Below are 72,089 nucleotides of genomic sequence, written 5' to 3' on the forward strand. Positions count from 1 at the left end.
TCGATAAGAAGTGGATGAGGTCCGTTGAGAACAGCTTGATTTAGATGTTGTTTAAAGTGAATATCCACGTAGCTCAAGCGCATAGTCTATGTTTTGTGAATCTTCTTGTATGTCTGCTTGTTTTTCAGACAGCGGAGTGTGTCACGAAGAGCGATAAAACCAAACCAAAGCAATGTCATCTGGGTAAATCCCTCATTTCTGTGCCCTTGTTTCCAATGCCTCAAACATGCCAGAAGACATCCATCCATCCATCCATCCATTTTCTGGATGGATGGTTCTGAGCCGCTTCTCCTCACTAGGGTCGCGGGGGTGCTGGAGCCTATCCCAGCTGTCATCGGGCAGGAGGCGGGGTACACCCTGAACTGGTTGCCAGCCAATCGCAGGGCACATAGGAACAAACAACCATTCGCACTCACAGTCATGCCTACGGGCAATTCAGAGTCTCCAATTCATGCATGTTTTTGGGATGTGGGAGAAAACCCACGCAGGCACGGGGAGAACATGCAAACTCCAAACAGGCGGGGCCGGGGATTGAACCCGGGTCCTCAGAACTGCGAGGCTGACGCCCTTACCAGTCGTCCACCATGGCGCCTGCCAGAAGACATTACTTAAATAATGCCTGAAGGTGCATGGTGTCTCCCTTTGTTCAAATTGAAATGCGTCAAATCCACTTTAATTCCACATTTCAATCTTTGTAAATTGCCTTGTGCTCTGAAATTCAACCAAAGGACCCAACTTTGTTTTTAAAGACTTTTTTTCCTTTTCCTTCGTCTTGGAATGAGATAAGGTGTAATTTTGTCTTGTTTTGATTACACTGGAGCATTACAGGCCTTGGCAGACTTTACAACCCATCAAACTTTTAAAAGCTGAAAGCCGACCTATTCAGGAAGACTTTTGACATGCTCTTCATGAGCAAAGGAATCTATGTGTACCATATGGACAGCAGCATGACCCAAGTCAACAGTAAAAGTGGAACTGACTTAATAGAACAAAAATAAACACAAAATTGCAAATAATGAACAAAAATCCAAGATTACAGACGTAAAAATAGGAACTGAGACTGTTTCTGTTTTTCTGTTTGGAAGCAGTACAACTCCAATGAATCCTGTTAAACATTAAGTCATGTAATGAATGTGGACACTACCCTTACCCAAATAAATTCACCCAAAATGAAATAATGGAACATTTTTGCCATAACAGGGTGTAGGATTTGGCACTTACTACAACCCCAATTCAAATGAAGTTGGGACGTTGTGTTAAACATAAATAAAAACAGAATACTATTATTGGCAAATCATGTTCAAACCTATATTTAATTGAATACACTACAAAGACAAGCTATTTAATGTTCAAACTGATAAACATTACTGTTTTTAGCAAATAATCATTAACGTAGAATTTTATCGCTGCAACACATTCCAAAAAAGCTGAGACAGGGTCAGGTTTACCAATGTGTTACATCACCTTTTCTTTTAACAACAGGCAGGCCAGTCGAGTACCCACACTCTTTTACTACGAAGCCACGCTGTTGTAACACGTGCAGAATGTGGTTTGGCATTGTCTTGCTAAAATAAGCAGGGGCTTCCATGAAAAAGACGTTGCTTGGATGGCAGCATATGTTCTCCAAAATCTGTATGTACCTTTCAGCATGAATGGTGCCTTCACAGATGTGTATGTTACCATGCCATTTGCACTAACACAGCCCCATACCATCACAGATGCTGGCTTTTGAACTTTGCGTCCATAACAGTCCGGATTGTTCTTTTCCTCTTTGGCCCGGAGGACACGACGTCCACAATTTCCAAAAACAACTTGAAATGTGGACTCATCGGACCACAGAACAATTTTCCACTTTGCATCAGCCCATCTTAGATGAGCTCGGGCCCAGAGAAGCCAGTGGCGTTTCTGGGTGTTGTTGATAAATGGCTTTTGCTTTGCATAGTAGAGTTTTAAGTTGCACTTACGGATGTAGCGCCAAACTGTATTTACTGACATTGGTTTTCTGAAGTGTTCCTGACCCCATGTGGTGATATCCTTTACACATTGATGTCGGTTTTTGATGCAGTGCCGCCTGAGTTTATCAGTTTGAACATTAAATATCTTGTCGTTGTTGTGTATTCAATTAAATATAGGTTGAACATGATTTGCAAATCGTTTAATTCTGTTTTTATTTATTTAACACAACGTCCCAACTTCATTGGAATTGGGGTTGTAGAATCATGTTACATTTTATGGTGATAACATGCATGTTTTATATATATATATATATATATATATATATATATAGGCGGAACGGTGGACGACTGGTTAGAGTGTCTGCCTCACAGTTCTGAGGACCAGGGTCCAATCCCCGGCCCCGCCTGTGTGGAGTTTGCTTGTTCTCCCCGTGCCTGCGTGAGTTTTCTCCGGGCACTTCGGTTTCCTCCCACATCCCAAAAACATGCAAGCTAGGTTAATTGACAACTCTAAATTGCCCGTAGGTGTGAATGTGAGTGCGTATGGTTGTTTGTTTATGTGTGCCCTGCGATTGGCTGGCAACCAATTCAGGGTGTACCCCGCCTCCTGCCCGATGATAGCTGGGATAGGCTCCAGCATACCCGGGACCCTGGTGAGGATAAGCAATTTAGAAAACAAATGGATGGATATATATACATATATTGGGGCAAAAAAGTAATTAGTCAGCCACCAATTGTGCAAGCTCTCCCACTTAAAAAGATGAGAGAGGCCTGTAATTTTCATCTATACCTCACCTATGACAGACAAAATGAAAAAAAACAATGAAAATCGCATTTTGCAGATTGCAGATGCAGTCTTCCCAGCCTGGTGCAGGTCTACAATTTTGTTTCTGGTGTCCTTTGAAAACTCTTTGTGCTTGGACATAGTGGAGTTTGGAGTGTGACTGTTTGAGGTTGTGGACAGGAGTCTTTTATACTGTTAACGAGTTCAAACAGGTGCCATTAATACAGGTCACGAGTGGAGGACAGAGGAGCCTCTTAAAGAAGATGCAGGTCTGCGAGAGCCAGAAATGTTGCATGCTTGTAGGTGACCAAATACTTGTTTTCCACGATAATTTACTAATACATTCTTTAAAAATCAGATTTTTTTCCTCATTTTGTCTCTCATAGGTGAGGTATACCTATGATTAAAATTACAGTCCTCTCTCATTTTTTAAGTGGGATAACTTGCAGAATTGGTGGCTGACTAAATGACTGGCTGACTTTTTTGCCCCACTTTGTGTGTGTGTGTGTGTGTGTGTGTGAGAGTGTGTGTGTGTGTGTGTCTGTGTGTGTGTGTGTGTGTGTATTCCACAGTAAATAATGAAAACATAAAGTAAATCCTGTGGAGATGTTGTAGTTGACGTGTCAGGAACCGAAGACAAGTTAAAGTCAACAGTTTTTTCTCACTTCACAAAAGTAACAGCAATTGAAAACGATTCAATCAGTTTATATCTTTTCACTATGTAACCTGGCAACCAGAGCAACTGCTTCTAAGCCAGAACCATAAGTCACTACGTGAAACCAGAAGTCTTTGTCGAGGACCAGTGCACGTCCTCTACAGGACACTTAAGTAAGGCATTGTACAAGGGTACATGGGGTGTATGGGTTGGGCTGGAAACAATTGTAGATCTTCACCATGCCCAGGATCTCCTGGACATCACAGTGTGTGGGCGTGGGAAACTGGTAATGGCCTACACCTTGGATAGGAGAGGTACAACCCTTTGATCAGTGTTGTGGTGGCCGAGCAATGTAACCACCGGCCAAACTCTCACTTGGCCAGGTTGATGATGTGCTCACTGTTTTTGTTGGAGGTGTGTTAGGAGGTCCTCCAAGGACAGACTGGCCACCGACGGGCATGTTGGCCAAGTAATGTTTCTGACAGTTTGAACAGTCGCAAAAGGAACATCTTGAGTTTGTCTTACTTTCCGGTATCCAGAGGAGTCTCCTGCAGCACCATTGCTCTGGCCATCGTTGAGACATCCAGCGCAGCTATTATGTGGAAAAACTTTGTTACGGCCTGCGTAATTACTCTCAAATGGAAAAAGGTGTTTTCATTGCCAAAGTCAGGTGAATTGACCATCGCGGTCATAGAGGCCACGAACATTCGGCGCTTCCCTAATATTGAGCAGCACAGGGACTGCTGCGCTGTTGTTGTTACCATTATAGTCCAACATAATGCTCACATCGGGGTCACATTGGGGTCACCAATGTGGCGATATTGTCGTTGACGACTCAGGAGCTAAAGACGAGTTGAGTCAACAGTTTACTGTCACGTCACAAAAATAAAAACTGTTCATAACAACTCCATCGGTGCATATCTAATCCCAAAGTAACCTGGCAACCAGTGTAACTACTCAAAACCCGAAACTGGAAATCTTTACTCCAAAAACAGTGTATTAAATACTCTCTGGGTAGTTGTATGTGTTATGTATCAGTGACATACTGTATAAAAGCCTTCTCACACTGCACTTAGCGGAGTGCAGCGCAATGTCGACGAACCCATTCGTTGTGTATGTATTGTGACAATGTGACGATGGAACGCCTTGTCATGTCTCCTCAACGCACTAGGTGGGTATTTGTCATCGCAGTGCTGCGTCTGGAATTGAGACGTTCATTTTGGGAACAGCGTCATCGTGGCGTCAGCTGGCGTATCCAATAGGACAGGGGTTGGTGGAATGATTTCAAAGTGCTAACTCCAAGATTTTGGTGGACTTGTACAATAAATAGCATGGAGAAAATGGAGGAAGTAGTAATAAATGCGGTGTCCCAGTGTCCCGAGCTTTGGGACACGAAGAATGTCATATGGTTTACTTAATGGCCAAATCAGCGGGAAAATCCTCCAGGCTACTTCCTGGAAACCACTTCCAAATATGGGCAAGCTTGCACCACGGCGCCATTGTCCCTGCACCCTGCCCTTCCCTGCAGTGAATACCAACAAAACCAAGTGCAGTGTGAAAAGGCCTTTAAAGAGCAACCTGGACAAGAGTAATATAAATCTAGACTGCACGCATGGGTCATTGTATAGATCCAGTGGCTTGGAGCTCATAGGAAATCAGATAAGTTTCACTTGGTTGAACACTTTCTCTAAGCTCTTTTAAAATGATAGAGATGGAAAGACAAAAAGCCCTTGAGAGAAAGAAACCTTGTAAAATCATCATTGGATTGTGAAGGAAACCGTTCCACAGTGCTTAAAAGGTGCCATCGCATAAGATGACTATATTGTTTTCAATTGTAAAGATTTTTTCTTTTGAGCAAAGTTGTATGCAGAGGTTATCAAAGAATAAGAAGACGGCACCAACTGTTTCCCTTCCTTTAACTCTTTGCTTTATTACAAATCTCCCCACTTGATCTACATCATTATTCTCCTGTGTAGCTATCAAATGCCCCGACCCCCATGTGTATCGACCACCCTCCTCTTGGAGATCAATAATCAGCCTTCGGTTGCTGGAACAAAAACTGTAATTACACACAATGCTACAAATTCCTTGGCAATAATAACTTATTTCATTCACTATTGCAAGAATAAACATATAGACATACCAAAAGGAAAAGAAAACTCATTTTGGATGTTTGCCACCAAAAAAAAACGTAATTTAAAGTGATTTCATGGTTGTATGCAATTTTACTAAATTACTATAAAAACTGGCTCAATCGTATCTCAGCAGCAAAAGAACTTTGTATGGCGTGTCCTTCATCTGTATTTGTCCTTCTCGTTTCACCTCACCTTCACCATCATTGACATCTATATGGAAAAATGAGATTAAGGGCACTTTGACATCAAAATCCAGTCTGAACCACAATTGGAAAAAATAAATTATTTTCTGGCATGAGACAAAAGGTGAGCAATAAAACATCTCATGATACATAAGGGTGAGAAAGGATAACAAACAAGTGGGTGAGATTTGCTGCCTTTCAGCAACCCTCTTAAGTGGTAATGGGATAACCCTGGACACGTCAAGAGCCTATCAAACTGCCCCTCACATTCGACCTCTGGGTGAGACAGGAAGGGCCTGCTTTGTTTGTAGCAATTGCGTCCTGTGTGCAGGGCCATAATGAAGTGACCTGAAATAATGGAAAGCCCTGGGCCTCACACAGATGATTTTTCCTGGGATAAGAGCAGGGATCCTGATTCAGAGTCACAGTTCATTTCATTTTTCGCCTCTGATGAGATCTCCTTTGTTATCTGATAAAATTGAACAGCCATTACCGACAGGGGCTCAGGCCGGCCAAGCGGTAAGGCGCTGCCGACTGCTCCTAACAGAAATCCTATACACTCCACTTTGTCAGCAGTTTTGAATTTATTGGTGCTGGAGGTTGAGCCACATGATGGGAATAATCTTGGCCCAACCAAGATTGACACTTTATTTCAGAAATCAATATTTACAATTTACTTCTTTCAAAGTTCATTCTAGGAGAAGATTCTATATTATCCTTTCCAAATAAGCTGATCATATCGCTCTCTACTCCTGGAATGGCCTTTCCAAAATGCGAATTTTTTTGGTTTAAAAAAAGAAATCAATGTCACTGTTGTTGGCTTTAATCTGCCCTTTGATGACAGTAAATCTTTATCTTTCTATAGGCAAACGGCAGTGGACCACTGACACCATTTCCTCCCAGAACAAAGCCCCTCGCCCCGAGTGGACGCTGGTAGATACATCGAGCCCTAATGTGGCTGGACACGCCACAGACGAGTCATTAATCAGACAGTGTGACAGCCACCTCTTCCCCAATCCAGCCCCAACTTCAGACCCCAGACAAGCCCACTCAACTCCTTCCCCACAGGAGGCCACGCAGTGTGCAGAGAGACAGAGGTAGAAGAGGATTGAATGGGAACTGGAAGGACAGGGCCAAAAGCAATGAGGAGGGACAATATGAAGCCAGGGTGTAAAGGGAATCAGGAAGGAAGGATGAGAAGGTCTTACAGGTACTGATGAGATGTGTAAGAATTAGTATTGCTATAGAAGATATACTGTGGTGGCCTGAATCTGAGCAGGTCGGGTTGATTTCCAGATCATCATAGGATGGAACATGGATACTGTAATCCAAACCATGGGTCCACTGAAGTTTATTTAGTGAGCAAAAATCTCTTTCAAAGATGAATTGGGAAACATCTGAGAAACACTATTCCAACTCCCTGCTTTTGGATTCATGTGTAGACAGTCAAAGAGAGAAAGCACAATTCTTTGATGCATTAATCCCTATCGTCACATAATGTACTACTTTCCAATAGCAGTATGATGACAAAACGCAAATTCTGATTTCGGTAAATTTCACTGATCAGCATCTTCATTATATTGTTTAATGTGTTTACATGTTAACATTTATCAATCAACATTGTTTTTAGACAGTTTTTATTCAATTATACCCAGATGATTACACTTTGACACAACCTAATGGGTTTGATGGAGGTTTTCCTTCACAAACCGCTGTCCCTGTGACCTGGATGTGGATATGAAGCGGAAAATTGATGGATGAGCAGAAGGATGACAGCTGAAGTCATGACATCACCATCCATTCATCCATTTTCTGTACCGCTTCTCCTCACTAGGGTCGCAGGCGTGCTGGAGCCTATCCCAGCTATCTTCGGGCGAGAGGTGGGGTACACCCTGAACTGGTCGCCAGCCAATCGCAGGGCACATATAAACAAACAACCATTCGCACTCGCATTCACACCTATGGGCAATTTAGAGTCTTCAACCTACCACGCATGTTTTTGGGATCTGGGAGGAAACCGGAGTGCCCGGAGAAAACCCACGTAGGTATGGGGAGAACATGCAAACTCCACACAGGCGGGGCCGGGATTTGAATCCCGGTCCTCAGAATTGTGAGGCAGATGTGCTAACCAGTCGTCCACCATGCTCCCATGACAGCACCACCAATAATAAATTGTATCTGCCAATCCTCTCTCACTCTCTCTCTCTCTCTCTCTCTCTCTCTCTCTCTCTCTCTCTCTCTCATGTAGATAGTGTCCGCCAGCACCACCTCCCCATTGACGATCGATGTTTCGTGGGGGGGCACACGTGACGGGCGTCGTACAGTGCAGTAATAATGTAATGTAATATTGTCCCAGTAGAGATGCGCAAAATTGGCAAAAATTGGCAACGTCACAATGGATTTGTAAGTCAACTGTTTAAGAAGTTAATGGAAAGAGGGGAAAAGCAATTGAAAGGTCTGCTGGTTTGAGTGTGCATTTTTCGATAACGCCTGCCTGAGGGAAGGAGCTCGAAAAGGTGGTGACCAGGATGTGGATGGTCCAAAAGAAATCCAAGAGTGGGTAGGAGGGTACCAATAATGTTTTCAGCAGTCCTTACTGTACGTTGCAGTCAGATGTTGCCCTTCTTTGTAGCAGGACCAAACCACACTGTGATGGATGATCACATAACCGATTCAATGACTGTATTGTAGAACTGCCTCAACAGCTCCTGTAGCAGGCTGTGCTTCTTCAGCATTCGAAGGAAGTACATCCTCTGCTGAGCCTTTTTGAGGATGGAGTTTATTATGGCCTCCCACTTCAGGTCCTGAGAGACTGTAATTCCCAGGAACTTCAAGGTCTCGACGACTTCCCGGAAGTCCACGATCATCTCTACAGTCTTGAGTTTTTTCAGCTCCTGGTTGTTTTGGCCACACCAGAGCACTAGCCACTCCACTTCCTGTTGATATGCAGACTCATCACCATCTTTGATGAGGCTAATGACTGTGGTGTCATCTGCAAACTTCAGGAATTTGACAGCTGGTTGCGTTGCGGTGCAGTCGTTTGTTTGCCCTTCTTAAATTCTTTTTTTTTTTTTTTGCATAGTTTCCCCACTGAAATGTTTAACATCATCAAACAATGTAAATATCAAAGACAACCCAAGTGAACATAAAATGCAGTTTTTAAATGGTGATTTTATTCATTAAGGAAAAATAAATATTCAAAGCTACTTGGCCCTGTGTGGAAAAAGTCATTATCCTCTAAACCTCGTAACTGGCCACCCTCTTTTCTTTTTTGTCCTGTTCGGCTGTTAGGTCAAGCAGAATGGAAAATCTGTATCCCTTTTATGCCAGAGCAGTTTTACTGTGTCATAGTGGAGTTTTTAAGCTTCCGCTGCAGTATTATAATTGAGGTTTATTGAGAATAAGAGTTCCTCAGTCGAACATAACAAAGTTTCTAGAAGGGAGAGAGAAACAAAGACAAAAGACAAAGCACTAATTGTAAACAGGATGAGAGAAGTAAATCATTACATTATATACAACAATGAAGCATTAAATATGAGTGTTGTATGGGGCTGTAGTGCTACACCCTGTGAGGGAAGGACAGGACAATATAGAACAGGACAAGGACAGGAGAAGAAGCATGCAAGACAAGGGTGGTGAACCCGGCTGTCCAACTGTAGTGTGGTGGCATTAATTATATAAATTATAAAAGTGTACAGGCCGAGAGTACAAGTGAGGGGATACACAAGCGATTTGCATAGTCATGAGTTATTTGTTTCAGTAAGTGCGAGACCCCACACCCAGTGAAAGAGTCCTAGGGGTGTGTGCCTGCGGATACATGCAAGTTAATTGATACCATTTTACATGCACAAAGACTGACAGAAGCATCCTGCAATTGCTGTGGCCGCACCGCGGCGGCTGAGGACCCCACCCAATCAATCGAGGGGCGGGATCAGGCCCAGGGGTCCACTTGAGAGCAGCCCGGCGGACGGGACACGTCCCACACCGAGGGACCCAGGGCGGTCCGCTGGCCCCACCGAGGCGCCCCGATGACCACCCCCCCCCCCCCCAGCCAACCACCCCACTCCACCCAGCGTCCCACAATTTATTTCTCATCCGTTCTTGAATTTCTTTGGATCGTGGCATTTTGTTGCAGCTTTTTGAGATCTTTTAGCAGACTTTATTTTGTCAGGCAGATTATATTTAAGTGATTTCTTCAATGAACAGGTCTGAAGGTAATCAGGCTTGGGTGTGATGAAAATGAACTCAGCTTGAAAATGTGATTAGCTGGAGTTAATTCATCATGTAACATGGGGGGAATTACTTTTTCCCAATGGGCCAGATAGCTTTGAATAGTTCCCCCACCCCTATTAAATAAACTCACCATTTAAAAACTGAAACTGTATTTTGTTTGCTTGGGTTATCTTTGTATGATGTTTACATTTTTTTAGATGAACTTAAACATTAAAGTGGGGGAAACTATGGGGGGAAAAAAATGAAAAGGGCAAATACTTGTACTGTACAGTGCACAGTATATATACAGAGTGACGGTTTGGTAATGTTGTTAGAGCCAGTGCTCAGTTTGGTTCACTCTCAGCTGCTGATTTAATTGTGTTTCCTCTGGACCAGAAAAGTTGTGGCAACAGCTTTGACAACTCCAAGTTAATGCTTTTGAGTTAATAAAATAAATGAAAGCTCAGCACTGTGTGAAAGGAGTAACTGTGTGGCCGCTTGGTGGTGTCCTGCCAGTTTTTGGGCAGGGTTCAATGCCTTGCTCAAAAGCTCTGCATCAGTGTTTGGGAAACAGACAAACATTGCTCTCCTGATCTAATATTTTTTCCATTAAAAGTCACGAAGGTTATTCACATGGCCATATGGAAAGTCCTGAGTATTTATCATCCATCATTTGCATGAAATATTTACAATTGGATTTTAATTGTTCAATTCTTTACCTTAATTGGCAGACATTTTGATGTGCATTCCCTTTTAGGTTGCACTGTCTTACACTCCCCTGCAAAAGGCATGATTCTTACAACTTTTTTGTGGGTCCCTTTTCTGTCGTCCCACCAATATTATGCAGGACAGTGATATGAAGTTTCACAATCAACATGCACTTCGCCGGATCTGTTCTGTGGAAATAAATGCTGCTGTCTGTATTTTATACATCACATCAGACACTAACATTGTAACACAGCTAATTATCTGATGTCTGGATGCTATGTCACTGTGTAAAAGTGCACACAGTTGGAGCTAAAGCCCTTGCTGGGTTTCTATATAAAAAGCTACAAAGGCTGCTTAATGCCAAGTCTTCTGTTTTTACACTTTTGACTGTGTGAAACAGACTTCTGACCAGAGAGACTCTATACTATCATTGGCTGGTGTACAAGTCAGTCATTACATGCAATACCAGTGGATACATCATTCACTCTTCATTGGTTGGTTTACCTGACAGTCAGTAATGCAGCTACAAGGTACACTGTATAGAAAAGTCTAATAGAGTATAGTCGCTCTATTCAATTTCTGTACAAATTTGCTGTCAACATACCCCAGCCTTCCACGTAGGGAATTATTGGCTGTAACAGTTCACAGTTAATATTCAAGCATTTTAACAGTTTGGCTTGTTGGAATACTTTTCTCTTAGTAAAATACTGTACTGTACAGTGAATTCCAGCCTCTACTCTCTCTCAAATGCTTGCTTGCATGGCTATTACATAGAAAAACACAACACAAGTCACCTGTCACGTCAAACTGACGCAACTTGCATCTCATATCAAGATGCCAAAAAAATAAATCAATCAATCAATAAATTCTAGTCCATTTGATTGTAATTCCAAGGTTACTCCCATAGTGTGAAATGTTGGTTTACTGGTCACGGTTTTATTGAGCCAAAGAAAAGCGATAAGAAGACACATTAACATTGATCATCACATGTGAACCCTCAGAGGTACGACCAGATGCAGTTAAAGGAGAAACAACCAATCACAACTTGGGCTTTACTGAAAACGTTAACATGATTTGGAGCTAAGTTTGAGCCCAGTGTGCATGTGTGTTATCCAATTTTCAGTGTTCTGTGGGATTGAACTGATGTTCCAAATCATTTTATGGGCACAACTAATGCAGTTTCAATTGATCACAGGTTTGAAGAAGGACCATTTTCTCATTGTCTGCTGGGTGCCTGAGGACACCATGAACTAAATGTATAAATGTAGTATACATTTTACAGAATATGAGCACAAGAATGTTTTTTTTGTAAATACACAAAGGAGGTTGCACGCTTTTCTCCATTTACAGAAAGCCCCTCTTCCTAGTATATAAAGCCCACTTCCCCGTAAACTCCGGCAGATCAAATAAAATACTGCACTCCTCTGTATTGACTGAGTGAAATGAAATAATCTATGATGCATGAACAAGCTCTAAATGAAATAATAATGTCCTTTGCGGTGAAAAACGAATTGCCGGTACAGTAATTGACCAGATTTATTTCCACCCTCTAGAAAATAGGAGGAGAGTGAGGCAGCGGTAGTCTGCTGAAAACTGCCCCGCTATTTTATTTAATCTCATATTGGAGGAATTATTGGCTGGTAATCTATTGTTAAACACCATTTAGGGTGATGGATTGAGACTGTCCAGCTCCCCTCCACACATAATCAATTCATATCTCATTAGCACATATTATTTATGATTCTCATAATATCCCAGCGGGAACAATGCTGGGGGAAAGCTGGCCCCACTGGAAGCCTCAGCTGTTGCTCAAATGAAATATGGCATACTGAAGCTGATGACTCAATCATATATAATATATAAATATCATTGGGATTCCACTATTGACTTATTTCTGGCCATTCCATAAAATAATAGAGATGCTTGAGGATCATTGTATCCCTCTGCCACTTTAGCCCTCAAAGAAAAAATAAAGAAAAATATGTTTGCTTTCCCCATTATACACAATCAGGGAAACAGACACACAAATCATTATATACAATAATTTGTCATTATCAGAATCTGGTATCATTATGGATGTTGATGCTAACTGCAGTGTGTGGTACATCAGGGGAAAATAACATTCAGTTATAAATATAACTGTCGTGATATGCTGACCATTTAACCAAAGATAATTGGTCAAATCAGTAACACCAGTGTTGCACAATAGTAAGATATGCTTATCACAAACATGTAGAAGCATGTTTCATACGATATCACAAATTTCCTGTGATATCGTATCAATGAAGATTTGTTATTCGTTAAATGTATCCTGATTTAAGTGGATGGGTCAATATAATTTCAATACTTCTGCAAGAAAAAATGGAAATAACATACAACCCCAATTCCAATGAAGTTGGGACGTTGTGTTAAACATAAATAAAAACAGAATACAATGATTTGCAAATCATGTTCAACCTATATTGAATTGAATACACTACAAAGACAAGATATTTAATGTTCAAACTGATAAACTTTATTTTTTTTTTAGCAAATAATTATTAATTTAGAATTTTATGGCTGCAACACATTCCAAAAAAGCTGGGACAGGGTCATGTTTACCACTGTGTTACATCACCTTTGCTTTTAACAACATTCAATAAACGTTTGGGAACTGAGGACACTGATTGTTGAAGCTTTGTCAGTGAAATTCTTGCCCATTATTGCTTGATGTACAGCTCCAGCTGTTCAACAGTCTGGGGTCTCTGTTGTCATATTTTACGCTTCATAATGTGCCACACGTTTTCAATAGGAGACAGGTCTGGACTGCAGGCAGGCCAGTCTCGTACCCGCACTCTTTTACTACGAAGCCACGCTGTTGTAACGTGCAGAATGTGGTCTGACATTGTCTTGCTGAAATAAGCAGGGGTGTCCATGAATAAGACGTTGCTTGGATGCCAGCATATTCTCAATTCTCAACAATTTGAAATGTGGACTCATCAGACCACAGAACAGGTTGTCTGTGTCTATATGTGACCTGCAACTGACTGGCGACCAGTTCAGGGTGTAGTCTGCCTTTCACCTGAAGTCAGCTGGGATAGGCTTCAGCGCCCTGTGACCCGAACCAGGATAAGCGGTGTTGAAAATGGATGGATGGATGTATTCTGTTTTTATTTATGTTTAACACAACGTCCCAACTTCATTGGAATTGGGGTTTAATATCAAGAATCAAGTTGTAATATTACAAGCATACACACTTGCATTGAGATGAATACCATGGAGGATTTTTATATAAAGTTCACACCACCACCACCAATGTGAGCTCTTTTAATGGGATTGGGCAAACATTTGGGTCTGTTTCTGATAAAGAACACATAAAGTCAAAAAAAAAAAGCCTGACGTCATTGAAATACACAGATTGATGGCATACTGTATATTCACCCCTCTTCTAAAACACCCCATTTAAAACTAAACGACTGAAAAAAATAATATAAAAGCCGAGGCCAACTAGAAGAAGAAGAAGAATCACCTTTATTGTCATGAACATGCATGCATGCACACAAAATGTTATAATATCTATATATGGGATAGTTGAAAACTGAACAAAACATAGATGCATTATTGTCTATGTCTGTTTTGTTTTGGTTTTTTTCACCAAATTTAAATAAAAAAATCTACTTTTAAAATGAAAATTTGCTTGTTTGGCATGTGGATTCGGTCAAGGATCATGTCACAGTTATACAACTAACATTTTCTACATGCTTCACCTTTTTTTAAACATGTTTTCCTTCCATCCTTCATTTTTAACATTTCTTAAAATAGATGTGGCATTTATTAGTGAAACACAAAGCCCATGTAGGCTTTGTAGAAGAATACTTCCAGATGAAGTCCACTTAAAGTGGCCCTAAACAGGCCCAAAAAATGTCATGTAAATCCGACACACCACAGAGAAGAGTAATGTTAATAAGCATGACAAATTTGAATGAATAAAAAAAAAAAGACTACGTATATAAAATCAGGCTTCAAAACTTTAATAATAAGGGCCACCTCACAGCTCTCAGATACTGTGGGCATTTTGAATGGATGCGCCAAAGGTAATCAAACATACGAAGGGGGTGTAAAATATATGATGTAAAATCATGTTAGGAGGCTCAACTTCAAAATTGAATTGTTATTGTGGACTATAATCATAAAAATAAGCACAGCCTCGTTGGTGGTGACATAAAGTCACAGCCGAACACGACACCTGACGACAGCGGAACGGTAGGAGGAAGCCCAGGTAGTTAGACAGTCGGCACTGCCCCGTTCACTAGTATCAAGATACTGTATCTATGAAGCCATCTTGTCTCTTGTGAAAGTTTACAAAAGTATCTGTCATAAAATGTGCACTGCAGAGTCAGGTGGTGGTGTTGATGTTCAGCTCACCATCTGCGTGTGTGTTTAAAAAAATCTATCAATCGCTTTTTTGTTTTATTGGGGCACTTACAAAACTGTTCTGTAAATTGAGGCATCCAGCGAAGACACATGTTCGGGGTGTAGCCATCATTAGCTTGGTAACTGCACGTTGGAGTGACAGATGGGCCTTGTTATGGAAGCTAAGCACAGCTAACTCACAACCAAGCAGCATAGCCAAACGAAAAGTTACTTTGTCCTTCGAAAGTGAGGGAGGGCTAGAAAGTATATGGCCCAGTCCGTGACATCACGAGTCTGTGTTTTAGCCTCGCCCACAAAATCAGGAAAATTCAAACAGTGAAAAGATGCTTAAGCCATATCTCAACAATTCAGCACTATATTGTCTTTGTATATGCTTTCAGCACTTCAAACATATTTAATCTATTTCGAAACAAAACACGTATTTCTGCTTAATGCCACTTTAACTATTGAGTGAGCTCATTCTTCTGTGAGCAAAAGTTGCTAGCTGAAGTTGCATGAAAGACATACAGTACATAACCTTCACCAAGCATAGACAAAATAATAAGATGAGATGTTCAGATAAATTTGTTGGTGATGGATGCATTCTGAAATTATGATACGTCACACCACTAGCACGGGAGACATGCGTGATACGCATTTCCTCAAGTGTCCTCAGGTTTGACTGAAACGTCCTTTCATTAAAATTTTCATAACTTTGATTTAGTCCAAAAATATTATTTTTCCCCAGCTTTCATTGCATCAACTAAACACTGACAATCAACCATGAACAGAGCAGAACATACAGTATTTGCACTATATACAAATGTCGATTAATGCCTTTAGGGCTTTAAAATGTTTGCATTTTGTTTGACTGTTAATAACAGTTTTAGGGTCAATGTGTAAAATGGGTCTTATAAGTAACATTAATGCAATAAAAAAGCAAAGAGGAAGAAAATGTGCTGATGCGCTGCAAAAGGATGATTACACAGGATGTTGAGATGGTCATAACATTGTCAATAATGTGCAACATGAATTGACACCGAAAGACAAAATAAATATATCCCATCAAAAAAGGAGACCTATATAATTATGTTAATGTCTGCCGCCACTAAATGAGTATCGCTGCGATGTTCTAAAAATGAAAAAGGGCACATGGATTTCTTTCCTCGAACACACTTGAGAGGTCTTAGGACTGAGATCTGTGATCAATATCCTGGACAGGAGCATGCTGAGCTGCATGAGCTTTTCCTCTGTTCACTGAGCCAGCACTGAAAAGGAAAAGTGTCATATTGTGATCTTTATCCAGTAATCGTCCTGACACAGAGTCAAGTGATATATATGTCCACGTGTTTGCTCCGAGGCTCGATGGCTGTCCACAGAGTGTGGCGCAGCTAACATTTCAGCTGCTGATCCCTGGCAATAGCTGGCAAAAGAGAGAGCGCAGAGGCAGAGGAATAAATGAGAAAAGCCAATTATAGACGAGTTGTGTTCAGTTGTAACAAAGCAGTCAAGAAATGAATGGATACTGATAATAAGTTCCAGGATCAGTCAATGTTTATTTCCTGCATCCAAACAAAACAAGTTGTTCAGATAAGTAGATGCATGGCCTGTTCGAAAGACAAAAAACAAGCCTTGACCATTAACTGTATGGAGACGATTTAAAGTCAGCTATTAACAATTTCTGTTTGTCATTGGCATGCACATACTTTGGCTTGCCATCTTCAACTTCTTACTATGTCCGTCTTCATGTCACAAGTCACAAGATCATGTCACCTAACAAAACAATAATCAATGAGTGACAGAAGTGAACAGCATTTAAATTGCAGGTGGAGGCTGGGCGGAAACTAATTGTGTATATCCCAATTCAACCCTTCTGCCTTCTACCCCCTTGCACTCAACCTCCCCATTCTCCCTTTGTCACAGTGTGCATATGCCCTTACAAAAAGGACAGTCTGATGGCCCAATTGAGTGCCAACATGCAGCAAAAGTGATTTACAAAGATGACGTGAAAGTAGCGTTAATTTGCACACAAAAAATACTCAAAAGATAGTGAAAGCAATAGTCATAATTGTGCTGCTTTTCCAGTAAAAGTTAACCTATTTTTTTACACTCAATGTTGCTGTGAGGTGTGAGCTGGGATTATGGCAAATTACTTTTTTTTCTATCCTTCTTTTGATTCAACATCCTGCATTGAAAATATATGTCTTCAAATGAACAACTTTTCTATAGCTGAGAAAGAGCAAGGGCAATGCAAAAAAAAGGTCATCGTTGTAACTTTAAAAAATGTGCTTCGACAATGTCATACATCTTCCAATCTACAAGTTTAATTTACAAGTTCTATGAAATTAAATTTTCCTGCTAGTCACTGCAATATTCAATTAATAAATGAGTGAATATGAGCATCAGCATTAGTTTTAATTGTTTAGTTGCACTACATGCTAGTTCTCTATTTGATCCAATACTGTATGAAAATGCCTGCCTATCGTAGTTCCTGACTATTGTCAAGATTTTAAGCACTCTCCAAATTGCAGTATTCTTCTGTCTACTTAGTTTGATGGCGAGACTGTGAATAAAAACAGAACTAAGTGAGTTTAATCTTCAAACCGCTTTTCATTTTCTATGTGATGTTGATATATAGTATTTATGGCAGTGCTTTATAGTCAAAAGGAGAAGTGTTTGGGATGTGGGCCCTATGTAGGTAGCAGCCCAGTATTCTGGAAATAAATTACCTCTTGACAAAAGAAAACGTTTGTCAGAAGATTTGCTAAGTGCACCAATAAAAAGTTCATTATAATTAATTAAAATTATCACATCTAGAATTGAAAAGAAAACAACGACACCCCGTTTATTTTAATTTTGTTTTATTTCTTTTAAGGAAGTCACACCAGAAATATGTCATTATCCACACGACCGGTGAGCTTTCAGTAGGTACCATTAGATGCCTTCACAATGATTTCAAAATATATTCCACCAAAAAGACTGGTGGGACGGGTCTCGACAAGACATGATGACACATTAATGGTGGAAGGCCAGCAGCTTCACCACACTTCAGCTATGTGAGGGGTACCACAGTAAGGTTCTGTTGAGTGGATTCTTTTTAGGGAAGAAATGAACATTTTGAACAAAATCAAAAGGATCACTGTATACAAAGATATATACAAATATACACTGAGGGGATTATGAGTCCCAAAATGTACTGCATATTCTATTCTTTTCTATTCTATTCTATATTTGGGTTCAAATCTCAGGTCTGGCCTCCTCTGTGGAGTTTGTATGTTCTCCTTGTGCATGGTCCGCATGTACTCTGGCTTCATTCTAAAAACATGTACTATAAATTGTCCATAGGTGTGACTGTGACTGTGAATGGTTGTTTCTCTAGTATTTTACCTGCGATTGGCCGGCAACCAATCCCGGCCAACTGGGATTTAGGCTTCAGCTTACTTGTGACCCTTATGAGAACAAGCGTTATAGAAAATGAATGGATGGATATTGCTCCAGTTGTCCGCAGCTTACTTGTAGACAGTGGTGAAGCCAGCCCTATTTGGGTGGGCTCAAGCCCACCAAAACCTTGCCTTAGCCCACCCTATGAATTCATTCTCAAACTAATATATACAGCGCCTATAATACATTTTTAAGACATCACCATTTTTCTCACTAAATATACTTCCAAAGGTGCTATTGTCCTGAACATTTCACCAGATGTTGGGAACAACCCAAGTAAACCATACATACAAAGAAAGTAGAACAAATAAACTCATAAATTAAGTTGTGTGTAATAATGTGAATTTACACAGGGGAAAAAGTATTGAAACCATGCAGGGTGGTACAAAAAGGCATGGAAAGCCAAGATAACACCTCAAATCTACCAATAATCAAACAACAATCCGGCCTCTTGTCAGTGCAAATGAATATCAGCTTGTTCAGTCCAAATTGATGGCCTACAAAAATGTCTTATTGCCAAGGTGTGAGATATATCTCATGATGGGTAAGAGCAGAGCGCTGTCGCAATACCATCACAAAGTAATTGCTGCAAAATATAACGATGGCATTGGTTGCAGCGTATATCTGAGCTTCTGAACGTTCTAGTGAGCATGGTTGGGCCCATAATACGTAAGTAGAAAGCCAATCATACCACCATGAATTTGCCTCGATCAGGTGCTCCTCGCAAGATTTCTGAAAGAGGAGTGCAAAGAATAATCAGAAGAGTTATCCAAGAGCCATGGACCACCTGAGCAGAGCTTCAAAAAGACCTGCAATTAGCAGGTACTGTTGTCACAAGGAAAACAGTAATATACTATAATACTATAATATACTCCGCCGCCATGGCCTGTATGCACACTCATTATACAAGACCCGATTGCTGAAAAAAAGAGCATGTCAAAGCTCATTTAAAATTTGCTGAACAACATTTGGACAAGCCAGTTAAATACTGGGAGAATATAGTCTGGTCAAATGAGAGCAAAATTGAATGCCATAATGAAAAAAATTGATGCCATAATGCACACCACGTTTGGAGGACAAATGGCACTGCACATCACCCTAAAAACAGTGACGTTCAGAGGTGGGAACATGATGGTCTGGGGCTGCTTTTAAGACAATGGTACTGGTAAACTTCACATTGTTGAAGGAAGGACGAATGGACAAATGTACAGAGACATTCTTGACAAAATTCTGCTGCCATCGAGGAGGATGATGAAAAGGAAACGAGGGTGGACATTTCAGCAGGACAATGATCCAAAACATACTGCCAAGGAAACTCTCAATTGGTTTCAAAAAAAATAAAATAAAGCTGCTAGAATGGCCCGGCCATTCACCTGACTTGAATCCAATGGAAAATCTATGGAAAGAACTGAAACATAAAGTCCATGAAAGAAGCCTACGGAACCTTTAAGATTTGAAGACTGCTTGTGTGGAGGAATGGGCCAAAATCACACCAGAGCACTGCATGCGACTAGTTCCCCCATACAGGAGGCATCTTGAGACATTTTTCAGCAAATATCATTGCAGACAAAGGCTTTTGTACAAAGTAAATAAATACGACTTGGTGTGTTCAATACTTTTTACAAACAATTTAATTTCTGAGCGTATTTGTTCTACTTTCTTTGTATGTGTGGATTACTTGGGTTGTTCCCAACATCTGGTGAAATTGTCATGTCAATAGCACCTTTGGAAATATATTTAATGACAAAAATCGTGATGTGTTAAATACTTATTTCAGCCGCTGTGTATATGCAGACACTTTCCATCCATCCATCCATCCATTTTCTGAGCCGCTTCTCCTCACTAGGGTCGCGGCCATGCTGGAGCCTATCCCAGCTGTCATCGGGCAGGAGGCAGGGTACACCCTGAACTGGTTGCCAGCCAATCGCAGGGCACATAGAAACAAACAACTATTCGCACTCACAGTCATGCCTATGGGCAATTTAGAATCTCCAATTAATGCATGTTTTTGGGATGTGGGAGGAAACCGGAGTGCCCGGAGAAACCCCACACAGGCACGGGGAGAACATGCAAACTCCACACAGGCAGGGCCGGGGATTGAACCCGGGTCCTCAGAACTGTGACACTCTAACCAGTCGTCCACCATGCCGCCAGACACTTCCCAAAAAATTACAATTTCATAGAAAAGTTTATTTATTTCCACAATTCCATTCAAAAAGTAAAACTTTCATAGATTATAGATTCAGGGCCCACAATTTAAAGAATTTCAAGTATTTAGTTGTTTATTTGTACATAATCTGGGCTTCCAGCTCATAAAACCCATACAATCAGGAATTCAAAAAAATTGGAATACTTGTACTTACTCGATTTGAAGAAATCACCATTTACTTCTCAGTTTTTGTAGAAAAAAAAACAAAGAAATTAGGATCACATTAAATCAATCAAAATATGGTACTTTCAAAACGATTTGTTAATATTCAATACTTGGTTGGGAAACCCTTTGCTTTAATCACTGCCTGGATGCGCCATGGCATTGAGGCCATCAGCATGTGGCATTGCCTGGGAGTTATGGAAGCCCAGATTTCCTTGATGGTGTAATTTCTTCTTAGTTTTTGGGTCCGGTGCCCCTCATTTTCCTCTTGATGATACACCATAGATTCTCAATGGGGTTTAGATTCGGCGAGGTGGCTCGCCAGTCAAGCACTGTGATGGCATGGGCATCAAACCAGGTTTTGGTGCTTCTGGTGGTATGGTATGGGCAGGTACCAGGTCCTGCTGGAAGATGACCTCTGCATCTCTATACAGATTCTCAGCAGAAAGAATCATGAAGTCCTCTAAAACGTCCTTTGAGTTTAGTAGAAACTTTTTAAATAAATAAACTTTTCCATGATATTCATATATATCATATATATATATATATTCTGTATTTGTATATATATATATATATATATATATATATATATATATATATATATATATATATATATATATAATTTATTTTCATTCATTTTCCGCAGGCACGGGACGAACATTTAAACTCCACACAGCCGAGGGCAGATTTTAACCCGGGTCCTCAGAACTGTGAGGCTGATGTGCTAACCAGTCAAAATCGCAACTTTGTCCTCTCTCTCTCTCCCGTCCGCACTGGACGCAGTAAACGCTCACGTTTCCAACTTTAGTCCAACACACGATGTTCTATAAACTTTTTCGTACGCCGATTTTCCTTCTTTTTACCATTATTAGTTTTATTTTCTTTCGTTAGTTAGACCCCTTTGTGTGTTTCCCTCTAGATCCCTTGTAGATGTCATTAAATGTACCATAAAATTCCACTCTTGGTTGTATTTTGTGTTTTATTGAAGTTCGCCTCTGTCATCAAGAACTCAAAATTTCATAAAGTGTAGCAACCTTCAGATTACGAGACTGATAAAAAGGTTTCTTGTCATTTTTCCAAAATTTTATACATAAAAAGTGACCTGGTGCCCATTTCGAGACATATTCGTTTGATTTTAACAATTAAACTTAAAATTACGGTAAACCGAAAGTAACGCAAGCTTCGCTTCCAGTTTATTCTTCTCTCCTAAATTCATAAAAATTTTATTTAACTAATACAGGCTACAATGTTGCTCAGTACACCAGTAGTTTCTTTCTTTTTCAGGATATTCCAAATTGTTGTATTGGCTATGCCCAATGATCAATTTCCCCTCTTTTCTTAGCTTCAAAATTGTTTGCTTTTCAACAATAGACAACATTCTGGTATTCATGTTTGCTGAACAGCAAATGCACTTTTCACAGGTGAAACACAAAGCCAAAAAACAAGCACTATCTAATGTTTAAGCAATCAATCTAAAGGGCAACCTGAGCAACTCGAAACACCCATCAGTCACATGTAGCCGTACCATGACATAAAAACTGGAATTCTGAACTTTTATCTCATATTCATCTTTTGAAATGTCTTCAGGATAAATAACAAGTAACAAGTATATATATATATACTTGTTACTTGTTATATATATATATATATATATATATACACACACATATATACACACACACACAGAAACACATAACTAGACTCACCCCTGCTTGTAGAGGTAGTTGGCAAGTATATAACATGGATAGAGTCAATATAAACAAAGCTTGCACATAGTCTATTCTATATATTTGGGAACTGATGTCAGTCTCCAAATCTCGAGATTACTAACGTGTTTTCTTCTGTTTTTTGTCACCAAGTACACGTAGGCTGGTAAATCCAGCATTTCATTGTAGCATTTCATTATACAAAGCTGACATCTACTGGCCAGACGCGTTACATGCAGAAGACAAACGAATGTAAATAAAAACTAAAACTATATATTTTACAGAGTAAATGCAATCAAAGTAAAAGTCGGATGAAGCATTGCGGTTTGTTTTTGATACAGGAATTAACATTATGATAAAGTGCTGTAGGCTATTTGTCTATGATACTGTTGTTCATTTCATTTAAACAATAAGGCCAACACATCCATTCATTTTCCTTATGCCGAAACATCAAGATGTATCCACCTCGTGTTGAGATATTTAAAGCTGCCATGCATTGTTTTGTGCTGTTGGTTTCCCATACTCTTACATATGAGAGGCATCTGCTGAGTTATTCATAAAGCCCCATTATTACTCCTTATGCATTTTTAATTCACTAGACATTGCCTTTATGCCATGACATAGTGTCATTTAATGAATACTTACTATCCAATTATTAATCACCTGGACAGTCAGTAATAACTTAAAAACATTCCACAAACAGAACAATTAGTAGCCTATATTTTATGCAGCCCCATCTTTCAGTATATCATGGTATGTTTTTTTTGTTTGTTTTTTGTTTTTTTTGTCCTGTTCGGCTGTTAGGTCAAGCAGAATGGAAAATCTGTATCCCTTTCATGCCGGATGCTGGAACAGTTTTATTGTGTCACAGTGGAGTTTTTAAGCTTCCGCTGTGGTATTATAATTGAGCTTTATTGAGAATCGGATCAGTCGAACAGAACAAAGTTTCTAAAAGGGAGAGAGAAACAAAGACAAACGACAAAGAACTAATTGTAAACAGGATGAGAGAAGTAAATCATGACATTATCTACAACAATTAAACATTAAATATGAGTGTTGCATGGGGCTGTAGTGCTACACCCTGTGAGGGAAGGACAGGACAAGATAGAACAGGACAAGGACAGGAGAAGAAGCATGCAGGACAAGGGTCGTGAACCCGACTACAACTGAAGTGTGGTGGCAGTAATTATGTGAATTATAAAGTGTACAGGACGAGAGGATAAGTGAGGGGTAACACACGCAAATTGCATCTTCATGAGTTATTTGTTGCAGTAAGTGCGTGACCCCACACCCAGTGAAAGAGTCCTAGGGGTGTGTGTCTGCGGATACATGCAAGTGAATTGATACCGTTTCACATGCACAAAGACTGACAGAAGCGTCCTTTAATTGCTGTGGCAACACCGCAGCGGCTGAGGACCCCACCCAATCAATCGAGGGGTGTGATCAGGCCCAGGGGTCCACCAGAGAGCAGCCCGGCGGACGGGACACGTCCCACACCGAGCGACCCAGGGCGGTCCGGCGGCCCCACCGAGGCGCCCCGACAACTGGCCACCCGGTGGGGGCTGCAGGGACCCAATGCCACCCCCCCCAGCAGGGGGCAGGGCTCCCAGGCACTACTGCCTAACAGCCAAACCCCCCCACCCACAACCCACCGCCCCCCAGAGATAGGTGTATGTGGTGCATTAAAACTTGGGGAGTGTGTGTGATGCATTTAAAATCCAGGTGGGCAGGCAGGGCCGAGGGGCAGGGCACACGGACCGGGAAACAGCACAGACGCGCTGAAACACGATCTGACACCCACACCCTCCCGATTGCATACCAGTCCCCCAGGAACCCTTTGATATGTGTATGTGCCCAGATGTGTTTAGTGAGGAAAATATACACAGTGAATGTTGTGAGTGTGTGCTAAGTGAGTGATTAAGAGGCATGGCTCCTGCAGGTCGGGCCCATTAGGCCGGACAACCACCGACGAAGAGGGCCATCCCTCCCAGACCCGCAGCACCAACTCCGCCCCCCCCCCCCCCAACAGACCCGGCAGCACCCACTACCCCCACCCCCCCCCCACCCCCCCAAACCAGGCAGGGAAAGAACCCCACAGCAGGCCCCAGAGCCCACAGTGGACCGCTCGGCTCCCCCACAGGAAGAGGAAGAGGCGACCGCAGCGGGACGCAAGGAACGGAGAGAAGTGGAGGAAGTAGGCCCGAGGATCGACAGGGTGCCCCCACCATATCTTGATATGTTTAACATAGTGGTAAAGGATTGACCATGGGGAAAATAATGTGAGGTCACACTTTCTGACAGCTATCATAAACTGTCAACGTACCACGCATGTTTTTGGGATGTGGGAGGATTTGAACCACGGTCCCCAGAACTGTGAGGCAGATGTGCTAACCAATCGGCTCCCATGCCATGTGTGTGTGTGTGTGTGTGTGTTTGTGTATGTGGTCTGTGGTATTTTTTTTTTTTTTAAACTGCTCCTGCTGGATATAAAAAAACTCCACCAGCTACCACTGCAGGTCATTATAGTGCATTCTATCTGTCCTCTAGTACAGATAAGATTTTAATAAGATTCATTCGTACTCATACAACAGTGTTCTGATCAACTTGCGGAATTGATGTCAACCCTTATTTTCATCAAAACATTTTTCTTGCTTGATTGACTTTCCAGATGGATGCCTTATTTCCGCAAGACAACTGTCTTATCTCCTTCTTATCTGTCAGGATCAAAGCATACAGAGACTCTTGAATTACCTGACGATATGTGTCATCTATTTGTCCCCCAAGATGGTGTAACCCAACCTTGAAATCAGAGCCACCTAAGCCGAATAAATGAAACGCTAATCAAAAATGCTGCTCTCCTTTGGATGGGCGTCAAAGAGCACTGATGAGCCATCCTTATTTGATTTTGTTTCCAAACCACATGATGCATTCAGATAATTAAAATTTCAGCAAGTCTTTCGCTGATAGCCTGTGAGTGAGTGCCGTTGGGCCGAGATGTGGTTTCATATTTCTTGCGGTTCCGCTGACACTCTGAGGGCAGGTTATTTATTTTGGCCTGCTTCCATGCCCAAGAAAACAGTGTTTCAACTAACCATGTGTCTGGAGTCAAAGAGCAAGGTCAAAAGCTTAAAGGACTGAGCTAATCTTGTAAACATTGCCATTTATTGCATAATTCTTGATTTACAAATGATGTCTGCAGGGGGGGGGAATGCCCCAAAAATAGACTCAGCAGTAATTTTAGGCACATTTTCTGATAAAATATGACATTTTCAGCCAGATTTTGGACACATGAGCCTGTTACAGCCTGACACAATAATCAGGAGACGATGGAATTTTCCTCATTGAACTACTACATACTCTGCATTGAAGTTTTTGCCTATATTGAAAGTTTTTAGACAATAATGAGTGAAAGTCGTAACAGTGAAATGCCTCCTTGAGGAGAAAAAAAGACAGCCATGTCATCCCACTTGAAGTAAGTGCTTACAGATTTATTTCTGCATCTATAAACAGGTTTTGTAAGGTCAATTTTGTATTGATTGCATCACAAATGCCTCTAAGATATTTGAAAAGAGTTCCTATGGATGACAAAGGTGTTTCTGTAGTGCATGGTGACATTGTATGACAGATTATGACTGCTGGCTCTCTTAATGTCTGACAACAGGTTCTCTTGGCCAAAAGCTTTATATCGCTTAACGTCCCAAAACTGCGATCAATCATCACCCACATTTATGTGGAAATCTCTATTTATGCCCACACCAGAATAATCGGCCCGATATTTTTAATTTCATGGACACGTTGAGCTTTTTCTGAAAAGTGAGAGGAAAATGCTTCCAACATCCATAAAATCTAAAATATTGGGCCGATCATTGTAATATTTTCAGAGGTTGAAGCTGCTATGAGTAGAAAATTCCATGTAAATGATGGTGATGATTGGTGACAATTTTGGGACATTAAGCCATGTATATGATTGCTTGGGTTCATGAGGCTTGCAAAGATGTGGCACTCGCCTGCTGTGTTTGTCTCATTTTTATTGATCACACCCTAATAATCCATCCATTCATTTTCTGTACCGCTTATCCTCACTAGGGTCGACTGATCTCAACTGACTCTGGGCAAGAGGCGGGGTACACTCTGAATATGAGAGTGAAATGATATAGGACAGCAATAGAAGGTATAATACCAACTGGAACAAAGCGATGTTTGGAAACTCAACTAAGGTGCCATTTTATTGTGTTTCCTGAAAAGTTTTGGCGGTGAGGACGTTCCGCCTGACAGCTTTGATATATACAATATGAGTTAATACTGCCACTTTATAGGATAGTACATTCCAAACCCGCAAAACAGTGTCTCTATTAATTTTTTTTTCTAAACTGTTGTCATTTTGGAGGTAGGGTCATTCCACCCGAAAGCAACAATATATAATATATGACTAAATACTGCCACTTTCTAGGATAGTACCTTCGTTTTTCCACATTGGCTATGCAGCGAATTTGGTCTCCACTTCTGCCACTGACTACACACCAAGACATTGGGGGGGGGGGGGCTTGTTGATTTTCGTGATGAAAAAGGGTCATTCTGAAGGCAATTAGTTATTTACCAATTGCTCCAAATTTGATTGATATTATTGATAAGGAGTTCCAGTTTCATTTTCTTGAGCAAAAAATACATAATATCAACTTGTTAGTGAAATATACACCATCATGACCCACAGTCTCTTTAAAGGACCAGTGAAGATACCCAGCAGACAATATGACTGCAGGAAAACCCTTTTGATCCACTCACTGGCCACAGTGGTGCACCTACATCTAATCAGGGCCAATATAAGAACTACAAACATACCACAAAAAGTAAGGAACTGTTTGGTATTTCTTTGTTGTAACAATGCTTCATGACAATAAAACCTATACAGTTGGAAATCCTGTTAATTTGCCTTTTAAATGGCGCTACATTTGTTAGTAACATGTATTTGTGGGATGAGCAGCCAAATCTCTGCCAATTTATTTCAATTATTTGGATATTTTTCTTGAATCTCGTTTGGCATTTGGAGAAGTAGTGACCAGTAAGTGAAATAAATAATGTTTTGGCTATTAATCTAATGACTTTGTGTAGTAAATCAAATTTTAAGGCTAAGATATTGTACAGTGTTTAACTCTTAAAAGAGTGTATTTGTTGGTTAGATGAGTATCGACTCCCATTCTGACTGTGTGTGTGTGTGTGTGTGTGTGCCCCTGTCTGTCAATGACTGCTCCGATGCTCAAAGAGGCTTGTGTGCATTCACTTAGTTTTGACTGCCAAATGTGGCATGGCTGTCTACAGATAAAAGAAAATAAGGTGAAATGTGATTAAGATGAAGTCATCAAGTATAATCTGCTGCACAGCAACACTGCAGAGGGGATTCTGCTGTCTTGGCCAATGGACAACCAGATAGGGAAGTGCAGCAGTCCATGACACCCTTTCACCCACAGGGGTCCATCCAGAAAGAGAGTGACAACAAAGATGAGGTCATCAAAATAGGCTTTGGCATGATGTGCTTGAGAGCAATGCCCAGTTGGGGGAGAATTGCCGATTTCGTGAGCAGTGAAGCCTGACAACTCCACTACAGGCAGTGCATAATTCCCAGCACACAGAGAAAGGACATGAGTTGGAAAAGTAAATGTTTATGGTTCCACCATAAATAATGAAAAACAAATGACATTCTATACCTTCTGGCTTACTTTGTAGGGCTATTTTGTTTTTCTTATTACACTCCATTGGTTTTGTTTTTCATTGAATTTTAATCTTAAAGAAACACAGCCCACTCTTCAAAAGCAACTCAACAAGAAATAACTAAATGAGCACTCCTCAAGGATTGCAGACTACTTTCTTTGAAGGATTTTTGCTTGCTCTGTAAAACTGTATTTGTTTATTTTCATTTTCCTATGGCTTAGCAAAAGTAATTTGAATTACATCCTTATTGTGTTTTATATAAAAAAATATTGAAACAAACTGACCATAACATGAACTCTGACTGACCATAGCTGAATAGAAATAAGGAACAAATATATATATACGTGTGTGTGTGTGTGTGTGTGTGTGTGTGTGTATGTGTACAGTGGGCAAAAAAGTATTTAGTCAGCCACCAATTGTACAAGTTCTCCCACATAAAAAGATGAGAGAGTCCTGTAATTTTAATCACAGGTATACCTCACTTATGAGAGACAAAATGAGGGGGGTGGGGGTGGGGGGATCAGACAATCACATTGTTTGATTTTTTAAGAATTTTTTCGCAAATTATGGTGGAAAATAAGTATTTGGTTAACTACAAACAAGCAACATTTCTGGCTCTCACATACCTGTAACATCTTCTTTAAGAGGCTTCTCTGTCCTCCACTCGTTACTTGTATTAATGGCACCAGTTTGAACTCGCTATCAGTATAAAAGACACCTGTCCACAACCTCAAAGAGACACACTCCAAACTCCACTATGGCCAAGACCAAAGAGCTGTCAAAGGACACCAGAAAAACTGTAGAACTGCACCAGGAATGGAAGATATACAAGATCACTGATAATCTCCCTCGATCTGGGGCTCCACGGAAGATCTCATCCCGTGGGGTCAAAATGATCACAAGAACGGTGAGCAAAAATCCCAGAACCACACGGGGGGACCTAGTGAATGACCTGCAGAGAGCTGAGACCAAATTAACAAAGGCTACCATCAGTAGTAACACGTTACGCTGCCAGAGACTCAAATCCTGCAGTGCCAGACATGTCTCCCTGCTTAAACCACTACATGTCCAGGCCCATCTGAAGTTTGCTCGAGAGCATTTGTATGATCCAGAAGAGGATTGGGAGAATGTCATAAGGTCAGATGAAACCACAATAGAACTTTTTGGTAAAAACTCAACTTGTTGTGTTTGGAGGAAACAGAATGTTGAGTTGCGCCCAAAGAACACCATACCTACTGTGAAGCATGGGGGTGGAAACATCATGCTTTGGGACTGTTTTTCTGTAAAAGGACCAGGATGACTGATCCGTGTCAAGGAAAGAATGAATGGGGCCATGTATCGTGAGATTTTGAGTAAAAAGCTCCTTCCATCAGCAAGGGCATTGAAGATGAAACGTGGCTAGGTCTTTCAGCATGACAATGATCCCAAACACACCGCCTGGGCAACTAAGGAGTGTCTTCGGAAGAAGCATTTCAAGGTCCTGGAGTGGCCTAACCAGTCTCCAGATCTCAACCCCATAGAAAATCTTTGGAGGGAGTTGAAAGTCTGTGTTGCCCAGCGACAGCCCCAAAACATCATTGCGCAAGAGAACATCGGCATGGAGGAATGGGCCAAAATACCAGGAACAGTGTGTGAAAACCTTGGGAAGGCTTCCAGAAAATGTTTGGCCTCTGTCATTGCAAACAAAGGGTATATAACAAAGTATTGAGATTAACTTTTGTTATTGACCAAATACTTATTTTCCACCATAATATGCGAATAAATAATTTTTAAAAAATCCAACAATGTGATTTTCTTTGAAGTGTAAGTATCCATCATATATGTTGTCAATGCCGTACTACGATGTACCGATGTTGAAACATTATGCCAGTACCGTGTTAGAAGCACAGCCACAATTTATCTACAATTTAGCAGCTAATAAACATTAGCTATATTGCTAACGTGAGCTACCATACTCGTCTGTATTTATTGTATACCATATGGCCACATTTCTTTGTCATTTTATGATGACCGGAGGATTATATTACTGAATAAAATCAAACACTTAAAGGTACAGCTTAAACATGGAATTAGCATAAAAGAGAAGCACAAATCCTTGATAACTTGTAGGATTTCCTGCAAGAGCTTGTATATACGTATACAATATATATTTTAAAAGTACTGTAAATGGTCTTTCTTTCTAGGTGTTGACACAAAGAAAAATACAGAAATAATAAATTAAAGTTTGTTTTTTTGGGTTTATTTCAATATTAAGTTTGTATTTACGGCAAATTTTTTTCCCTTTAAATTAATTTTATGATTGCACCAAAAAACTCAAATGAATGGATAAATCTTGGTCAACTAAGACCTATAGCAACCTAAGTAAAACCACTTCTGTTTTTGTCCTATTTTGTATGCACCTATTTTGACAGTCTTATTTTAAATTTACCCAGTAGTCTTATTTATTGTTTGGAATTCAGCAAGTTTGGTTTGATCGTCTTGTTGTTTCTTTGCGAGTTAAAATGTTTTGTGTGAATCTTTTTGGCACAAATCTGATACCATACGACAAGAGTATGTACCTTTCAGCATTAATGGTGCCTTCACAGATGTGCAAGTTACCCATGCATTTGGCACTAGCACACGCCCATACCATCACAGATGATGGCTTTTTTAACTTTGTGCTGATGACAATACGGATGGTCCTTTTTCTCTTTGGCCTCGAGGACACGACGTCCATGATTTCCAAAAAGAACTTTAAATGTGGACTCGTCAGACGAAAGCACACTTTTCCACTTTGCGTCAGTCCATCTCAGATGAACTCGGGCCAAAGGAACCCGGTGGCGTTTCTGGGTGTTGTTATATGGCTTTCGCTTTGCATGTTTTAACTTGCATTTGTAGCTATAATGACAAACTATGTGAACTGACAGTGGTTTTCGGAAGTGTTCCTGAGCCCATGTGACAATATCCTTAACACAGTGGATACGGTTTTCAATCCAGTGGAACGTGTTGCAGGCATCAAATTCACAATGAGAGAATATTTGCACAAAAAAACAAAACAATAATGTTTGGTTTGAACATTAAATATCTTGCGTTTGTAGTGTAATTAATTATATATAGGTCGAAAAGATTTGCAAATCATTGTTTTACACAACATCCGAACTTCATTAGAATTGGGGTTTCTTTAAGTCCAATGTATATTTCCAGAATTGCTTATTTGTCACAAAAAGGTAAAATGTTCCATAATATTTTAGTGTGTATTGATAACAACTATGCATGCACAAACGCAGTGTACTTTTTTTTATATTATGCAGAGTGTCTTAAATCTCATGAATTCATTTTATTGTATTTTGGAGCCTTAGTTTCGTCAAATATTAATGAGAAATTGAAATGTAAAAGAAACGGAATTCCAATAGCAGTGAGTATTTAGGTTCAGTTAAGGACCAATGTACTTTTACTCACAATGCTGCCATCAAGTGGATGCCTGTACACACTACAATTTATTTATATCTGAAATACTTGGTTGTTTCATAATTTGTGAATCGCTTTTAAACTTTAGGAATGTACAGTGCTACTGGCTCGGTTTTCAACAAATGCATACACTGAGAAACAAAAAACGTTGCAAATACTCTAACTGTAACCCTGCGGTGTAACCAACAATCAAATGTGAAGTCAATCTTTTGTGAGCTGCCTATTTCTGAAAAGCCAAAAAGGTAAGCAGAACTGCAATGTGTTCTGATGGAAGCACACAGATTATGATAGTTTATGATAAGTGGCACATACTTGCTTATTTTATGAAACTGTGAACGTAGTGGGGGTAAGGAGGACGGGGTTGGCCTTTACAAGTGTAATTTGGCAGTTTGACATTGAAGTGCTGACTCTACGAGTGCTGTATTTATGGTGGCTTCCAGGCGTTGTACATTTCGTACTCGCTTATTTAGGCTTGGGCCTTCGCGCCCAAGCCTAAATAGTCACCCCCTAATCCTACCCCTTGCTGTAAGGGTAACTTAAGACCATAAGTATAAGCGGCAGGGTGGGAAGTGGCTCAATGTCAGGTCAAAACAGACTAATTTCAGCGAGGCAGAAAATAGTGGGTGTATACAGTGTCCGTGGGGTATTTTGATGATAAAAGGCAACAGATGTTAAGGGGTGTTGAAAACGTTGTAAAAGGGCTGTCCTCACAACTTATTTTTTTTTGCACCTTTAATATCGTGTGTTTGCGTGTGTGTGTGTGTTTGTTTGTTTCAAATGATCTTTGAGGTCAATTTGTCCTCGTTCAATGCTTAACATCTCAAAATATTTGATTGAAATAATGTTTTTTTTTTCTTTATATCTTATAACGTTTCCTAATTTAAGGGCGGACAATTTTGCAAACATAAAACATATTATGCAGGTGTTCAACCACCGTCACAGACCTTCTGTCAATAACAGCTGGACTAGATGGGATCGTCTCAGCAAAATACATTTACTGCTGTATTAACTTGGGTGCACCATCCACATCAAAAATGTTTTCTCATATATATATATATATATATATATATATATATATATATATATACACACACACACACACACACACACACGCGCGTGTATATAGGACAAATGGGGTGTTTTTATCCACTACATCATGGATATAAAAGCTGTTTTACCTGCAGAGGTCACTAAAACACTATGTTTAAAATCCCTTAGGAGTTGCCACTCACACAGCAGAGGCCACGTTTACCCTGATAAGTAAATCCATCCAAATGTTCAACCAAATTTTTTAATTATTTTTAATTTTGTGATTCTCAGAGGGGTAACTATACACTGATACTAAATGCAGTTCAAATGAATCCACTCTCCAAACCTTTTAATACATGTGGTGCAGTTGTATGCCAATGTTGTTGTAATTTTAGGTACAATATGTTTGTTCAGAGAGCAAGAGATTAACAAAACTGGTTTCTGTTGACTGTATTGTGTGCCCAAGTCTTTTGAAAATAATTAGTTATTTGCTGCAAAGAGGCAGTTAAAAGCGTGCAAGATGATGACTCTTAAACGGACTTGAAATTAGACGTTTATCAGGTTAAACTGATGTGGAGGATGACTGTTTAGCACATCTACCTCACAGTTCTGAGGACACCGGGTTCAAATCCGGCTTCCGCTGTGTGGAGTTTGCATGCTTTACCCGTGCCTTCGTGGGTTTTCTCCGGGTACTCCGGTTTCCTCCCACATCTCAGAAAACATGTATGGTAGGTTGATTGAAGACTGCATTATCCGTAGGTGTGAATGTGTGTGTGAATGGTTGTTTGTCAATGTGTGCCCTGTGTTAGGCTGGCGACCAGTTCAGGGTGTGTACCCAGTCACTCGTCCAGAGTTAGCTGGGATAGGCGCCAGCACACCCGCAACTCGAGTGAGGATAAACGGTATGGAAAAAGGATGGATGGATAATTATACTCAAATGGGTTTTAAAAGAGCAAGAAATAGAAACGTGTTTTGTTCCTGATCATTACCTTGGACAAATGTAATTTAATCTCATCACAGGAAATCACACTCATCACAACAAGAGCAACCATGGAGCATGGACTGACACAAATCAAACTTGGCTAGTGAAATGCGTTGCAGAACCAAATGGAGGGTTTCTCAGTAGAGATATGCAGGAGTTGCACTTCACCTTGCACTTCACCTCCTGCCCACATGCAATCACTAACGTGGACAAGACAGCTGGATGTTCTTTCTTAGTTGTGCCTGCGAATTGAAGGGAAATCCTTACATGTCAGCATGTAGCACTAAAGGAAGTTAACGAGATCTGGTTTATTTTCCAATTCTGCCGGTTGTACGTTTTCTGTCAGCAGTGTACTGTTATGTTAAAAAACAAACCAACAACAAACAACAAATGGGATCAGATGTTTCTGCCATGCATACACAAACATTCACACGCAGAAAAACGTTACATTGAACAGAAATGACACCAGTCACCGTTGTGTCACCAACTCTTTCTTTCTGGCAACACCAAGCAATTTCATATGTATCAGGTCATTCCAGAATTCAAGTACAATTTTGGCACCATTTTTGTAAGAACATACCATTTATTTTATATTTTCTGGTTCAAAACAGGTAATACATGATCATATAATTTGATTTGTCAAGCTCAACATTGACGGGACGGTGGGCGACATCGACAGCGGGTCTACTGGTCACGTGCTGAGCTTTCCATCCAATCACGTTGTCCATTTTATGTGACGCAAGAGATTCAAAGTTGGCAAGTTGGCAACAACGTTTCCGTCCGTAGTCCGGACGGAATCTGATCAGGCACGTTAAGCGTCTAAAAGTAGTTGAGATTTCAATGTTTTTGAATCAGTAAATATTATATCAGTTACGGGTAATGGAGGGAAGAGTTATTGGAGCAGGGCCGTACAGGGCGACAAAGCTGGTGAGTCACGTTAAGAAATCCAAACAAAAGAAACAGTTTGTTTGTTTACTTTAAATTAGGTTATCGTAGCATGTAATTGTTTATGATATGGCTATTAAACAGTTTCAACGCAGTTCCTACGTAAATGTAATGGGTAGATATATATTTGGAATCGCATAAAGTAGTTAAGGAGCTATTCGTATTGACTGTGCTAACTAGCCAAACATCAAGAGTTTGGAACGTACTATGTTCCCAAAATAACGTCAATAGTTTCCACTTTGCCATTGTTGAGACAAACATCTCGCATCACGTTTGCACAGTCTGTTGTTTGTGCCGAATTTCTTTTGAAAGACATTGGTCACATCATAGTACAATATGCAGTCTTGATTTAAGCAATGTTTTGTTTGCGTGGGAAAAGATCAGATGGCTACTCTTATAAAAGTATCCATTGAAAACACTCGAGTTGCAAAGTAGCAACATGTAGAATGATAATAATAGCTATTTCTATAGCACATTCAAAACCAAGTTACAAAGTGCCATGCAATCCTCCAGTGGTGGACAGTCAGGGCCAATATGGCCCACTCTGTGAAGGCTGCCGCTCAACAATATCATACGGTGGCCTGGAAGTGCAAAACAATAGAAGAATATTGAAGAAGAATATACTTTAACATTTCAGAAAACACAATTCTGGTCACAAGCTATGCTTTTTCGTCGACAGGCACATTATACATTATGAGTATAGTTTAGCATTGATGTTAAACAACATTTTTTACTATTTATATGGCTTGAGCCGAGGCAACGCGGCGGCACGGCTCGCAAGCCCGGTAATTTCTTTTCACCAGAGGGGAATTTTGATTGAATGTAAACTGGGACGTGAAGACGGCGTGCGACGGAGATGATAATTTTGAATCGCGTCAAAACCAGTGGACGGCCGCTCAAGAAAACCATCCGACTGAACTATGGCGCAGTGTGCGTCGTTAGGCAACTGTTTCCTTCCCGATCGACCAGACCAGAATGTATGCAAGGTAGATCGCTCGCACGGTACGTTAAAAAATGAATGGAGCTGGCAGCTTCCTTGCCAATATCCACACTTTCCCTTTAATTCTCACCAGCATCCTCTCTCTTTAGCAGCCTACTTCTTCCTAAACTCTTAATCTATCTTTTTATGGTTTAAGAAATGTGATAAAGTAAAAGATGTTGTAGATACAGCATCAAACACCTAGACAGGCTCGCTGTTCATGGCGTCCGCATATACAATCGCTATTTGGGATGGACATCACGTTCCATCTGTGTAGCCTACCCTTCCCGCGATGCAGGAGCCAATCATTTTGAAGCGGGGCAGGTCTTTCTGAGAAACGCTGTGGGATTTCCAAGAATGTCTGTGAAATGGGCCCCTCCCTTTCCGGATTTACGCAATCGGAATTTATTTAATCTTTTGTTTTTGTGTTTCCTGAAATGTTAACGTGTTTCGTGTTTTGTTATATTGTTTTGCACTTCCAGGCCACCGTACTATCAGAAGGACTAACCTACATTTAAAACTAAAGTTATAATGCAGCACTGTATTTGTTCCATGAAATTTTACCAAATTATTCCCAACAGTCTATGTTTTTTGTGTTTCTCTTTGCAAGTCCATCCATCCAACCATTTTCTGAGCCGCTTATGCTCACGAGGATCGCGGGAGTGCTGGAGCCTATCCCAGCTATCATCGGGCAGGAGGCGGGGTACACCCTGAACTGGTTGCTAGCCAATCGCAGGGCACACATAAACAAACAACCATTCACACTCACATTCATACCTAAGGGCAATTTGGAGACTTCAATTAACCTACCATGCATGTTTTTGGGATGTAGGAGGAAACCGGACTGCCCGGAGAAAACCCACGCAGGCACGGGGAGAACATGCAAACCCCACACAGGCGGGGCCGGGGATTGAACCCCGGTCCTCAGAACACACACACACACACATATATATATATATATATATATATATATATATATATATATATATATATATATATATATACATACATATATATATATATATATATATATATATATATATATATATATATATATATATATATATATATATCGATCGCACCTGTGTGGAGTTTGCATGTTATCCCGTCCCTGCGTGGGTTTTCTCCTACATCCCAAAAACATGCATTAATTGGAGACCCTAACTTGCCCGTAGGCGTGACTATATATATATATATATATATATATATTTTTTTTTTTTTCAGGGTGTACCCCGCCTCCTGCCCTATATAGATATATATCTATATAGATAGATAGATAGATATCTCTATATAGATATATATCTATAGATATATATGGGATAAGTGGATGTGCAGTGAGGGATGCTAGAGCTGGGAATTTCTGTGGCCGTTAGTTTAAGCCCAATTATGCATGGTTTTTGGTAATCAGCAAGTTGTACTCATGTTGCGAAGAACAAATAGGCAGGCGGGTCAATCCACCCGATGGCTGGGCAAGGGCGTCAAACAGGTTGATTTGAAGAAAAAGTAAAAGAAAGGGTACAGGCTTGGTTAACATTCAGAGAAAACTTGTCCTTCCCGCCGGATTCCTCTTGCTGGTGACTCACCCCCTCACAAAAGTGGAGTTGGGAAGTCGGCAGAATAACTCTGTGGTCAGCGATTGTTGGTGCGGCAAGGAAGATTTGGCCGGGCTTAGCCCGATTTGGCTTGCTTCTGTGGGGCTACTTGGGTGGGAGCCGGCGTCTTTGGCGAGCAGGAAAAACCAATAGCTCAGAGAACAAAAGGCTTCAGTCTTTTGTACCAAGAAAGAAAGAGGGGTGGCTCCAAAGGCAAGAGCAGGAAGGACAGACCACGCCGCTGATCTTGAATTTCACTCTAGAATTATGTGTGGTCTAAAACTAGTGGACCTAAAATAAGAAATCAATTCCCAGCTTTTGCATTGTCTCACACACCATGGTTAATCTATGCAATGAGTTTGTTTAACTTTATTTGGTGGCTAAGAAAACCAATAAACTTGCAGTGACTCTTAAACGCCAGCGGGTGTCACCCATGCTCCACCAATGTTCCAGGATGGTTCATTGTACTTCATTTGAGTTCCTGCAAATGGCGGCAAATAGTAATTCCATTGTGGCTTGTCTAACTAATAAATCCATTGTCGTGCATTCATCCCAAACTATCACATTGGAAAAGAATAAGTAAGAATGGCTGGAGGAGGAGTGATGACCAGTTTATGGCCCAGGTGACATCAATCAGATTTCCTGCGTCTTGTGGAAACAGACCGAATCGTTGAGAGTCAGAAGGCAGGAATGCAAATGTTATCAGCTCGTGGGGGTTGCAGTTGAAAACTATGCCTCATAGGCGTTTTCGCTACACTATCTATAAATCTAAAGGACTCCAAAACTGCAACTATCGATGCTCATCACTAGGGTTAGGGTCAACTGTGTTTTCCATTATATGTTAGCATTAAGCTTGCAGGCCATTTTTCAGGCAACATTGTTTGGTAGTTTTAAATGCACATGTAATTATTTAGTTTGACAGTTAAGTTCAACAGAGAGTGGCATTAAATAGTTGACCCTGCAACAACATTACACTCCCCATAGAACTTTTGAGAAAATACAAGCACGGCACCAGCAAGCCCCTCAACCGTGCATGAACAGCAGAACTTGCAACATGCAGATTCATTATACACATAATTTGTTAATACAAAACTTCATATTAAAAATATTCTTTTACAGTGGAATGAAACCATTCAACTCTTCCGTGGAGGTATGCCATTAAGAAGACATTGGGCGCACTTCCGCTACTATGATTGCACTTTCTCAGGATCCGAGGCTGTGGATTATCTCAATCAGCTTCTCCGGCACAATTGCAACTTTGGGCCAGAAGTGACTCGCTACCAGACCTTGCAGCTGCTCAGGAAGTTTCTCAAGGCCCATGTCATTGAAGACATGAAGGGACGCCATGGGACGGAGGACTTTGAAGATAACAGTCATTTGTACAGGTAAACATAGTTTCTTTATTAGTGCACGTGTGTGAGGCTGGACTGGTTACTGTAGAGAAGTTGGATGGCTTCCTGATCCCACATGTAATTTTGTGTGTGTGTGTGTGTGTGTGTGTGTGAGTGAGATACTTTGTGACTAATACAACTTCGCTGAGCTCATTGAGTTCTCCTTTTTGTTTTAGATTCCCCACTTTGTCTCCCCTCAAGTCTTTTCCATCGAGATCCCTGTCGAGAAACAGCACTGACCTGCCAAGACTCATCCGCTGGGATGACTACGAAGAACTACCGCAGCAGGAAAACACCACACTTGTGAAGTCTACTGGCATGGTGAGATAGTAACAATTGTTCCTCTATTGGGGTTTGCGTGGCGCTAGAAATTTGTAAGAATACGTTTGTGAATGCATGTGTAGCGTTTTTGGGATTTGTAAGAATTGTGCTTAATTTAGAAGGAAACGATGAGTTGGAAGCGGCGCCTGCGTCACTTCCGGGTTATCGTAATTTTAAATTACAGTGTTATAAATCAAGATATTTGACATATATGGGGGGCACCACGTCATATTTTTACAAGTTTAACTTGAGGCGAAATGACGTCAAACCTTTGTAATCAGTCTCTTATCGGAATCTGGCTAAATTTTAGAAGCTTTGAGTTCTAGACTTTCTAGAGCTTTCGTTCCGAACCCAAACACACACATAATCAATGCAAGCGGTGAATGTTATAGAAAATTTAATAATAAAAAGGGGTTTCAACAGGATAAAATACAGACAAACACAAAACAAACAAGGTACAGACGAACATTGGCGATGGAAGGGATTTGTGACGTGAGATGAGCAGAATGGGCGTGCAGTGAATGCGTATGGCTGAGAACTCCTGGTCTCGTTAATATAAACCCAAATATCAGAATCAGAATCATCTTCATTTGCCAAGTATGTCCAAAACACACAAGGAATTTGTCTCCGGTAGTTGGAGCCGCTCTAGTACAACAGACAGTCAATTTACAGAACACTTTGGCGACATAAAGACATTGACAAAAAACAATTGTGCAAAAAGATGCAGAGTCCTCTAGCACTTAGAGCAGTTCGAATGACTAATATTGCAATAGTCCGGTGCAATGACCATTGTGCAAAGGGCGCTGAGACTTCAAGGAGTGTATGCGGTTTAAAGTGACGAGTAGTGCGATAATCTGGGACAATGTTGGTTGTGCAAATGTTACAGATACTCCTCAATCGTGTGCAAATGGAGCAGATGTTACTCTGGCATGAGTGGCCAGTATATGCAAATAGTGCAGCATGGCGGGACAACTACAGTGAGTGCACGAGTAATACATAATTGGCCCCACAGAAATGTGACAAAGAACTCAAGTCAAAAAATTGCCATCTTATTGTAATGGAATTATAGGTTAGGTGTTTAAGAAGTTGATCGCAAGAGGGAAGAAGCTGTTGGAATGTCTACTAGTTCTAGTTTGCATTGATCGGTAGCGCCTACCTGAGGGAAGGAGCTGGAAGAGCTGGTGACCGGGGTGCGGAGGTTCCGAGAGGATTTTGCACGCCCTTGTCTTAGTTCTGGCAGCGTGCAAGTCCTCAATGATGGGTAGGGGGGTACCGACAACAAAATCATATAATCTTTCGAATATCCGCTCAGTTTTTTCCCAGAGTTACTCACCGGAGCGGCGTCCGCGGTTTTCGACGTATGGAGAGGTACTTTTAGTAGACCGCAATGTTGGACTTGCGTGTCTGGAACACGTTTGAGGCAGGCGAGTCAAACTCCCGAGTGTTCGGCCGGCCCGGTCCGCACCGGGAACAGGTGGATTCGACGTAAGGAAAAGAAGGAAGGAGAAGAGGCCAACAAGTTCCCAGGCAGGACGTCTCTCGGGTGTCTCTGTTTGCCAGACGTTCGGAGGGGTCGCGTTGCGTCCCCCTCCGTTCCCTCGGACTGTGCTCGGGCCCCCAAGCAGGGTGGCTCGCAGCGCTTGCAGGAGGCTCTGCAGCTGGGTATCATCCGATGTGTCCTTGCCACCTCGGGTGAGGTGGGCGTCCTGCCTGGCCCGGTCGTCGGCGAGTTGGTCGGGTTGACCAAAGGAAGACAAAAGCTTCTCTCCTGATCCCAGCTCTGGCCATAAAAGGGGCTTTACCCCCCCCCCCGCCCCCCCCCCCCTTTTTTTCTACCACCTTCGCGTACACCGAGGGGCTGGACTGCCTTTTGGTTTTATTTTTCCATTTTAGGATTATTTTGCGGTTTAAAACCAGTGGAATAAAATATGAATTATTGGATTTAAGAAAACGAGACCATCTCCTCACCCTGCATTGTTCCACGCTCATCCTCTTTCATACCTGTAATGACTGTTTCAAATGTTGTGTGGAGAACATTACACCTGGTTCAGTTAACAACATATTTGACGTTAGATATTTAAGTTTGCAGCAATACAGTCACTAGTGGCGTTCATGAAAAGTTCTTAAAATATTAACTCGAGTCACAGACTCTTATTAACCCATGTCTGTAGTGTCGTTCCGTCGCCCGTGGGTGTCGCTGTTGCCTGTTCCAACTCCCAAGTGGTGGTACTCAACAGAGTGGAGGCGCCTTTGTTGGTGCGATCTTTCGACTGGCGAGGAGTTAATTAACTTAGTGTCCGGGGGGCGAACTTGGCATCCTTGGGTCTCCGGCTTGAAGTGCCAGGCAGCCGTGATTCACTTAGCTTCGGCATGGCAAAGCAAATGTCTGTGTCTTGTTGAAGATAGTTTATTGTGTTGATCCGTTTAGAGTCTGCGTGTGACTCTGCAATTAACGTCTACCTCAGCGGGGATTGGCGGTAGTGGGAGGCTGGGGTGCCGGGTGGCATCTTTTGCGTGGCATGTCCGCTACATACATTGAATTTGTAAGTTAAAGTTGGAGTACGTTATGGTACTTTGACTTGCGAGTGTAATTAGATGTTTGACCAACCTCATAACTCAATTTATCAAATATCAAATCAATGTCCCCCAAAACACCAACATTTTTGTTTTTAATTAAATAGAACTGTTTTTCATAAAACATAAGCAACTCCTCCTTGCAGGTCTTCTCATTTCACTTCACTTGAGCAACCGCGTATCTGAAGCTTGCTCATAACTAAAATTTTGTTTCACAGCACGAAGCAAAAAATCGACCAAGTGACAACTTCTAAGGGGGAAAAAAAAATGTAAGTCAAGGCCGCACTCATGGCTAGAACATAGAACACTGGTCTCCAGCTCCAGTTATAGTCAAAGAGAAAAAAACTTATTTCTTAAAGATCTTTTTTTAAAGATATTCAGAGCTCTCAAATAAGTCATTTTAAAAGAAAGAACCGTATTCAGCTCTCCTGGCTCTGTCCCTCCTCACTTTTTTGGTCAACAGTGGTTTTCAACTTGGAACGGCATCTTCCTTATGCTTGTGTCATGAACACTCACCTTAACTGAGGCAAGGGAGGCCAGCAGTTCTTTAGAAGTTATCTTGGGTTCCTTTGTGGCCTCCTGGATGAGTCATTGCGGTTCTCTTGGTGTAATCTTTGTAGGCCGGCCACTCCTGGAAAGGTTCACCACAGTTCCATGTTTTCTCTATGTGAAGATAATGGCTCTCCCTATGGTTTGCTGGAATTCTAAAGCTTTAAAAGGCACTAAACCGGCCCAAAAATGGAATGGAATGTAAATTTGGCACACCACAGAGAAGAGTAATGTTGACAAGTCTACCAAGTTTGAATGAATTAAAAAAAGTAAATGGCTAAGTATATAAATTCAGGTTTCAAAACTTCAATAATAAGGAGCACCTCTCAGATGCTGCGGGCGTCTCGAATGGATGCTGCCAAAAGGAATCAAACATACTGAGGGGTGATACCTTATATGATGTAAAATCAGGTTAGGAGCCTCAACTTCACAATTGAGTGGTTATTGTGGACTATAATCATAAGAAATACGCACACGTCAACTTACCCTCATTGTTGGAGACATAATCTCACAGCCGAACATAGCACCTGACAACAGCGGGACGGCATTAGGAAGCCCAGGTAGTTATACAGTCGGCACTGCCCCATTCACTTGTGTCAAGTTACCCACGAAGCCACGTTGTCTCTGATGAAAGTTTCAAAAGCTATCCGTCATAAAATGCGCACTGCAGTCGGGTGGTAGTGTTGATGTTCAGCCATCTGTGTGTGTCTTTAATAAGTCAGTCAATCACTTATTTATTTCCATTTTTTTTTTGGGAGCTTAAAAGATGTTCTATAAATTGAGTCATCCAGCGATGATGCATTTTTGGGGTGTAGCCATTGTTAGCTTGCTAACTGCACGCTGGAGTGGTAAATGGGCTTTGTTATAAAGCTAAGCACAGCTAACTCACAACTGAGCAGCATAGCCAAACAAGATGACATCACTTTGTACTTATATAGTGGGGGAGGGAACTTGCGCAAGAAAATATACGCACCAGCCCCGTGACATCACGGGACTGTGTTTTAGCCCCGCCCACAAAATCAGGAAGCAATGGCTTTTGTAACCCTTTCCAGACTGATAGATGTAATTTTATTTCTCGACTGTTCTGGAATTTCTTTGGACGTGTCATTTTGTTGCAGCTTTCTTAGGCCTTTTGTCTGACTTGATTTTGTCGGGACAGATTCTGTTAAAATGATTTCTTGATTGAACAGGTCTGGCGGTAATCAGGCTTGGGTGTGGTCAGTGAAAATTACCCTCAAATTGTGATGAGCCGCAATTAATTCATGACTTAACAACTTTGAGTAGCTTTTTTCCCCCTTAATAATTGAAATCTTTTTTTTTTTTTTTTTTTTTTTAAAGCATTTTAAGATTACTTGGGTTATATTTGTTAATTTAGATTTGTCTGATAATCTTAAACAAAGTGGGGAACCTATGCAAAAATATAAGAACATGAGAAGGGGGCCAATACTTTTTCAAGGCACTGTAAGTATGTGGTGGCCACTCCACTGGCCAGACTCAACATTGTACTAGCCTGTCTGTCACACGCATGTGGTGCACATGTACGTGACGGTGCTGTGGATAACAGCGTTTGCTATCTGGAAGAAGCTGTTAATTATGTTGCAGCAGGCAGCCAATCATACTGCAGCGGGTCTCTCTCGCTCTAATTCCTCACTTTAAAAAAACACCACTCAAGCAACAGGTTCTTCCTCATGTTTTTGAGATTGCATTTGAGACTATGCCCTTGTTTAAGTATTTTCACTTTGTTTTTGTGTTGTTCTTTGTTTTTTCTTATGTTTGATTTGTAATCCTTTACAGCACTTTGTTTCAATTCTTTTTTTAAGGTGGTATATAGAGTAATAAATACATATTCTATTAAATTTGTTTGATTTTATTTTTTTTATATAAAGTATTTAAAAATATCATGTCCATATTGGCGGCATGGCGCAGAGGAAAAGAGTACACCCTGCACGCGGAGGATCGCCGTTTTGTATCCCTTGCCGAGCACAGGTCGTCATCGAGTCCCTGGGCAAGACAACCCACTTTGACCATGAATAAATGTGGTTGGATGTTTGATGGTGGTAATCGTAGGGGCCGTAGGCGCAGAATGGTTGCTATGCTTCCGTCAGACTGCTCCAGGGTAGCTGTGCTGCACAAGTAGCTTACCACCACCAGGCTGTGTGCAATTGTAAACCGCTTTGAATGTCAAGAAAATTGCTACATAAGTGTACAGTGAACCCATGGATGCTTCTTCGCGGTTTGACTATCGCAGATTTTTTTACAGTGCAATTTTGCATGCTGTTTTTTTTTTACAACGTACGAACCCACATTGCGTCCTAATTGACCGCATATTTTTTACAGTGCAATTCTGAATGCTGTATTTTTACAGCGTACAAACCCGCATTGTATTCTGCGTCCTGATTGGCTACGGTACTGTAGACCAATTTGAATCCATCTCCTCCGTGCCATGTCTCCTGTACAGCACAGAATACGTACGGCTTGCTAAATTTAAATTAGTGTTCGATTGCTAACAGTGTGACTCTGAAGTGCCTCCTGTTTGCAAGTTTTCTCCCAGACATAACCAACGTCGACGTAACGTGCTGCACTGACAAGGGCACCTGCGGTCGCACCCATAAGGCAAAGGATGGTGTTAACTATCGAAGGTGGCATGTTTGTTTATAAGAATCTTCTCGCCCAGAAGAAAAAAGAGCGGCAACAACTACCTATAACTATGTTCTTCTGTCGGAAAAACACAGTGGAAACGGACGCTACAGTGGAGCAGCGTCAGGGCGAAGAGGGACGGTCAGAGGAAGCGTGAAATACGCGCGAGTCAATTTCTTATGTTTCCAACCTCATACTTTGTTCATTAAAATTAAATTCGTTATTTCTAAAAATTGTCATCGTTATTTGTCAGAAAAGTTTTACATTTTTATTTCTTAAACAAATGTTTGGGCCTTAAAACAGGTTTCGACCTTTGTTTCGTTATACAATATTAACAATAAAATAATGATAAGTACAACAATAATAATAATACTAATAATGTACTTATTTTTCTAATGCGTTATTCATTCATTCATTCATTTTCCATACAGCTTATCCTCCCTAGGGTTGCGGGCATGCTGGAGCCTATCCCAGCTGACTGGGCGAGAGGCGGGGTAAACCCTAAACTAGTCGCCAGCCAATCGCAGGGCACATATAAACAAACAACCATTCGCACTCACATTCACACGTTGTTATTATTATTGTAATTGTTATTATTGTTGTTATTTATGTATTCATGCATTATGTAGATGTACCAACATTTTTTAACCTGAAAACTGTTTACATATCTGTCCTTTTTAACAGCCTTCCGATTTTTGGACCAAAAGGCACAGTGTAGCGATTGGGGATGTGCATGAATGCAAGCTCATTCGCAGAAAAGATATCACTCCCAAGCAAGTGGACAACATCTGGAAATCAATGACTGCTTCACAGTATGTAGCGATCTCTCCAATGTTGATTATTGCTACTTTGCATGTTGTTAATTTTCTTGATGTATTGTATGATTTGACTGCCAGTTTACAGCGAGTGCTGGGTCTAACGACATTGGATGGTGTGTTAAATCCAGTTCACGTGAAAGGCAATCACATAGTTCACAACGTCTTCAAAGTCAATAAGTCGGGCATAGTTGTGTTGGAGAACAATTCTGGTAATGGCATAATCCAGTATTTAAGAATATTTTCTGTTTCTGATGAAATATCTGACTATTACCACTCTGATCCTCTTGTTTTCAGATGACATGCCTTACTGGGTTATATCAGCAATGAAATGCTTGGCCAACTGTAAGTTGTGTGCAATATTTTACTGTGTCAGACTTTAGCAGATATATTTGTGTGAAAGACCTCCAGAAAATCCACTACACTATACACAGACCCTTTCCAAAAACATGTAATATCATGGAAAAGATATTTCCATAATTCCATTCCAAAAGTCAAACTTTCATAGATTATAAATTCAGGGCCTACAATTTAAAAACAATTATTTACTTGTTTTCACTTGTTTATATTTACATAATTTGGGCTTTCAGCTCATAAAGCAAATGAAATTAAGAATTTAAAAAAATTAGAATACTGTGAAGAAATCACCATTTACTTGCCAATTTCTTGAGAAAAAAAGAGAAATTAGGGTCACATTAAATCAATCAGAATATGGTCCTTTCAAAATGATATGTTAATCATCAATACTTTGTTGCGGATCCCTTTGCTTTAATCACTGCCTCGATGCGCCGTGGCATTGCCTGGGAGTTATGGAAGCCCATATTTCCTTGATGCTTATGGCCATTCTTCTTTGTTTTTGGGTCTGGTGCCCCTCATTTTTCTCTTGATAATACCCCATACATTCTCAATGGGGTTTCGATCTGGCGAGTTGGCTTCTGGCGGTATCGGCAGGGGCAAGGTCCTGATGGAAAACGAAATCTGCAGATCCTCAACAGAAGGAATAATCAAGTCCTCTAAAACATTCTGGTAGACTGTTGCGGTGACCTTGGATTTAAGAAAGCAGAGTTTACCAACACCTGCACTGGACATTGCACCCCAAATCATGACTGACTGTGGATATTTCACACTGGACCTCAAGCAGTTCTGTTCTTCACCCGTCTTCCTCCAAACCCTTGGACCTTGATTTCTGAATGAAAGCCACACTTTCATCGGAAAAGAGGACCTTTGACCACTGGCCATCAGTCCAGTCCTTCTTCTCCTTGGCCCAGTTGTGACGCTTCCTACGTTGGTTCAGGCTCAGAAGTGACTTGACCCGGGGGAACCTGACAGTTGTAGCCCATCTCCCGGATGCGTCTGAGTGTGGTGGTTTTTGAAGCTGTGACTCCCACCTCATTGCACTCTTTCTGGATTTCTGCTTGATAATCCGCTGAAGCCCACGGTCATCTCTTTTGCTGGTGCATCATCTCCTGCCACATTTTGTCCTTCCACTAGACTTTCCATTGATATGATATTGATAACTGAGACAATTGAACCAAACTGAAGCAATTTTATGACACCGAGGGAAACCTGTGCAGGTGCTTTGAGTTTAGTAGATGATTAGTGTGTGACACTCAGTTTTAAACATTTAGGGGCTGCAAATTTTGGGCTTCAAAGTATTCGAATTTTTTGAATTCCTGATTTCGTGGGTTTTCATGAGCTGGAAGTCCAAATTATGTAAAAAATAAATATTTGAAATTGTTTAAATTGTTGGACCTGAATCTATAATCTATGAAACTTTAACTTTTTGAATGGAATTATGGCAATAAATAAACCTTTCCATGACTAAAATATTTTGGAAAGGGTCTGTCGGTGGACCACCCATTCCTCCATTCTCCATAGCGCTTATCCTGCTGTGACATTAGGGTAGAGCAGGTCGTCCAGTGGCTGAAGGGTTACCATTTCGAATCCCAGCTCCGACTGACTGCATGTCGAAGTGTCCTTGGGCGAGATACTGAACCCCAATTTGCTCCCAGTGCGCCTGGCAGCGCCTTGTATGGCAGCAGCTACCCATTGTTGTACGAATGTATGGGTGAATGTGAGGCTTTGTGAAGTGCTTTGGGCACCGTGATGGTGTCGATAAAGTACTATATAAGTGCAGGCAATTTACCATTAGTTTAGGGAAAACCCCTCCGCTCCACAATTGCACCCCCAGAGCACAGAGTGAGGTCCTTAAAAGCATGGTTGGATGAGTTTGGTGTGAAAGAACTTGACTGATAAATAAACTCAGAGTGAAGATAAAGTACTGCATCTACACCGATATCCAAATCCACACCAAAATTAAATTGGTTCTTCCATGACCAATGCACCAACCTTCTAAAGAGCTTTTTGAAATTTCATTTTGTATTTTTTATCCTGCCATTTCTGACCTTTTTTGTTTTCCTGCAATTTCTGACCTATTGTTTTAACAAGTCAAAATAACTGCATTGACAACAATAATTAAAAGGACAAAGCTAGTGGCCTTTGCTGCTATTACAGTACCTTTGCAGGGTACTGTATTTATCACTGGCAACTTCAGTGTGTTTAGAACTAAAAATTGAATTGTCTTCTTCTGTTTAAGGGCCTAACGGCAATGACGCCAAACAACCAGTTTACCCAGGATTTGAGAGGGATGTCCTGAAAACAGTAATTGATTACTATCAGAGACTTAAAGAACCCCTCTTGACTTTTCATCTATATGAAGTCTTTGTCAACATTCTCAGTGAGTTTTTTTTATCTGTAGTTGTTTTTATGTGCACCTGTCACCTCTATGATCGAACACTTTGGTTCATTGTATCATTCTTGCCTCCTTAATTGTCTCTCCAGGTCTCCTACAGAAACAAGAATTGGCCACTGAGGCTCTTCAAGTGAGCACTCTTTTGCTGCCGCCGCCCAATCGAAGACATCTTCAGCTTTTGCTGAGACTCATGGCGCGGGTCTCTCAGAACCCCCAACTGCCACCACTCAATGACACTATTGCCTCCCGCACACTGGTATGGATTCCAAACAGATACAGTCCTGCTTACCATTATTGGCACTTGTGGTGTCTTGATACCAAAATGTTGACTTCAATACTATACCTGCGTAACGTACCTCGATACCGGTGCTGAAACAACATCACGGCAAAAATCTCAAACATTAGCAAAAGCAGTGGAATGAAAGCTGACAAAACAACTTCGAATATCTTTATATTTTTACTATTTCAAGGAATTTCAATAACCTTGAAAAATTATATAATAGAAATAGCCCGTTCTTAACATTAGTCAGTTTTAAAATAATTCGATAAATGCCTGCATAATCATATATATTATATGACGAATACAAAATTGTACAACTATATACGGTATATGTATGATACAGTAATTACAATCATTAAATAAAAATATTACATCACCCTTGTTTCTTCAGTTTCCTGTTCATTTTAATGCCTGGTACCACTAAATGCATTTTAGCTGAAGAATACATATGCTTAATTTTATTATTAAATATGAGTTTGGTTATTATCGAGAAAACCATTGAAAATTGCTTGAGCCTTGGTATCAGCTCTTATGCTAAACTCATGAGCTATTTTCGTTGTCACTATATTTGTCCAAACAAATGTATTTTTAGTTGCACCAGACATTAAAACTGAACAAGAAACTAACAATGGGTGTAATATTTTTTCCGTGACTATATAAATTATTTCTATGTATATGTAATTTAATTTACTCATATGTAATACTGTATACGCTTTAGTGTGCAGTATTCATGTATATGACTGCATTTGATTTCTCAAATTGCAAGCAATACATGTGTGCACCCACTCAGTGGCCAGCCAGTGCTGTTTTTCATTGTGTGCGGAGCCATGACACTCGAAAAGTGGACCTTTTGATTGCACATGGATAGTAAGTGGTTTTCCTTTTGCATTCGGGTGGATTTTTATTCTTCTCAAACTCCCCGATTTCCAGGGTGGTCTCAGGCGACAAGTGTAGCCTGTATCCTGTTGGAGCGCACAAAAGCTGGGCTTCTATGAGGGGCCGTTAGGGACATTATTCAGGATTAGCTCTCGCACTTACTATTCAAATGTTTTGACACACACACAAACTACTGAAAGGCCCCCATAAACACTAGTCAAATGCTCTCATACGCACGAGTGAAAGTCTTGCTCTCATAAATACACGGCCCACGATGTAATTATATTTGGCCCGCAAGACCATATTAAATGTGTATTACAGCTGGCCCGCCAGTATCTAGCACATGCACCACTAATATTACAAATCCCAGAATGCTTTGCCAGTGTGTTTTTCATAATCTGTATATCTTCAGAAATAAGTGGAAATGTACCAAACTTATATTACTCGGTGCAACACTAAATGGCACCCCTTCATTTTAATTTTCTTTTTTTTTTTCCATTTTATAGATATTGTAATTTCAAAGAAAAAAACAGTATATAGTATGCACCAATATTGGCACACCACCTTAATATTCTGTTGCACACTCTTTGGCAGCGACGACAGCTTCCAAACCTTTCTTGTATCCATCTATAAGATTTTTGCAGTTCTCAGGTGGCAATTTCTCCCGCTCTTCTTTTGCAATTTGTTCAGGCTCTTGAACATTTGCAGGGTTCTTTTCCCCAGTGGCAGATTTCAGCTACCCCCAAAGATTTTCAGCAGGACTGAGATCAGGACTCATTGCTGGCCATTTTAAAACAGTCCATTATTTCCTTTTCAACCATTCCTCTGTGTTTTTGGATGTTGCGTTGGGTCTTTGTCTTGCTGGAGGACCCATGATCTTCACCTCAGACCAAGTTTTCTTACACTGGGTAAGATATTTCGCTCTAAAGTCTCTTGATAATTTTCTGATTTCATGATTCCAATGATGTAGTCAAGGCCTCTCGTACCAGATGTAACAGCAGCCCCGCAGCATTGTGGATCCTCCACCATGCTTGAGTGTTAGCAGGGTGTTCTTTTCCTTAAAGGCTTCATTGCGCCATCTGTACACATACTGTTTGTATGCATTGCAAAAAAGCTCTAGTTTTGTTTCATCTGTCCATAAAATGTTGTTTATCATTTGCTCTTTTGTATCAAACGCAAGTTCTCTGTAGAAATATGTTGTTTCACTTGATTAATTTTCCTCAGGAGATATTCCACATTTAGTACTTCATGGGTAACAATAATGGTGAGGAGGACTGTATTTACTTCATGTTTGATTCATCAAAGTAACTGTATATACAATTTAAAACTGATATTTACATATACTATATAAAAAGACACTTTTTTTTCTCGTCTGACATAAAATCAGACTTTTTCTGTTTTAGGTCAGTTCGGAGTTATTTCTATTTGCTAAATGCCAGAATAATTATTATGCCTTTAAACAGTTTGGGAAAATCCAGATGATGATTTTTCAGTTCTTTGGAAGCTTCTGATAGGTTTATTGACAACATTCGACTTAATTAGAGACACACCTGTTTTTGAAGTTAGGCACACCTGAAACATGCTGTTTCTTTGTGTAACATCATAGGAAAATCTAAAGTAATTAGCCACAATATCAACAATAGAATTGTGGACTTGCACAAGTCTGGTTCATCCTTGAGTGTATTTTCCAGATGCCTGAAGGTGCCACACTCATCTGTTCAAACAATAACGCGCAAGTATAAACACCATGGGAATGTCCAGCCATCATACCTCTCAGGAAGGAGACAGGTTCTGTGTCCCAGAGATAAACTCTGCTTTGATCCAGAATGTGCATATCAACCAGGAACAAAAGCAAAAGACCTTGTGAAGAAGCTGGTAAAAGTGTAACATTATCCACAGTGGAACGAGTAACATACCGACATCATTGGCTGAAAGGCCACTCTGCTAGGAAGATGTCATTACTCTAAAAGAAACATCAAAAAGCCAGTTTTCAGTTTTTAAATCCACACATGGACAAATACCTTAATTTTTGGAGACGTGTGCTCTGATGGAACAAAAATTTAATTATTTGGCTGTAATGAGCATTGTTACGTTTGGAGGTTAAAGAAGGCAGCTTGGAAGCCTGAGAACACCATCCCAACTTTGAAATAAGTGGGTGGCAACATCGTGTTTTGGGGTTGTTTGTTACAGGAGGGACTGGTGCACTTCACAAAATAGGCCAAGGTGGCATCATGAGGAAAACAAATTACGTGGAAATAGTGAAGCAATATCTCAAGATATCATCCAGGAAGTTAAAGCTTGGATGCAAATGGGTCTTCCAAATGGAGAATGACCCAAAGCATACTGCCAAACTGGTGACAAAGTGGCTAAAGAATAACAAAGTCATTGTTTTGGAGTGGCCATCACAAAGCCCTGATCTCAACCCTACTGACAATTTATAAGCAGACGTGAAAAGGCATGTATGAGCAAGGTGGGCTACAAACCTGGCTCAGTTAAACCACTTCTGTCAGGATGACTGGACCAATATTCCTGCCAACTATTGTGAGAAGCTTGTGGAAGGATATCCAAAGTGTTTGACCAAAGTCATACAGCTTAAAGGCAATAGTAGTGAAATGTATGTGAACTTCTGACTGTGAAGAATGTACTGAAAATTTGTCACAAAAAAAAATCCTTCTCATTATTCTGGTATTTAGCAAATACTAATTATGTGGTCATCCTAATTGACCTAAAACAGCTCAACTTAAAACATCCGTCCATCCATTTTCTACCGCTTATCTGGTGTCTGGTCGCAGTGGGCAGCAGCTTAAGCAGGGAAGGCCAGACTTCCCTCTCCTAGTTCCCAGGCCAACCGGGAGACGTAGTCTCTCCAGCGTTTAACATTTTCATTTTCTAAATGTGTTTTCTTTGGATTGCTATATTGAACATGTCGTAGCTACTGTATCTTAGATACCATGCAAGCACTCAGTAAACAGTTTTGCTCCTTTGCAGCTGGATGATCGATTGTAAATTATTTCCTGCATTCGCCCCTGCCTAGATGGTGCAGATGTTCTCACACTGTGTTTTGGGCTCCCCGGATGAGATGGACTTGGATGAGCTTCTTGCCTCAAAGCTGGTCACTTTCATGATGGAGTACCACAACACCATCTTTCAAGTTCCCGATAAGCTGCGCCACCAAGTTGAGGAGCACCTTTCTCACCTCCGAAGAGTTCAGGTCTGTGTCATTTAGAAATAGGTGAATGGCAAGCTGCCCATTGCAGTTTTTCCATAACTATTTATTATATATAATATCAGCTTCCTCCTACAGTCAAAGACGCAGTCTTTAGTTATTGCATCATAGATTACTACAACTGATGTTTTAGGTTTGTATGTGCTTTTTAGCTGATATGCATAACAAGAGCACTCTGTTGCTCTCTCTTTCTCTGGTTGCACAGCTACAGTTGATCTCTGGAATTACATGACTATAGTAGCATCTCATCATCAAAATGTCTAAAAGGAGGATGTGGCCTCCTTTCCCAACACGGCACAGAAATATTGAACGAATTATTGTTATGGACTGGGATGATTTGACTCTCCTTAGCAAGACACTAAAAGGATTACACATCTTTCAGCATGGTCTGGGCTTGACGGCTACAATTTCATGCTAAATCATAAATGGGCGGTGTGGCTGATGTGACACTGAACTCCAGCTTTCACACTGAGACAGACCCAATGACACGGTTTTCTTTCTCCTGTATGTACCTGTTTTCTTGTGATTACTCAAACATTGTAACAAAAGCACGTCTTTAATTCAGCGTTTACACCTGCACATAACCTTGGAAATATATGCTGATATGAGAACAAGCTTGCATAAAATATTTGAAGTGGAGTTTATTTAAGCTTTAGAGGCACAAATTTATTTGGTGTTCATTATATCCAGTGACCAAAGTCACTTCTGTTTTCTTTTGTCCCCCACCCCCATCAGATTAAATATGCAGGTTCTGACACAGATTTCAGCACATCTCCAGCATTTTATAAACAGATTAGCAAGGTGGAGTCGGTGGAGCCGAAGGTGATCGGTACCCAGACTCCTCTGCAGGACCTACTGGAAGGCCTGATCTCTGACAACGAACTTCCCCCCAAGGACAAAAGGAAGAGACTTAAACAGGTATGCCTTCATGTGAACATATAAGCTTATAAAATGCCCATTTAAACATTCTTCCATTTGACTTTGCTAAGTAATACAAATTTCATTTCAGTTCCAAAAGTCATATCCTGAAATCTACCGCAAACGATTCCCCTCTGAGGGAAGTAGAGCAGCTGTCATACCTGAGAAAAACCCTCTCCTCAAACCTCACCGAATGTTTTTCAACCTCAAGAAACCCTCTAACCCTTTTCAGAGGAGCTGGAGTTTTAGGGCATAAACTACCACCACTTGACTCTGGTTTAGTTTTAAGAATGGTGTGTTTCTCCGATTCCTAACATCAATGGTTGTTTGAAAAAACAGTTTCACAAACCCTCAGAGAAAGGTTAACGAAAAGGTTGTAGGCAGGTACAGCCGCTAAAGATTCAAATACTTTGTGGGAGCTTGACTAGCAGCTAGGTGCTGGGGTGGGAAACTGCCAAAGGAGGAATATATCTGACCTTCAGTCATTTTCTCTTCTACTCATACTTGAAAAATCAGTTCAGTATTAAGTAATAACTACCCAAGACTGTTTAACTAGTGTGGTTTAGAAGGCCCAAATTAAAAAAAAAAAAAAAAGAAAGCCACAGTAGATGAAACCACTGACAACACTGAACATTACAAATAAGAAATTGTTTTACAAAATTAATTAAAATATTTGTTTACAATTCACTAGGACTAAAAGAACCACTTCTGTTTGTTACAATGAATTCTAATAGTTGAGTACCGTAATTTCTCAAGTATAATGCGCACCCATGTATAATACGCACCCCCAAAGTTGACCTCAAAATTCTGGAAAACCGTTCTACCTATTTCTAATGCATTTTTTCAATGCATGATTTTGCTTCTACCCATATGATCAAAACATGAAGTATTATCTGCATTTTGTTAGTTTTTTTTCAAAGAATTATTCTGAAGTAAGCAGTTTTATTTGAACACGTAATCCTTATTTTTTTTTAATTTACTTATTTTATTTTGAAATTCACAGCCCTACTTTTATTAAGTAAATGCGATAACACACAGTTGTGGTCATATGTTTGATTACCCAGGTAGAATTTGTAAGATGGTTAAATTCTTTAAAGAAAACACATGAAGGATCAGGCAAAATTTATATTTCAATGGGATTAAAATTAAATGGCCAAACATTTCAGAAAATAATTATCATTAAACAAAACATAACCATAAAGAAATTAATGATGGTTGTTGTTCAGTCATCAGTCATATTTATTTAAAAAAAAAAAAGAAAAAAATTCCCAAATTCTGCCAGGGTATGTAAATTTATGAGCAAAACTGTACATATATGCAGTCATACGTACATACCTCTGTCATATTGGAATGAAAGTGTAGGCTACACTTTTTTAATAACCACTAGGTGGCGGTGGCATTTTGGAATGAAAGTGTACAGCTTTTTCATAACCACTAGATGGCAACATACATTTAGAAAATGTGAAAGTTTTTTTTCCATTTGCCCCTCTACTCATGTATAATGCGCACTATTGCGTTTTGACAATTTTGGGGGGAGGGATGTGCATTATACACGAGAAATTACAGTACTTAAGATGTAATGCAAATTGAAATTGTACTCAAGTAAAATTATTGCATTTCAAAAATATCCAAGTGTTACTGGGTCTAAACATTATCATGTCAAAATCAGTAGGTTTATGTTAAATTACTGTTGCATTCAGTAAGAGAACTAGTATAGACTGCATAAAGTTTTCTATGTAATTGGCCGGTTAACTGTTGCATTTTTCATTTGTAATAATCATGATAAACAGCTTTTTTAATGTTATTTGATACAATGTGAGCTTATGTTTTATGAATATGTCAATCTTTGCTGGAAAGGGTGTCTTTCAGCTGATAAATGTAAATACAAACAAAATGACAGTTACACTTTCTAATTGAATACTGTCAATTTACATATTTTCTCCTAAAACAATCTTTAGATCTTATTTGATGTGTACAAAACATTTCCCTTGTTTTATTTGCATACATGAATATACTGTATGTGTAAACTTTCTTCATCGGTACATATTTCAATGTATTATGAACTGTAACTTATTTTTAACTGCTGTATTGTCAGTCAGATTCACTCAAAGTGTGGTTTCAGAGAGGTTTTATTTTTATAAATTTTAATATTTTTGCTGATTAATACACTCAAATCCTTGTAAAAATAACACTGGAACAACTGTTACACTTGAACTTTGACTTTGCTGGAAATTGAAACATTATTTGATGTCTTAAATGTATTTTGGTTTGTCCTCTAAATCCTCTGATATCCCAGATTTGAGATTATATTCTTAGTACTTCTCACTATAGGATCAAAGCATAATTGTCATTTTCTTTAAAAATAAATAAATAGCACTGCAAGATAAAACTCTGACCGTGTATATGTTCCTACCTTGATTAGATTGGATGCAACAAGGTTATATTAAGATAGTATTTTTCTCTCATTAACATTTTTTGCAAGCATTGCATCATAATTGCCTAACACTATATAGGCTTTATGCCATAAATATGTCCCATCAAGGGATGAAATCTTCAAGACAGATCAGCCATGGTATATGGCACCAAAATTTTAAAGCTGACATTTTACATAAAATTCCAGTGTGGGCCCCTTTTTTTGGAGCGTGACATTATTTTGCTTGCTGATTATCTTGCGATCAAGAAAACATTTTATTTATAGGCATGGGCCGCGAAAGGTCATTGTGATGTAATTCTGGCGCATGCGCATTAACATTGAATGGTATAAGTCCATTTCACTTCCATATAATATTGGCTAAGAAACTGTTTTTGTGGTTTTTTTATCGCTGTATGCAAGTTTGGGCCAGCTGATGCCAGGCAAAGCTTTGCAGCAAAGCTGTACAACAGCAGAAACCAGAATGTGCCTTAAATATGAAGCTTTGGACAAATGAGTCCCAAATCGGTCCACTGGCCAGATCAGAGGGGATGTTTTGGATTGACGACTTTTTTTTATTTCTGCCTACACAAAATATGTAATGAAAGTCTTGACGCACAGAAGTGAAAAATTAATAATTCCATTGTTGTTTGGAAAACGTTCCGATGGCGAAAACCTATCCATACGTGACATGTATTTGCATATTGTAAGGCTCATCCATTTGTAATATGGATATGATAGTAGGCCTACTATAAAAGTATATCACCAAAAGTAACGCCACCATAAAGTATTTAAGAGTGAGGTGCAAGTTATTAGCTCATGTGATATTTATCTTTTTTTGTGCCAAATATTAAATCTCTACAATACATCCACTCTAATATAAAATATATCCTCACAAGGGTTGTGGGCATGCTGGAGCCTGACCCAGCTATCTTTGGGCGAGAAGCGGGGTACACCCTGAACTGGCCACCAGCCAATCGTAGGGCACAAATAAACAACCATTCGCACTCACATTCACACCTGTGAGCAATAAGCGCTAAGGGATGGATGTGTGTGTGTGTGTGTGTGTGTGTGTATATATATATATATATATATATATATATATGGATGGATGTTGATATATGGATAGATGTTGATATTCTCTGACTGGTTTCAGTCAACAAATGCAGTGTTGATTGTCAGAAGAACACTTTATTTATTTTATTTTATTTTTTGAGTCGAAAGGCAATTACATCATTCACCTATTAGCGCTGAGGCTGTGGGAGTTGCTATCTGTGCATGATATTGTTAGTGTCAGGCACTGCTGACCAAACTGAACTGTACTGAAGGTCAAAACTGTTTCTTTATAATATCCATCCATCCATTGTCAACACCGCTTATCCTGGTTAGGGTTGCGGGACGCTGGAGCCTATCCCAGCTGACTTCGGGCGAAAGGCGGACTATACCCTGAACTGGTTGCCAGTCAGTCGCAGGGCACATGTAGACACGGACAACCATTCGCACTCACATTCACACCGTCACTGAGTGGGAACTGAACCCACGCTGCCCGCACCAAAGTCAGGCGAGTGCATCACTACACCATCAGTGACCTTCTTTATAATAGGTTTCTGGGAAAAGACTTGCATTGTAGCTTTTGAAATGTTTACAATGCCCATGCATTACACGATCATGCTGACCTTAAACCAAACAAAAAAGAGAGAGAAAATATTCCTCTGCTCTGTGTTATTTTGTACAGAACTATTTCTAGATCTTATGATTTGTCACGAACAGCACGATGTTAAGAAAGATAACAGGTAAATTGTTTTGTTTCAAACACTGGGTGTCATGTGTTCTGTATAGTCATTCATGAATGTTATAAGAGCAATAATGTTTGCAGCATGAGCCTTTTCTATGCACATGGTGCTACCGTTGATTGAGTCAGTAAAAATGATTTTTCAAGACAGCATTTGTCAATGTTAATCTTAAGGAGTGAGTTGTAGGAACAAAAATATAAAATATAGCTTCCTGCATGCCAAGTCCTGGAGGAAAATGAGTTCACTGATTTAAGGCATGTTTATAAAAAAAAACAGCCAGCCAAATATATAGATAACAGAATAGACAAACCTCACTCACACATTATTAGCTCAAAGTGCTTCAGCCCCTGAAGTGCTAAGTCATGAGAGAGACACAATTCTGTTCATTACAGGCCGGTGAAGGGTACCATCTAAGCAATTTGTAAGGTAAAATTGACTACAATTTTACAGGTAAACAAGGTTCACATCTGTTTCTCTTTTTGCTTCCAATGCAAGTACCATTGGATGTTGCAAATTACACTAACGTGAATTTTAAAGTATTAGATTGTAGTTTAAAGTGATGATTGGCTATATGGTTGCTCACCTGTCAGTGAAAAGTTACCATAAAGTATGCATCCCAAGCCGCTGTATGAGTAATATTTTTATTGTGAACATTTTCTGAAGCAGCTGTGTCTAATGCTTATGAAGTTTAGCCAAAACTACACAGCTGTTTATTTTGTTTACGACTATATCTAGCAGTCTTATTATATTGAGTCAGCATGGTTTTGTAGAAATTTCAGAATCAGAAGAGGTCTTACATATTTTCTGGTAGCATTTTATTAACCCTTCTTATCATTTTTAAACTTTTAAATATAAAGTCGTGTGTATGAAATATATATTTCAATTATAAAAGATTGCCTGGAGACACACACACACACACTCTCCAGATTCAAACCCTGTAGAGCACGCATTTTACCTGCAAAAGAAAAGACTGAAGTGAGTACCCCTCCATCCCCCTAAACAAAGAAGAATAGAAACTTGGTGATGTCAGTGGTTCACAGGCTTGATGCAGCTATTGCATGCAAAGGATTTGGAACTCATTTATTATCTAATTAAAGTGAATATACCTTAATATTCATTTTATTTACTTTAATCTATTTCAAGACCATCTGTTCCAGTACTTTTACGAAACTAACGATGTGAAGTTTTGTTATCTTTTAAGTTGTGTATCGATTCAGCTGTAAATACCCAGAAAAGATGTCATGTGTCAAATTCATCCCGTTATGTACCACCCAAATATTTTGAGTCTACTGTTCCATTACTTTTGTAATATGTTTCTTTTTACTGTCTCTCGGTGGAATGGCCACTTGTCCCAATAGTATGTCAATGTATCCATGTTGTACACTTTGTCTGGTCATAGGGCTATCTTTTTGAAGCTCCCGACAAAGGGTCCATACTCTAAAACTAAGCGCCATGTTCACTTCAGAAACCTGAAAAAAATAAATCCCTTCTCCATGAACCTGGCCATCCAAAAATACTTAGCCAGTAGTACGGCTCAATCAATGACAGTGACTTAGTTGAAGTCTACATCTCTGGCCTTCAGAGCATACTCAAGCCCCATGCCCACTGAAGACGAGAGCAGTCTTCTTCTCCAGGACGGCCCCATGGTTCACGGAGCTACGGTGTATGAAGAGAGTTGAGCGCAGATTGTTGTATCTGGTTTGGCACAGGCAGGCTTACCGTGACCACCAGAAAGTCTACTCTAAAGCACTAGCCACAGCCAAATCTCAATTTTATTCTGATCAAATGAATAACTGCACTGAGAAGACAAAACTGTTGTTTTCCACAGTAAATTACCTACTGAAACCCCAGATCTGTACCACCACAACGAGGAGCAGTGTAAGCCTCATGGACTTCTTTTCCAACAAAGTGGAATCTATTCGATACAATACACACCAATCCTACCACCCTTACTACCGGTTCACAACCCACTGAGGTAGCGCTGCAAGAGGTAGGTACTTGTGATGGGGGATCACAAGTATTACTATTTCCGGCCACAACATTTCTCCCACCTCCCCTCTGTCATCACAAATCGAGATATCAAGTTTGACTCTAATCTTTCCTTTGACACCTACATCTGCCATCTCACCAAAGTTCCAGTTTCCCTCTCCCTACCTGACGCTGAGAGACTGGTCTATTCCTTCATCTCCTCCAGACTGGACTACTCCAACTTGTTGCTGGTTAGGGTCTCGGACAGAAGCCTGCCGAAACTACACCACACCCAGAACTACACTGCCAGGATCCTAATGTTGAGTTGCAAATACGACCGACCATATTGCACCAATTCAGCTTCCCTCCAGTGGCTGCATGTCTGCCACCAATCCTCTCCAAACTCTGCCTACTTATCCCCCAGTGTCTCCATGGCAATATCCCCTCATATCTCAGCAAGCTTCTCACTCAACACACCACCTCAAAGTGCCTCCAGTCCACCAAAACCCACTCCCTCCACCAACCCAGGACTAAACTTTCCACCATTGGAGACAAGGCCTTCCAAGCAGTGGCACAACATCTCTGGAATGCCCTCCCTGAGGGTTAAAACACTTTCTATATAAAACTGCTTATTAGCGTTTTAACCTATGATGAGGATTATTATCTAGAAGAGATCAACCGTCTGTGAATTGCAATAGTCATAGAGCCCACGACAATCCGTTGAATTTTTCTTTTTAATAATTTATTAAAGGACATTTCCCCTTTCAGAAATCTTCACACTACTCAAATAGGCCTTGCATAATGTTTCTTGGGATTATATATATGATGTCAGGAAATGCCCTCCACTGGTCTATGATCAACAAAACAAACTCTTGGTGGAACCCAACTGATGGGAACCTTCTCTGTTATTTTCCTCAACTTATTGTGGGAGCAAAGGAAGTCTAAATCATCAGTTCATGCTTTCACTGAGAATGAAGACAAACCTCCTTTTATGGAAATGCAGTTAAATGGAATGAGCAAACAAAATTTCAATTCAACGTAAACACAAGGGAATTTCAAACCACAGAATGAAATTGGAATAACAATGTTTTTTTTGTGCAAAACCACAGAGTTTAATACATACACTGCATAAAGACACAATTATTCCTGGATATTACAACAACAACATCAGATTTGGACCACTGTATGTAGAATTAAGAGCTTCTCTCTCTTGCAGCACAGACAGCAGCAAAAGATAAGAATGTGTTGATCATATCAACAATGCTGCTCATAACAAAGAACATACAAACTGCATCTATGTTAAAATATGTACAGCTACTGTATAGTGAAACAAAATCAAACAAGCTCTAACAAACCACTGAAAACCATTCTTTTGTGTGTGCATGATTTTCTCACCAAGGACCAACATATTTTCTCTATTTAGATTTGACAGTATTTATAGAATAGGGGCATTATCACAAAAAGGTTACATGTACTTGAAATCTTCATCTCCTTCTAGATAGGAATATATTATACAATGACATACAATCAATTTTACAATCATGATTAATTAGGAACTAGAGCTACAAGGAAGGGTTCTGAGCAATTATCTGGAGCTTTACAAGTCCAAGAGCTTTGCTCAGTGAAGTCAAAATAATGTGAGACATTACACGAACATTGTTATCCGTGTCCTTAATATTTATAATAAACCCTATTTAACAAGCATTTACTGCATGAACAATGATGCCTTTTTAGAAGCAGTCTGAAAAAGAAAATATGAGCGCTCCAATTTTCTATACACATTTTATGTATGTAAATTACAGTAGATTATTTATCATCATAGCCACATACTCCCTCCTGAAACCTGACTGTAAGATCACCAGACTTTAGTGGGAAATAGCACATAAAGGTAAGCAATATATCACATTCCAGTGCTCTGTTGGCATGTACATGCTGCAGCAGCAAGTTACAAGAATTCTTCCGTCGCAGCCCACTCCATATATTTTTTTTCTCATAAAATAAACGGTAAAACATTTTGTTTTCATGAAATTAAAATAATTCTAATCAGACATCTAGTGTAGCAAGCAATTTTGCCAAATCTCAAATCTTTCAGAATACTGTATTATGGACTGTAGTAGCAGGAGGCTTCCATATGAAATCTTTGGTCCATAGCTGAATTTAACTGATGGATCCCTCAAGATTCTGACATTTTTGAAGCGGGTGTGGCACTGGTCTTTGTGGTGAATGTCATCTATTTATTTTCTATCCCACTTGTCTTGACTAGTCGCCAGTCAATCGCATGGCACATAGACACAAACAACCATTCACACTCACAACTATGTTACAATTAAGTGCAGGAGTCACCAACATGGTGCCTGGGGGCACCTGGTCTCCCCCTAGGACCACATGATTTGCCCACATGCCTGCTCTAAAAATAGCTCACCAGCGATGGATCATTGTGATTTCCTAGGAACGTTGTGATCATTTCTAAAATGAAAATATTTGCACTGATTTCTAGAAATCAAGTTTTGCCCTGTGGGCAATTTAGTCTTCAATTAGCCTACTATGCATGTTTTTGGGATGTGGGAGGAAACCAGAGTACCTCGGGAAAACCCACGCAGGCATGGGGAGTACATGCAAACGCCACACAGGCCGGATTTGAACCCACGTCTTCAGAACTGTGAGGCAGATGTGCTGACCAGTTGTCCACCATGCCACCTCGATGAATATCCATCCAAGGGTATCCCAGCTATCTTCGGGCGAGAGGCGGGGTACACCCTGAACCGGCCGCCAGCCAATCGCAGGGCAGATATAAGCAAACAACCATTCGCGCACACATTCACACCTACGGACAATTTAGAGTCTTCAATCAACCTACCATGCATGTTTTTGGGAAGTGGGAGGAAACCGGAGTGCCCAGAGAAAACCCACGCAGGCACAGGGAGAACATGCACTTCAAAAAGGTTGGTGACCCCTGATTTAGACTTCAATTAACCTGGAATATGGGAGGAAGGCAGAGTACCTGCAGAAAACTGACACAAACACGGGGAGAACATGCAAAGTCCATGAGGACTTGAGCTGAGATTCAATCCCCAAACCTCATAACGGTGAGACAGATGTCCTAACCACACATTCACCGTGCTGCCTTTGTGAGTTTACCATTAAATGGTACATGAAAAATAAATACATTTGGAGGGAAAAAAGCATATTCTTCACTGGAAATTTTTTTCACCTGATCTAAAGCTACGGTAATCGAGCATGCTTTTCATTTTCACTTAGTAAAGTGAAGACGCAAGCCCCACAAACAAGCAGCAAGTGATGGTGGCTCCACTGAAGACCTGTTAAAGCATCTCAATGAAGAAAATTCATTGTCCCAATGCTTCTGGACCGAACTGTAGTTGTGACATCAACTCAGGAGTCTTCATGGTTAGATTAAGCAATATTACCCAGCACAGTTTTTCATAGAGGAAGAACATTTCTTTACTAAACTAAACTAATATTATTTTGATTTGTTGGGGTCCATTCTTCAATGTAAGATTTCACAAAAAGAGAAAGTTTAGACAAGAACATATTAGATTTGAAAACATTGTGCAAATAATTTAAACCTTACAGCGGTTATGTGGAAAAGCCCTGGCAACAGCCACGTAATATCTACAATTTTGGGCTTTCACTGTCTTTAAATTCAGTTTTAGTTTTAAAGTTGCCATAAATTAGTCATACACCTCTATGCAAACCTTGAATATCAAACATTGGTGCAGTTGGTTGGTGTGTCTGCCTTACTGCGGACCTCCTTGATCTCGTTGAAGGGCACATCTTCGGTGCCAATCTGGCATTTGAACACTTGTTTATAAGCCTTCCTGAAGTTTTCTGACAGGAAGGCATAGATAACTGGGTTGACAGATGAGTTGCTGTACGCCAGGCAGTGGGCAGCAATCCGGAGGAAAAAGGAAGCCTGGTTCAGTGGGAAGGTCCCGAACTCTACCCAAAGGTGAACCACGTGATGAGGGAGCCATGACAGACAGAACACCACCACCACAACCAGCACTGTCTGAGCTGTCTGAGAGCCACCACATGAGGAGGAAAGAACACAGAATGCTGTTAGTGCAAAGTGCCCTCCAGGTCAAAGGTGAGGTGGGGCAAATTCACTGGATAAATTGAGGGCATCGTTTACTGTTCGTCTCTTACCGTTCCATCAAAATTGTGTATTGCTTGTTTCATTACAAGAAACACTTTTGCGCCAGAGGATGGGATGGAATGGCAGAGTCAGCAGAAAATGTTTATCAAAGTTTATAAAAGTCATCTCAGGCTTATTAAAATTCAAAGTGAATGTCAAAGGTGTACAAGAGAAGAAGAGAAAGGTTACATGAGTTCTCTCACAATCTGCATCCAATTACCATTTATCAGAAAAGGTTTGACTAAAGTTAAGGATTCACATAATTCAAAGGTTCTCAATTTAAACCTGGCAGAATGAACCCTGAATAATGTCAATAAGAATAACCTGGCATCATACGGTGCGAATCAAGTCCATCAGACAAGCATACAGTATTTGTGGTCGCTCCATTTCAAAGCAAATGTCTCATGACAATTTACAAAGAAGAACTGAATGCTATTACTTGATGCAAGACTGTTAGTCATGCAGCTGGAACCTGTCAGCAATTTAAAATATATATGCATAATTACATGCATTCTCATCTGAAGCAGCCACTAGACTTATTCCAGAACTAATCAGTCTCCATTGTGGCAAACAAAGCACATTTAATACAGCCTGAAAAAAAATGTGGCACATTCCCTACAATTTTGTTGGAAAGAGCCTATAAATGGCTGCCAAATCACACCCAAAAGGGATTTAAAATGAAATAACAATTTACACTATGTCTTTGGTACTAAACAACACACACAATGTGGAAAAGGTATTGGGACATTGATTATATCGTTAAGAATGATCTCCAAAAACATCTTTCCAGATTGCTTACAAGACAGTAAGTCAATATTTTCCTAAGGTTCCTTTCCAGTCTTGATACACAAACACAGCAGCCATGGAGAGGTTCCCACCGTTTTGAGAAGTTTCAAACAGTACTTTGTTTAGGTAGCCTCCATAATATGTTCACAGCCTCACTTCAAACCCTTGAGAGTCATTGCTAACAGATGTAAAAACTACAGGCCGATTCAACTTTGTTTCAGATCTCACCTCATCCCACCTTTCAATGTCTCTCGGTTCAATGATCTCTTAAATATTTCAAGCTATTAATATAAAGATACAGGCTCTACATTAAAACATGTTCCCTCTCACTCCTGGGTCCCATGTATTTCGTCAATTCTTTAATGGATATCACAGAACAAAAATATAAACGCTGCCATTTTCCATGAACTGAAATCAAAGATTTTTTTGTACCCAAAAGGCCTTTTTCTCTCAAAAATTATTCACAGTATGTCTAAATCTATGTTACCGAGTTCTTCTCCTTTGCCGAGATAATCCATCCACCTCACAGGTGAGGCATATCAAGATGCCGATTAGAAATAGAAAGCCACTCTAAAATGCGCAGTTTTGAGGAAGTGTGCAATTGGCATGCTGACTGCAAGACTGTCCACCAGAGCTGTTGCCCGTGAATGTTCATTTCTCATTCAAAAGCCATCTCCAAAGGTTTTTCAGAGAATTGGGCAGTATATCAACCCAGCCTCACATCCACAGACCACGTGTAACCACAGCAGCCCAATACCTCCACATCCACTGCTACAACAATCAGTTTGCGTTACCAAATCATTTCTGCACAAACTGTCAGAAATCATCTCAGGAAACTCATCTGCTTGCTGTTCGTCCCCATCGGGAAATCGAGTTCGTCTTGACTTGTGTGGGCAACTGCTCTAAATCGATGGCGTCTGGCACTTTGCAGAGGTGTTCCCTTCACTAATGAATTGTGTTTTTCACTGTACAGAGAAGATAGCAGAGAGCACGTGACCCCCCTGCACCCCCACAATACAGTAAAATTGCAGATTTTAGAGTGGCCTTTTACTGTGGGCAGCCTAAGGCACACCTGTGCAATAATCATGCTGTCTCATCAGCATCCTGATATGCCACACCTGTGAGGAGGATGGATCATCTCAGTAAAGGAGAAGTGCTCACTAACAAAGATTTAGACAGATTTGTGAACCATATGAGTTGAATAAGCCTTTTCTGTACACAAAAAAATATTGGATTTGCGAGTTCAGGTCATGAAAAATGCCAGCAAATATAAGTCTTATGTTGAAAGGTATTTTTAGGGGGGGGGGGGTTAAAATGCTCCATATAAACACCTAAAACGGAATAAACAGGCCGAATCCGAATGGAATTTGATTCGGTTTCACAGGGGGTGGAATGTTCCTTTTGCCAAACCGATCACAAAGTAAATTTTCGTCACGTAAACTGCCATTCGGAATAGAGCCGAGAAGTGCTCTGTCTGCGCGTGCTCCGTCTCGATGTAAACTAAGTCATCAATATTTCGGCTCCTGACAGAGCTCGTATGCGACGGAGATCTTGTTTTAAACTACTTATAAGTTGTTTTTAATCAAGTGTTTTTTCAATAAATGTAAAAAAAAAAAAAAAAAAAATCCCAACTACTGTGCTGAATAGTAGTGTTGTAGTCTCTGAAGCATTCACTGCCTCAGTTCTGCTGACAGAATACTGAAAAACTTGGACACACATTAAATTTGATAATACTTCTTAACAATCTGTGACAAGTAAAATGAGCCTGTACCCATTCACCGGTGACTTTAGTAAATCTTTGCCACCAACACTCTGGGATGTTTAAAACTGTTTATCTGAAAGTTTCCATAACTAGAATAGTTTAAAATAATTGTCACATTCCAAGGAAGATTTTCTTTTTTGCTCAATTTGACTTTTGAGAGCACTGGATATTCCACTGTGAGCGTCTTTGTATCATACGTGAGTTTGCTAAACAAACAGTATTTCGCAACAACAGTGGGAGTTACCTCGTTCCATCCTGCTGTTACTACTAAGGTCAACAGATGCATATTTAAACCAGATATCTGAGTGAAATCATGAGAGCATGCAAATGTAATTAACATGGCAAAATTAAATGATCCTATTTGTAGTATTAAAGTGTTGCATGTGTAACAGTGCCAGTTGCTAGTCAACGTCACACCCCAACACCTTAAGAGCCACACTCGCCGGTCGGTTGAAAGCCTCGACTTTTGGCCCATCGATATTAGACTAGTGCACTCAACTCTCAAGCAGTGGCAATGTGTGGTCAAACTGATAGCCCCTTGCATTAATCAGTACACAAGAAATAGCTCTAATCTAAAAAAAAAAAAAAAAGGGTTGGTGATACCAAGGAGACGAGCTCATTTATGTAGATGTATATGGGTCATTTATACTGTATTTAATTTGATCAATAATGGTGAAGACATACCCCACTGAATTTCATTTCGAAAATCAAATACATTTTCCTGATGAGTTTTGAAATTTGTTGTCAGTTGTTTTCATTCATCCATCCATCCATTTTCTGAGCCGCTTCTCCTCACTATGGTCATGGGCGTGACCATAGTGAGGAGAAGCGGCTTATCATCGGGCTTACCAGCTATCATAGGGCAGGAGGCGGGGTACACCCTGAACTGGTTGCCAGCCAATCGCAGGGCACATACAAACAAACAACCATTCGCACTCACAGTCACACCTACGGGCAATTTAGAGTTGTCAATTAACCTACCACGCATGTTTTTTGGTCCTCAGAACTGTGAGGCTGACGCTCTAACCAGTCGTCCACTGTGACGCCCTGTTTTCATTCAGAAGGTAATAATTGTTTCTAAGAAAAAAATGTTTTAAAGTCATATTTTCCACACTTTTATTGCCAAAATGTCTTTACCGTTACGTGTACCAGATGAAATATGATTTGCAACATGCTTTTTGAAGACGCTCATAAAATTTTTGTGATATACCTGTATAGGATATTTCGCCTATTGCTTAATATGCCTTTGCCATGAAAACCATCTGGGTGTCTGAAGTGTTCCTTATTTTGGTTGGTTCTTTCACAAATGGTCATTCTTTGCCACTCAAGCTGTCTTTACTGTGAATGCCACTGGCAGAAGCCTCATTATGTTGTTGCAATACACCAGAGGGATATGTGATGTAAAGTACTAGGATGTGGCAGCCACTTTGCATTCACACATTAGCAGACAACAAAATGGTTGGTGTTATTTCTGAGATATGTATAAATTTGTGAAAGGGTCAGAACAATAGCAGGTCTTTACCATTATTTTGAATGTATATAGACACGAGTGTAATGAGTTTAATGAGTAGTTAGGATCATTTATGCACTTGTATCTGCAGAGTTTAAAGGGCAGTACATGTAAATTGTGCAGCTCACACGGTTACGAGGAAGCTGTTAATGTCTTTGCCGTTTTGCAAGAAGTGTATTTCAGTGGTTCGCCATCATTTGTTCCGTCTGTGAGTTCTATCAACAAAATGTAAGGAAAATGTAAGTCGTTATCATTGTTTATGATTTTCCCCACACAAGATTTAAAACATTTTGTTCAGATTACATTTGCATTGGTCTGCCAATTTTCATTTGATGGCAGGATACATCATACCTTGTATCAGTGTGCAATAATATTATTATACATATCGTGTATACAATATGTACAGTTCAATTTAGTGCTTGTCAGTGCAATGTGGATCATCACGCAGCCCATCTCATAGGGAACTCTAAATAGTTATCACTCATAACACATACCTTTTTCTTTGATGCCTCAGACTTTCTGGACATATTTCTCAGCTTTTTGTGCAAATGTTTTAAAACCTGCAAGCAACGAACGACACATAAGTCAGATGCGTTGAATTGTTCAGGAAGCATCATAAGCAGCAAATGGCCAATGTGGATTCGCTTACCTTTGCATAGCAAAAAGAGATGAGCAGCAGTGGCAAAACGTAGCCAAAAACAAAGGTGCACACCACATAGACTTTTTTCTGGTTTTGTTCTGGCCACACTTCCCAGCAAAATGTGAGATTTTCTCCCCCGTGAAAGATGTTCTGGTAATACATGATGGGCGCTGCCATGGCCAGAGAGAGAATCCAAATGACCAACACGCCGATCAAGGCATGTTTGGCCACCCTGATGGCGGAGGACTTTCTGGAGTGTACGATGGCCACGTACCTGTCCACGGACATGGCCGAGAGGGTGAAGATGCTGACCAGCATGGACACCGTGAAGAAATAGTGGATAAATTTACAAATGAATGCGCCCAGGACCCAGGTGTGCATCATGTAGATGGTAGACTGGAAGGGGATGCAAAAGAGCAGATAGGACAGGTCCGCGATGCTCAGGTTGAGGATGAAGATGTTTGTGGTGCTGCGTGGTTTTCCTGGCTTGCTCCGTGCCAGCACGGTGATCACCATGGAGTTGCCCAGCACACCCAGTACGAAGATCAGGCAAAACGCCACCAGGGTGATGAAATTATCCGCGCCGATCCCGAATAAAAGTTGCTCTTGCTCTGTTCGGTTGAGGTCCCACGGCGACTCCGTGAGATTCATGGCTTCCTCGTCAACTTGGAAGCTCGCCAGACCAATTGATTTGAGCTCTTTCTGCGCCTCGGCTTCGTCTTTTTCTCGGATAGATGTCAGCTTTGACCAGTGAACATTCTCGACAGAGGATGAGTTTGTCCAAATCCCGCGGTGTACTCCTTCAAGTGGCGTCACAGTGCGGATTCCATTGAAACATTCTACATATGCTTGGGAGCGAATCAGTCATGTGAATGTGAGTCTCCGAGTGCGCACCCGATGCGTCTGCGTAACGAACGCGCGCTGCAACCACTCGGAAAAAGGCTCCCCCCCCCCCCCCATTTTTTTTTCTTTTTTTTGTTGCTCCTGCACTTTTCCTCCCACACTCGCATTCAATCGGAGCAGTGGTGGTCCTCCCTTGAATGGCGCCCAAGTGCGAGCCCCCTCCGAGCACAAGCACATTCACACACCAATGAAAAGCAAACTGCAATGGACCTTATATTTACATAGATCTCCCATGACTAGCTTTAATATCGATAACCTCTCGGAGCAAAAATCTTTGAAGACCCCTTATAATGTCTCCACAAGGGGGTGAACCTACCCCGTATAAACGCCAATGACTTCCATGTCTGGATGCCAATAGAAAACAATTTCACCAAGAATTTTGGGGGTTCAAGATCTGCTGACATTTTAAAGCGGACTGAGCACTGGCATTGCTGGTGTACAGTACCTCACTACCCACCTATGTTGTATGGGGGGGTACCTCAGTCACAATATCCTGGAGGTCGTAGTCATTACGAGGGGTTGTAACACATGAAGGTATTATCTATCTATCTATCTATCTATCTATCTATCTATCTATCTATCTATCTATCTATCTATCTATCTATCTATCTATCTATCTACCTACCTACCTACCTACCTATTTACCAAGTACTTCTTATTATCACATGAATGAAGCTAAAGAATAGCAGGTCAGTGCTGGTCTCCACAGAAAATCCAGAGTCCGACCAGTCTGAGACAGAGACAAAACCAATTAAGACTTTTGGGAGTCCGAGACAAGACCAAGACCTGCAAAATGTGGCCTCGAGACCAAAACCCATCTCTAATAATAGGCAATTGTAATAACTTTTGGGGTAGAAATTTGCTCCCCGTGTTTGGGCTTCTTAAATAATGTTGAAGAAGTTGTTTTGGAGTGATGACACGTGATGGCTGTGTAACGTTTCCACTGCAGCCACTGGTTGCCATGACAGAAATGTGTTTTTCTCTTCTTCAATTGTCCCCCTTTGCACAGGATATGGGGATTTCATTGGACAGAATGAAACAGAAGCAGATCCTTTGTTTTCTACCAAAAGTAATTGTACAGTAGCTGAAAGGTGAAGGTGTAGTAATGTATTTTCTGCTTGGGTTAAACCTTGCTGCAGCTCTTTGTTCGCTGTGTCTCCCATCTCGTAAGGAGCAGGCAGTATGGAGAAAACGTCGCACAACAGACATCCATCAAGTGGAACATGATTACACTGAAATTCTAATTGGCCATCAAATTATTATTTAAAGGTCAGACATAAAACAAAATGCAAGGGAAATTTTCATTTGAATGAAAACTCCTTTTGTATAAAATGACAAAAAACATTTTTTTTTTAATGATTCTTAGCTCAATCGTATTTTTCTCCTATTAAATTAAATCTGTGTCGTAGTCAATTTGTGCAGCATGGACTGCCATTGCACTCAAAAGCTCCTGTTATTTTTAGTGTGTCTGTGTGCGTGCATGTGCATGTTTGTGTAATCAATTTCATGCCTAGCACTATAGTTTGCTCGAGTTCAAGATGGTACAGTTTTTGCTTCCATTGTCAGAAATAGTGGTAGAACGGAGCAAGATTACTTTGCTGTCCATTAACTGATGAAGAGACATCACTTCCTTGCAGCATCAGGAAAGAAATAAGAACACAAATGCATTTTTGCTCACACGCAGCCTGTTTTGTTCTTGTAATAAACAAGCAGCATGCCAGAAAGGAACAACATACAATGCTGGATGTCTTGCAGTGATTGTAAGTGTCACTTTCCATTTCTTTGATTAATCTATTTGCTTTTTACATTTTGTCACGCTGGTATGTTCATGTATTTTATGTGGCTGCCCCAACTATCACTATATTGACCACACACCCTGCTAAGGAAAGGGTTTAGGGTTTATCTAACCATCAATCTTTTTTCATTTAATAAGGGTTGGCTCACAGGAGCAACAGCCTTAGCAGAGAGGCCCATACTTCCCTGTCCTCGCCCACTTCATCCAGCTCTTCCAGCAGAATCTCAAGGTGTTCCTAGACCCTCGTCTCTCCAGTGTGTCCTGGGTCATCAGCAGCGCCTCCTCTCGTTGGGGCGTGCCCAAAACATCTAACGAGGGAAGCGGCCTACCCATATACCCTTGCCACGTTACCTGGCTCCTGGTTGATACGGAGGAGCCTGGGTTTTACTCTGAGCCCCTCCCCTAACTTTGTCGAATGTGGAGGAAATCAATTTTGGCCGCTTGTATCCATAATCTTGTTCTTTCGGTCACTATCCTCATCTCTTGAACCCCAGCGAAGATGGGAACGAAGACGGAAGGGTAAAGTTTCACCAAGCCAGACCTTTACAGAGTCTGCATCACTGCATCATTCCTCCATCACTCGAGAACAGGACTCCAAGATACTTTTTTTAACTTCTCCACTTGGGACACGAGCTGATCCTAGACATGGAAAAGGCAGACAACCCTTTTCTCGGGGGGTATGGTCTCAGATCTAGATATGCTGATTGTCATTCCAGCAGCTTCACACTTGGCTTCATACCACTCCAGTGAGAGTTGAAGATCAAGGCGGTGGCCTGATGTAGCCAACAGAACCAGACAGTACATGCTAC

At 40.5% G+C, this 72,089-nt stretch overlaps 2 protein-coding genes across 4 annotated transcripts; one reads left to right on the top strand and one right to left on the bottom strand.

Moving 5' to 3' along the window:
* Positions 1-34,479: 34,479 nt before the first annotated feature.
* Positions 34,480-54,184, top strand: depdc1b (DEP domain containing 1B). 3 transcript variants are annotated; one of them, XM_061673874.1, is made up of 12 exons: positions 34,480-34,632; positions 38,341-38,371; positions 38,429-38,606; positions 38,789-38,933; positions 45,378-45,505; positions 45,590-45,720; positions 45,806-45,853; positions 48,105-48,245; positions 48,350-48,516; positions 52,451-52,627; positions 53,378-53,560; positions 53,652-54,184. In XM_061673874.1, the coding sequence occupies exons 1-12, from the start codon at positions 34,585-34,587 to the stop codon at positions 53,814-53,816; spliced, it is 1,542 nt and encodes a 513-aa protein (XP_061529858.1). In that variant the 5' UTR covers positions 34,480-34,584; the 3' UTR covers positions 53,817-54,184. The 3 variants fall into 3 exon arrangements, with proteins under 3 accessions (XP_061529858.1, XP_061529857.1, XP_061529859.1); XM_061673873.1 differs by having other exon boundaries at positions 38,341-38,606; XM_061673875.1 differs by lacking the exon at positions 38,341-38,371 and having other exon boundaries at positions 34,486-34,632.
* A 7,602-nt stretch (positions 54,185-61,786) lies between these two features.
* Positions 61,787-69,465, bottom strand: galr1a (galanin receptor 1a). Its single transcript, XM_061675543.1, has 3 exons — positions 68,592-69,465; positions 68,437-68,502; positions 61,787-63,767 (listed from the first exon to the last, which is right to left on the bottom strand). Exons 1-3 carry the CDS (start codon positions 69,231-69,233, stop codon positions 63,453-63,455), a joined length of 1,023 nt encoding a protein of 340 aa, XP_061531527.1. The 5' UTR covers positions 69,234-69,465; the 3' UTR covers positions 61,787-63,452.
* Positions 69,466-72,089: the final 2,624 nt, after the last annotated feature.

The sequence above is a fragment of the Phycodurus eques genome, chromosome 4 (assembly GCF_024500275.1).
Source record: "Phycodurus eques isolate BA_2022a chromosome 4, UOR_Pequ_1.1, whole genome shotgun sequence".
Lineage (NCBI taxonomy): Eukaryota > Metazoa > Chordata > Actinopteri > Syngnathiformes > Syngnathidae > Phycodurus > Phycodurus eques.

Bases quoted from the DNA above. Each gene is read 5' to 3' on its own strand.
- depdc1b (XM_061673873.1), top strand. From the start codon at position 34,585: ATGGAGGGAAGAGTTATTGGAGCAGGGCCGTACAGGGCGACAAAGCTG. The intron at 45,854-48,104 runs GTAAGTTGTGTG...CTTCTGTTTAAG, and splicing joins AATGAAATGCTTGGCCAACT to GGCCTAACGGCAATGACGCC. The intron at 48,246-48,349 runs GTGAGTTTTTTT...TTGTCTCTCCAG, and splicing joins AGTCTTTGTCAACATTCTCA to GTCTCCTACAGAAACAAGAA.
- galr1a (XM_061675543.1), bottom strand. From the start codon at position 69,233: ATGAATCTCACGGAGTCGCCGTGGGACCTCAACCGAACAGAGCAAGAG. The intron at 68,503-68,591 runs GTAAGCGAATCC...CGTTGCTTGCAG, and splicing joins TCTCTTTTTGCTATGCAAAG to GTTTTAAAACATTTGCACAA. The intron at 63,768-68,436 runs GTATGTGTTATG...GGTGGCTCTCAG, and splicing joins CTGAGGCATCAAAGAAAAAG to ACAGCTCAGACAGTGCTGGT.